Consider the following 72,089-nt stretch of genomic DNA (forward strand, 5'->3'; position numbering starts at 1 on the left):
AAATGAATAATATTCGTGAGGCTGAATGTGCATTGGAGGAGCGATATACATGTGTGTGTGCGCGCGCATGTAAAAACTCCTGAAAACATTGAACTCAGCAAATAAATAAAGGTGAATTATATCAAACATAATATCAAGGCCCAAGTGCTCAAGTGTATTGGGATATTTATTCTGGCGCTAGCTAATTAAATGAAGAGAATTACATTTATGTTTACTGTAATTCTTTCTAAAGATGTCCAGACTTTATTTGACTATTTCTAAAATTAACCAAAGTAGAATTCCCAGTTTACATTTGACATTGGTATTAGAGATGATATGCATTTGTATCAAGCTTATTCTCCCATTAATGTTTGGTGCCGAAAACTTATATAATGACTACGTGGGGGACCACCTTATTTTGGAGCAATGCTTCAATTTTCTAATGTCCAGCAAATACGAATGGTTAAAATATTCATATTACGGAAGGACTTTGGAAAAATCATATTCTTCGCAAACATCAGCAGGCCCATTGTCTACAACAAATATTTATAAAGATGTGCAACACGTTGATTGGAATTTCACCTGTGTAGCCATGTGTATCAATCCTCAACACCTTCATTTGTTGTGGAGAAAACCCTTTGCTTCAGTTGGGCACTTCTTTTGAAAGCCTCAAAAGTTTGGGAGTTTATTCCTCAGCAACAAGAGTTGCTGGAGTTGTTTTCTTCATTTCCTACCAAAGACTACTGGTGGTTGGTTTAATCTGTAATATATTAGGTTGAACATGGTGCAGTTTGGCACAGAGATGTCACAATGAAGGAATGATTATAACACTTTGGGGAAGTAAATGGCAGCAGAAACGTCATTACGAGCTGGCACAGAGACATCATTTCCAGCAGCTTTGAAAAATTGCTAACCTTTGGTATCTGAAGTCATTTGATATTCCTTTGAGCAATACTTGACAGTTATTTGTAGAATGATAGTTGAATGAATGCATACATTGAAATTGGAATTGGTTTGATGAACACTTACGATAATGCCTTGAGCAGCGACAGGAATCAAACAATCAGTCAAGCCATGAGAAATTAGGACAGAGCGATTAAAGTTAAGTGGCAGAGTTAACAGGAGAAACTCCTTTGATGCTTATAATTAAGCAACTAGGACTGTTATCTTCTACTGGCTATTAGAATGCAACAGGAGCCATATGGGATAAAATCTTAGCAGTAACAGCTAGCAGAAGATTAGTGGAGTGATAACGGAAGTAACGCATGGGTTAAATATGTATTAATGTTTTTTTCTGAGTTGTGCATGAGGGATGAACATTCATTGAGTTATAACAAAACGTTAGTAGACGGCTGGAGTAGAATCCAATACTCTGGTGGGTCAATTTTGTATTTAGCTAAGAACTTCGACTAGCAGACATAGTAAGTTGAAAATTGACAGGTTTCAAAATTGGGGACCTTGCTTACATTTTGAAGTAGTAATCTGCTTAATAACCGTATGAATGCCGTGAGAGTTGAAGAACTCTTAAAGAACTATTAGATTGGGAACTGTAATACAAGAAGCACTACCAGAAACAAGGCAAGAAACCATTATGTCAGCACAACGAGGCCTCGACATACAGGCATTGCAAAAGTGTGTGGCACGACAATGGCGGTATCTTTTTGTGAGCTAAGCAGGGGATAAGTGAATGAATTTCAGTGACTTTGTAATGAGTGAAGCAATTGTAATGGAGAGAGTGAAGCAATTATAAAGGAGAGACAATTCCAAAATTTCTTCAAGATTGTTAAAATATTCTTTGAAGAGTGGAATTGATGGAGAGAGTTGTGTTGAAGGTTTTGAAAATGTTCAAAAATATGGATAAGAAGAGGAGTTTGCAAACTTATTGGCAATTACAACCTCATAGGTAAGAGAACGGCTTTAGGACAACTTCGATACACCAGGAGCTTTGCAAGCTCTTTTGAATCTTTCAAGAGGTGTCCACTCATATGTAGATAAAAAGGCCACTGGAAACTTATTACCTATCCTGGTCAAAGAAGCAGCAGAATCTGTTACACAAATCCTGGTTATTTTTGGATTTTCGAGTGCTAATATGAGCAATGAAATTGGTTTCGGTTCAGAGTCAAAAAGTTGTTTGGGAAAGCATTGAATCATCAGTGACCCCTTACATTAATGTTGCATGTTCTCTAAGGAATGAAATCAAAGCGGCAACAAAATATGACATATTTAAGGCAGAATTAATTTCAATCACAGCTCAATTACCTGACTATAAAATGGTTGATTTAGGAATCAGGATAGAGCATACATTATCTGGTACAATTTGGGAATGACATGTGTGCAATGTTGTAGAACAGAATTGGATGAGCTGAATGAAGCTCTGGACAACAGAGGTTGTTAAACTACACCTATTGAACTGAAATAAGCAAATTTGGTAGCTTATTACAGCCTATTGGGCAATTCAAACAAAGATCTCTTAGTAAAATAACATCAAAGGACATATCAGAATTGACCAAAATGCTTTATGAGACAGGTAGCAAACTCGAGTTGAAATCACTGACAAGGGAAAATATCCTCCGCATTTTTATCTGTTTGGATTTGGAAGGATGTTTGTCGATTGGAGGACAATCACCCTCTGATTTGCTACAGACTGCTCTTGTTCCCACAGTGACTGAGTTAAAACAAGACAGGTGACTGAAGCATTCAGATAGCAAGATAAGATTGTTGGTTGCTTCTTGTTTAATGGAGATTACAAGAATCTTAACACCTCAAGAACCTTACAAAGATAACATAATGAAGAAGATACTTCAGCTAATCATTGATAGTTTTCAGAATCTTGGGGACATTGGAAGTCGTCATTTCTCAAGAAGGGTTGCCATACTAAGAAAATTTGCAGCAATTAATTGTATGATCTTATTCTTGACATGGGACTGAATGGCTTAATACATCCCATATTTCAATATTTTTTTGGTTACAGTCAAGGAAGAACATGATAAAGATGTTATTACAGCAATGAAGAGCATTATGGTAATGGCAGTTAATGAGTGATGTTCATTTTTAGCCTCTTGAGCATAAGCCATTAGCAATTTCAAGACAAGAACAAGATACAACTAAAGCTACTTATAAGCTGGTCACCAAAGTACTCAAACACTGTGAACGGAAAATTATGGACCTCAAGAAACAATGGGCTGAAAAATAAGTAAACTTATCAAAAATGTAGGTTAAAGATACAACTTTGAATATATCTCTTAGCGGTATAATGAAAGCACAAAGGTCAATAGTTCCCAATCGGCCAAGGGGGATAATGTGGAGGTAGAACCAATCAACAAAGGTTAGGAATATCCAAAAAAATTAAAAGTGATTTGCATATCCAAATTAGCAAGGAGAGAAACTCCTTTGAGGATACCATAGACAATCATAACCCTGTCCCATTTGTGTAACAAGGAGAGTGCAGGACACCAGCTATAGAAGAAATTAAGCATGATAATGATATTGCTTGAGCAATTGTAAACGAATCAGAAAATTTGATCCGTGATGGCCCTTACCCCTTAGATGAAGTTGAACTAAAGCTTTTAGCATTGCAAGATTTGAAGGGATGATGGTTGATTACAGAGGAGAGGGATGTACAAGTTTTAACAAGAGTGATGTACAAGTTTTAACAAGGGCAGATGAGTCTTGCAAATACATTGAATACCTTATGTGGCAAACTCAAAAGGACGAGAGGCAAAAGGGGAATCCGTGGGATCATTGGTACTCAATTGCACAAAATCAAAGAAGCTTTTGAAAGGTTGAAATCAGATTATTTACAGCTTTCTGGGATAAGGATCTCACTATCAATTTTACAGCAGATAAGGAAAAAGAGGTAGATGTGCTTTGCCTTTAGCTAAGTATGGCACATTACCCTTTATATCAGGCTGAAAATCGGTCTTAGTGGCAGCCACTCGCAAAGAAGATGATTTCAGTCCTAGGGCCAAGGAGATCATATCAGTGATAGAGGGGATCCACACCCTTGGTGAGAATGAAGGTAGACATGGTATTTTCACTTTCCCCTATCCAAGTGAGACGTTCTATGCTAAAGAAGACCTTAAGGGCCAACAAAATGTCAACCATATCAATTCTGATTTTTATATCACCAGTTGCACATCGTCACCACATCATGCGCGCAATGCTGATTCAAGTGATATTATTTTTTTAGTTTCCAATGATGGTGATCATTTCATTAATGAAGATGTTGATTTGAGCAATAATACTTATGGTGGTGCTGGAAATTCAGAATTGTCCTTGATGTATAATGATAGTTTCTACCGATTATCTAGAGATATATCAACAAGTCTTCATGAGATGGCAGCTATTTTTGTTTGCTAGCAGGTGATTTTATCTGTATGCGCTCTTCAGTTATCAGTGGTTACCCTGTTCAGTCTTATCATTATATTTTCAGAATTAGCAGGGTCTGCTAGGGGTATTGAGTTGTATACAGATCTGTGACATCATTTATACTTGAGGGATATTCCGTATGAGAGGTTTTCCTTTCCAGTTCAGTGGCACGATGATGACATTATGGATATTCTTGATGCAGATCCAAGTTATGGCAACAATATTTTGTGACACAATGAGTTAGTTTTCATGCATATTGGAGATATTGTTGGCATGGCAAATTGCTAAACTTGTGCAGTTGGACAACACAGCGGGATCATGGATGGATGGACCACCATTTCTACTCCCACGATTGGATGGATAGACTTGTTTGGGATCCAGGTGCTGACAAGATAGGAGCTCTTCTTTTCAAGGATCGAGATAAGCAGGTCCACATCTTGAGGGAGGTAACAGATGGGATTAGAGTAGTGCATCAAGTAGAAGCAGCAGTATCTCTCAGGATGACATGGGATCCAGGGATCACATTGATAGATGAGTTGCATTCTAATTTTTGGTACTACAGCATGGCATGTCCTGACTACAGAGTTACCAACATGGGCCATAGAGATGCTACCAGATGGATATGGGATCGGTATTGATGTATAGACTCATGATTGCTTGAGATAAAGCAATGTCAAGGAGGGAGGGCTGTAATGTCCTTTTTTCCAAGACATTAGAGAATTAATATGCCAACCCATGTTTATATTAAAACTGACTTAAGGGAGACTTAATGCAGAATTATTAAAGTCGATTTAATATTATAAAAGAGGTTAATAGGAGATGAATTGGCAAAAGAACAAGGACGGGAAATGGAAGTTGAGAGTCACATGTTGGGTACTTAAAAGAAGAAGAGTTCAGTTTACACATGCTCGATTATTGGATTTCAAATCAATTTTCTCTTGGAGAAACTTGAAAGCAAGTTGCTTTCATTTTTGGAACCAGCTTTGAGGACGCACACCCTCTAGTCAGACAACAATGGACGAGAACCCATTGTTCATAGGAGATGTCATTTCAAGTGTCTCATGTGTGCTTACACTTATCTTTATTGTCCAATCCTACTGTCTTTATTGTATTTAAGACAGGAAAAATTTGTGTTATTGTATTATTGGTTTTTATAATACAATAGCAAATATTAAGTTGTTGGAACCAACTATTTTAATGAGCATCTATTGGTTCACTTGCTGGTTTATGTTGCTGGTTTTATTTGCATGAGCTATTTGTTGTATTCTTAAGTTTGTTTGTGAGTAAATTTGGAAAACTATCCATTCAGGATATTACACCATCCTCAATGATGAAAGTGACTCATAGCTCGAACACTATTTTTGTAATATCCAGCCAAAAAAATGTAAACATGTTGGCTAGAGAAATATAAGCTAAAAAAATAGTGTAAAACAATTCAATGTATACTCTCTTTATTATGTTGTGGAGAATACAGTTGTTTTTTTTTAAATCTAAAAAGATACCCTTAATTACTTTTAGGAGAACATATTTTGAGAATGGACAACTCAAGAAATGACCATGGGGAATCTCGAAATGCGAACAACCCCAAGGCCAAATTGGACCAAAGCCTATCCATAAAGAACAAAACCCAAGCTAGGCTCATGAATGTTGAGGGAAGGGTTGAGGCCCAGTGAAAACTAGAGAGGAAAAACACAAATTCCAATCTAGGGGAAATTGTCACAAGCAAGATCATACCTCAAAAGAACAAGGAGAATTCTCCAACACCCAAAACCTAAACATTAAGGGCCCGTTTGTTTTGCGGAACTGGACTAGAATTGGGTTTGGCAAAATCTGGTTTTGTCAAAATGGGCATTTGGGTTGAAATTGTTAAAACAGAATTAGAATACCAGTCTTCTAATTTTGCTCAAAACAAGGATACCAGTCTTTCATAGAAATGCCACGAATTGGGAATTGAATCTGAGGTTTGCTATTTTGGGGATTGCGATAGAATTGAAACAAATGATTTTTGGTGTCCGTTCATTTTGTAACCTAAACACAATCTCATTTTACCATTGTGCGGCCGCAATTTTCACCATTTGTATGAAGATGACTGAAGAGACTGTTCACGGCGACTGAAGGCGACCAAGGCATTTTGAAGATGCAGGTGTGTACTCATATCCATGTTTGCTTCCTAGAACCCTGCTTTTTGTCGCTCTTTTTCTCTTGGTTGTGGTCGTTATGTTGAACCCACAAGTGAGCTTTTTCTCCCCCACTGATCACTGCATATTCAACGTCTCTCACCACACACCACTTTATGTCATTAGACGGCTACAGGTTCTCAACCCAGTCTACAAGGAGTATATCCACATCCTGGCCTTGAGAGGAAGGCGGTCACAAAAGGCATTCATTATCCAACAAAAGCTGATATTCACTTTTGTATGCATCCACACCCTCAATGGTGTGCTAAACTCCAACACTGTTGATGTGAAGGTCAACAATGTTGGAATGAGCCAACACACTTCGTTCTTTGCTTGCAAGAATAACCCCACCAAATTGAGAACTTTCAATAGCTTTTCTTCTGAGATTGATAAATTTATGGGGAGAACGAGTGAAACCCCACCATCTATTAATGACTTGATAATCTCATTTCTAAGAATTAAACCATCCAGTACTTCAGATAATTCTATCACACCGCCTATAATCAGACCTGTAAACAATACTTAGTGAGCTTTCAGAAACACAGTTTGAGTTTCCACTGTTTCCAAGCTGAGGAGAGAATGCCAGATTGGATCTGTAATATAGTATACCATATTTCTATCAACCAATATTTTTTCTTCTTTTCACTCCAAATAAAACTCCCTACCTAAATAAGTTTTTCTAATTTTTGTTTTAGGAGATACCTGATTTGCAACAGTAGCTTGATCTCCTTCCTTAGTCACAAGGCACTTTCCATAGTTGCCAAAGTACGGGCCAATTTTAACAGAAATCATCCCAACAGTGAAAAGCAGCATTGTGATCCAATCTAGATGGGCATTAGAGTATAAAATAAAACACTTGATGCCCTTTGCTAGATGAAAAATGCTGCTGATCAATTTCTGAATAATTATGATCAGGAATATACAGTTTCAATATTCTCCTCTCTTGACATCAAATATTTTTGCAGATCTTGTTTTTTATTTTGGTATTTATGCTTATATCTCAATTCCAATTCCAATTTTACGAACCAAACATGGAAGATGTATCTTCCTACCCATCTTCCAGGTTAACCAAACAGGACAAATTATTTTCTCAAAATCAGATTTCGAAATTCAAAACCTGATTTTGACAAAACCAGGTTTTGACTCAAAACCCAGTTTTGTTAATTCTGCAAAACAAACGGGCCCTAAGAAAAAACAGTTGGCCATTGAACTCTCCAACAATAGAGGAAGATCAATCTGCCTAAATGTGGAGGATTTGTATCAGAAGATACCGTTGAATGGTTGATGATAGTGGTGAAGCATTTCAAGATCTCTAATATCCCCGATGGGATATTATACCCCAAATTCTCTCAAATAAATTTCAGAAATATAAATAGATAAATTCATGCAATAGGCTTCAGATTATCCAGCATAAATACCAAAATACAATTTAATTTCAGAAATGTTATTACATTTCAACCTTTAGTAGTACAATATCCAAATCCAATCGCAAACACAAAAAACTACACTCTGATAATTTAAAATGAAGCTTCTAAGCACAGGTGAGGTGGTTGTGTGATATCTCCAACAGATAATGCATTTTTGTCCACTAACTCCAAACTCAAGGGTTTTTGTCCTCAAACTGGCTGAAAGCTGAGCTTCTGAATTCTCAAAACATAAACCAAGCATGCTTCAAATGAGCTCTCTTCCTCTTTTAAGCACAACCTAGTGACTTCAATTTTCCATTTCTATCTTTTCATCTTCTTCCCTTTTTGTCACTTTATATAACCTCCCTTTTATTATTTAAATGACCCTTTTTATCAATTAGCATTAAATTCCAATAAAGTCGCTTATAATGTTTTATGAAGTTGGCTTGTAATTTTCCAATGTCCCAAAAAGTACAGTCCTCCCTGCTTGAGATTGCTTGTCCTCGAGCAATCATGGATCTGAAACCCAATACCAAGACCCCATATTAATCTACAAGATTCTCTATAGCTCATTCTGGAATATTTAAAATCAGGACATGCCACACTATGAAGCTAAAGGTTAGAAAGCAACTCATCCATCAATAAGGTCCCTGAATCCCAAGTCAATCTGTAAAACATTACTCCACCTATCTGTTGCATCACTCTGAAGATAACAACATTGCACCTCAAATTGTGAATCCATTCATTATGATTCATAAGAAACAAAGAGCTTATATGCTAATCTCAAAGCATGATTATACCATGCTTAACAATGTGCCCCCAAAGGATAGGATAACAATGTTACATAGTATGGAGCAACATAAGAGGAACTTAAATGTTATTCAAAGCAATCAAGACTGAAAAATAACTCATTACGAAATTATATATGAATAACATCATTATCGATGAGTTGTTGAATTTTGAAATGTAAGGTTTGACACAAGGTAAGTTTTAGTGGTTAATATTTGCTGATTGGCTAATTTTAGAAGAAGAAAAAATTAGAAATTTTTGGCTAATAATTTAAGATTTATTGCTGGATCCCAAACAAATATAGCAATCTGAATTTAAGAGAATAAATAGACGTCCATCATTTTATCACTATCCTGTATCAGTCAACTGAATGAGTAGTACACCCAAAAGATGCCAGAAACATCTTGAATATGCACAAAGATCAACTCATTAGACCCCCAAGTGTCACTGCTATGAGATACGCTAGCATCAAGAATGATGTTGAAAGTGTCACTGTTCCCATGTATAGGGAAGATATCCAACTCAAATGCAATACTTAACACATGGTCATGTCTCCACATATGCCCACGCAACTCAATAACTCCTAGAGGCCAAGCCGAATTTGAAAAAGCAATGAAAGACCAAGAAGGACAGCCACTAATAACTGAAGTACAGATGAAGACAAAATCACCAACCAATAAGTTAACAACTGACATATCATGACAACTCAATGGAAAATCTATAGATGAGTTCTAGGAGCCTTCATTACTCCTCAAAGACAGTTCTAAAAAGTTTGATTCACTGCTAGCGACACCAATTAAACCAGCATCTCCACTAATGAAAACATCACCATCAAGTGGAATTTCTGAACTAGTTTCATTTGGTTCATCTTTATCCTCAAGACATTGTGAAGGTATATGATTGCTGATATAAAAATCAGAACTCTGGTGGTTCCCTTGTTTCATATCTTTACTTATCTCAAATAACTTCTCACTGAAAATATTATGGCCACGACTTGCACTAAAGATTACCGACACTTGCATCCCCCTGATCGTATTTGTTTCCATGTGTTAAAGTTACAATTTCAAGTAAGTGTGAAGATAGACCTTTTTTATTCCGAATCAGAAGTTTAGTTTCCTCTTGTAAACTTTCTTTGGACTTGTCATAATTTACCATACCTTGGCTTGCCATATCTCTTTCCCAAGTGATCATAGATGGTGATGCATCACTTAAATCTCCTCCATAAGATATCACAAGGTTGTAAAGTGTTTCTTTGTAGAAACTTTTAGTCCATTTAGCAACACTTTGGATGTCTCTAGTACGTAGTTTGCTGATAACATTTTGTCTCATTTCTTCCCTCAAGAGTTCATTGAAACCCTCTACTATTTGTTTGATCTCCATCTCCCTTGTGCCCACTTCTAGACCTTTTGTTTGTAGATGAAACAAACTGATTTTCCAATTGGTATAGAGAGAAATGCACCATGCTAAGTTGGCAACAAAGATCATCTACCTCATTTTCCTTGTCTTAACCAAATTTGATGGCAAGATCCCTATCCATTAACAGTTGCAAGTAGTCTGATTTCATTCTTTTGAATGCTTCTTTAATGGTGTGCAATTGAGAACTAGTAACACCACATTTAATTCCTTTTTGCATCTCATCCATTTTGGTCTTCCACAAAAGATCTTCAATATACTTGTAAGAATCATATGCCCTTGTTAACACTTGTACAAGCTTCTTTTCGATAACCAATGACATGTATATCAAATCATGCAGTGATAATAGTTTTTGTCCAAATTCATCTTAGGAATATGGGTTGTCACTTGTCAAATTTTCTGAGTTGTCTTCAACTAAGGGAGCAACATTACCATCACCCTTACTTGCTCTTCTATAGCTGGGGATCTGCAATCTTCATGTGTGGATTTCTCAATGGATTTTTTCTCTTCATATGTTCTATCAATACAGATCTGCAAGTCACCAACAAATAGTTTTGAATACTCATCTGTGATGATTGATTCTTCCTCTACAATAACCACCTCGGCTGATTGGAAACTATTTTCCTTTGTGCCTTCATCATGCCTTTAAGAGATGAATTCAAGACTGCATCTGCATCAACACTTGGCTGCAATATATCTTTTCCCTAAATAATACTGCAAACATGTTCAAGCGACAAGGCCTCTAATACTGTAAACACATTCAAGCGACAAGGCCTCTTGGCAGGGAAAACAAATCTGCTCTCATCTAATTTGGTTCTCGCTAATTTTTGGGAATGCTGCAACCTACATGCCTCCTCATATTAGCTCATTTCAATCATAAACTCCTTGATCTTTCGACCTTGTGCTCAATCAATTCACTTGAGAGATCATATACCGAGGGTGAGATTTTATGTTCTCCTCTCCAAATTGCCAATGAATCTGATAGTAACTGCTTACATATATTATCTTATCATCTAAGATTAGGGATATGATAGTTTTTTCACAAGCATTCACATTGTCTGGATGATCCTTCCTAAATTCCCTTAATAAACACTGAAACAATTGTAGAATCATTCTTTCAACCCTTAATAAACACTGAAACAATTGTAGTATCATTCTTTCACAATTGAGATCCAACATGATGATAAAAAATCTGACTTCTACCATAAGTTCCAAGGTCTTAGCCCTCTTAGCAAAGGTAGGGTTTTGACATCATGAAATCCACATAAACTGTCCATAATTAGTTGTAGAACCTTCTTAAATATGTCATCATTATAAGGTGCAAAAGGAACTATTATTCTGATAATTTCACTGAGACAAGAAGCAACCATTAGTCTCACATCTTCACACAGATGCTATACTAACCTATGCTGGACTAAGACAACCACTGAAGGCTGTAAAGCCCAACTCAAAAGCCTCCAATTGGACTGGTCCATCTTTAATAAACATGAATCGAGTCCTTCCAACTTGGAAAGAAGACCATTCAAAGATTCCAGAAGTCTCTTGGTTGGTCACCATTGAAGGTGTCACTAAATTCTTTTAAGAACAACTTTCTTTTCATATTCTCCATTATCTGTATTTTGTTTTGTTCTCACCAAATCTGAGGCACTGAAAGACTATCTAGCCCCTATTTCTATATTAATTCCTCCACTACAACTCTGTGGACATTTTGTCAAACAGTTGTCATGTATGATGACTATATGTTTCCTCAAACCTTAACTAGGTGTTACTTTAACTGCAGATTGATGTTGAAACAACTGATAGCTGATGTCAACATGATTACAGAGATTTAATCTGACATGTTCTGATTAGGAGCAGTGTTTAGTACAGATTTCAACCAAGGATTTACGACCAGCAGAATATTGTTTTACAGTTGGTGATATACTTCAAATGGGGACAATAGTAACATATAACGAAATTATGGGACGTATAAATAGCTTTAAGGAGATCATATAATGTCTTGCGCTGCCACAATCACATACTTCCTCTCTTTGAGATAACAGTGGATGCACAATGAACAGATTTTTGTAAATTCAAAACTAAACAAGTACTTCCCAGACTTCAAAAAGCATCAAAGCTTTTAAAATAGAAATAATTTGCACTACAATAGACATAACTTTGACTGGAAACAAGGAACTTCTCTATTGCGTGTCCTACTTAAAGAAACTCCCAGCAAATCTTCGAAATATTTTGCTTCTTTCAAGTTCCGTACCATATTCCCGCAACTCACGACTCACAAGTCATGATCGTAGTCGCATCTCAAGTAACTCACGACTCACTAAATATCTCTCCCTATGTTATTTGGCAACTTCTTCCCACAATTGACTACTATCATTGGCACGTGATTGTGTTCTACGACTTGGGCGGAAGACTATCAGATCCCACTGAAATATGGTACATCCTTTCCTACATGCTTTGTTGGTACTAGAGTAGCTGCCTATAGTTATTTTGGCATCAATGTGGTCTCCAAACTCCCCTTGCTGGTTGTTGAAAAACTTCAACTCAACTGGTCGAATCTCTACACAATACTTAACGCGTAATGCCCAGGTCTACACTTCGTTAATATTTTATTGATTTTGACTAAGAGACCATCATCGTTGGTACTGGAAATAAATCTCGTGCAACATTACAATATATGAGTTGTGTCCTTGAACGCAAACCTCCCATGCACAATATCAACCCCTTCTAATAAATAACTCCAATTTCTTAAAATTTGTATCTTCTATCTAATTGCGGTATCTCTCAACACATTTATGAAACCTCCCAATGAATGCTCCCTACACACTCAACCTCTCTAATGAAGATCCGACCTTAGCCTAACTCCTAACCAGGCAGTCTCAATTATCACTCAAACACAAACACACACGCACACACACACACACAATAGTATCACCATGTTGAAAGCACCAGTGATGGAGGTTGCTATTGAAAATCAAATCACGTCTCCACAAGCTCCCGACAAGATAGTCTCAAACCAAGCACAATCTAGAAGAATTGGCTTTTAATGCAACCACTATTCTGGGAATTACATACACTTGCCAATTAAGAACCCAATGTTATTTAGGAAACTCTGCAATGTTTTCTACCCATAAACTTTGACAATGCCATACTTCTCAACCTTCCCCTGTCTTCCAGAAGTCGGTCCATATTCTTTGGTAACTCCTGCCAATCACTCAATTCTTTTAGCAACCATGAAGCACACCAACGATAATTCTTGGAAAGAAACACAACTGCATCTGAAACGTGATGCACAAAATGTATTCCATGGCAAAAGAATTTCCTTAACGACAAATAAACAAGCTTTGTTAACAAAATTTCCAATTTTATCTATTCAAAACTTTAGTCTTCCCTAATGTTTCCTTATTTTTCACACCTTGTTTTTAATAATCTAGGCTCATGACAATGTTTTCCGTTCGTGGCCAACAAAGTGCCAAACTCTTAAAGCTTTATCAGGCTTGTTAAATAAATATCTTTCCACTAACATCCCCCTCCATAAGAACTATGATAATAAGAAATGTTGTGTCCTAATAGACACCAATAAATTAAATATTTTCACCTTTCGTTAGTTCTTCCAAATATAATATAAACCATAGATTGACTTATCACAGACTTCTCGGCAAGAAGTTTACTTGTCGCAAGAAGTTGAGCTGGGCCAGATTCTGCATCAAGATGTCGTCTGCAACTTGATTAAATATTGCCTAGAGCTTGCAAACATATCGGCGATAACTTGGTAATTTATCGCAGAATCTGCCCAAAATATTGCTCGCACCGTTAAAAAGATTGACAGCCCAGCAGAGAAAGGCCATCATTTGCAGTCTTCTAGATTGATTTGTTGCAGATTTTGAGCACATTCGAAGAGATTTTCAGATTCAAATTCACAAGTTTCCAAACTTCTTTCTCTTTTGTTTAAAAATCATTTTGTCTTGCGTTAAATTCATCCAAGTTTATACAAACTCAATCATACCATTTCCAATCTACTCTTAACACCTTTTGGACAGTAATAAATAGGATCTAACACCATTTGTTTAGCATTTTTTTTCATTTTTCATAGTTTCTCCAAAAATTTCATATTTTTCTTTAAAAATTCATTACCTATCAATTTTTTGTTATTGTGATTCAAGTTTCAGCTATGTTTAAACTTATCTAAAGCATTTAACTAACTTAGTTTGTTTCTAAATTTCTTTATTAAAATTCTAAATTTGTGCCTCATTTTGTATATGACATGGGCATATTAGAAAGCCCTTTAAACTCATCAAAATAGCAAATATGGATGCCTCTACAACTAGATCAATTGTAAGGTCTATCAACGCCCCTATAGATGCATATCGATGAGTATATGTAGGAATATGCCCTAAAGGGACAAGAGATAGGGCATGGGCATATGCTTTTTAATAACTCAAATATGTGAAAAAGTAATAAGTGGAGGCATATCTTGTTTGAAATACCACCTTGGAGGGATAGTAAGGTGTGACAAGGTTTGTCAATTCACCACAAAAGAAATAAAAGGGAGATGAATGCCTTGCTCGCTGCCCAAGAAGAGAAAAAGTTGTGAAGGGAAAGGGTAAAATTGACCATGAAAACAGCCATTTCTGAATCCCAAGGTATTTCAAGACTCGGACTATCTCCTTTTTCAGATTCATTTATTATTTCACAATTACCATCATTAGTTTAGAATCTAAATTTTGCTGAAACAACGATCATTTCATAATGAAATAATGTTGGTTGTGACTAGGTATATGAGACAACGTTGGTGAATAGAAGAAGCACTTGAGGGCATAGTGGACTCTCACCGTGGCCCATAGATCCGCACTTGTGCTAGTTTTAGTAGACCACTACCACACCCATCTTCTATAGATAGCTTTTTTGTGCACAAAAACACTCTTGGAGCATAGCTATCATTGGAGGGTATTGGGTGGAACAACAATGTGCATCAACAAGTTGACATTCAATATGCCAATTTTTTGTTTTTTAACATCCCATTCAATGTTGCAACTAGTCCCTATTGGCTGAATTTTGAGACAGTGGCAGGAAAGAGCTACAAGGTGCCTATTCCTAAAGACTTGAGTGGTAGGTTAGTTCACCTATTTTAATTTTTAAATGTTTTACGGTTTTATAATTTACTTATTTTTGTTTAATGTAAGTTTTTTTTTAATCAAAATTGTGTACTTAATGTTACTTTTATTTTGTGCTTCTAGTTTGCCCAAAGATGTTGTCTCTAGCACCACTAGTATACACTATTGGCTTGGGAATTTTTGCCAGGGACCTCTATTATAGAGATGGAATGGAACCTAGAGGACAAAAGCTTCTACTTTGGAATAACATAAGGCCCTAAGAGAACAATGACTTGAACAAAAGCTTTTTTTTCATAAATTCAAAATGTTTATAAGGGTGATCATAATTTTCAATTGAGGTCCATATTTTGCAAGATACGATCATTAAAATGTAAGTCTAATTATGGAAAATGGCGTTAGATCTAAAGGAGCTCCCTTCAATTTTGAATTGATCATTACACCCATCTTTTGAGATATATTTGGCTCCCTCGTTAAAGCCTCCTATTAAAGCTCAAGGAAAATAAAGCATACATAAAATAGTTCCAGGACTCTCCAAGTCCTAGTGAGTCCCTAGCTGAGTACCAAAGGCACAGGACTCTTCAAGAACTTGTCTTAGAATAAACTCCCCAAAAATTGGTATTTTGCTCAATTTTTGCCAAGTCTTGCAAAGTCTTGACAATTTTTCGTCGAGTCCCAAGTCCGGTTAGCCTTCCAAGTCCGCGCTAAGTTCGATACTTGTTTCTAAGATATATAACAGGAAGTCTCATGATCGTGCTTGCAAGAGTTTAATCTTGCCGTATGAGTATAATATTTGTAAAAATAGCAAATTAATAAAAAAGTAGATAGAAAGGAAGAAAGAAAATGGAATAAAACAAATCTGGTATTATTTTCAAGCCAAATTCAGGATTGCATTATCAATAGTGCATTCACTCAGGTGTTGATTGAAAGAAAGTGCAATAATACGCTAAATGAATCAAATCTTAAGAAAAGAGGAATCTTATTGCAAACAAAAATCGGGAGTGAAGTGCTTAAAGGAAACAGTTTTAAAAAATAGCCCTCATCTAAAAAAATAAAAAACAAATTGTAAAATTAACTATCCCCCAAACAGTTGCAATTAAGCATAATGGGAGAGAATAGAGCAGAGATTTTCTGAAAAATTTTGAGCTCAAAATGATTTACTAGTAGACATCTCCTAACACAACTAATAGCAAAAATGACCAGCCAATGAATATTCTTGATCAAAAGTTACAGTTTTAAGCATAATGGGGGAAAATAGAGCAAAGAATCTCCGAAAAATTTGACCTCAAAATGATTTACTAATAGACATCTCCTAACATAACTAATTGCAAAAATAACCCACCAATGAATATACTTGATCAAGAAAAGTTACACTTCTAAGCTAGGCTGTATGCATACCCACACTCCTAGGCCGCATACCCAAGTACAGGTACACGTACCTCAAGTACTGGGTACTCAGTGGAGAGCATCATTGCTAAGGACCTTGATTAAGATTTTATATTTTTGTTTAGATTTTTTTTTTTTTTTTGCCTATCAAACTTGTTGTTTATCAAGCTTAATTCAATATGTAATCAGTTTGAAACTTTGATACAATACTCATTAACTATAAACTATATCACTGTTCAAGTCAGAAGTTTATCATTTGCAATATATCATTGTTATTACTGATATGATTTATGATCTTGTTCATGGTTAAAGTCTGCCCTCTATGATAAGCATCTAAACATTTATCATATATTATTACTACTGTTTGCAAACATATGGACGATCTGAAACTGAAAACAATACCATACATCTGCAAACTGTTGTTTTGAAAAAGCATTATCATGACCCACATTTTCAGATTTTCTATAAATATTAAGTTATATTTTTTAAAAAAATTGACATGCCCAAGTACCCCATCCCCTACTTTGAAAAATAGTCAAACCCATAATGGTGCGGGTACCCTAAGCACCCAAGTACCCCTGTCCAGTACCCCTGTACCCATGAAACCTTGGTTTTAAGTTTGCGTGCAGCATAGGCCCGAGTATGATGGATGCCATACGTAGTGTTGTTATTTGCTTTTTTCTTTCTTTTTTAAAATCTGATGTGTTATTTCAAAGGATGTGTTGCTGACACTGGGCAAATATTGAATGAGAAAGGTCATTTTAAAAACAACAGAATACAACATTCACCGCTCTGCTCCCAAATAGAGGATGCTGAACATTTTGATGCTTATTAGCCCATTGCTCATAGCATCACAACAAATAAACTTGTCACCACTATAAGGACCCGCCAAACTAAAGGGCTGCCCTCTAAAGCCCTTTGCAAAATGAACATTTTTTATTTGCAATGTAATCCTTATCACCCATAAAACTAGCCATTTTTTTCAATGCAATGGTGTACATTTTTTTGAGCAATGGTTTGCACTATTTGGATTCTTCAAAGATCAATCAGACAAAGTGTATGGAGCAGCAAATTTACCTAAACCTTTTTTGTGTCAGAAAATAGAGTTCCGCCAGGTTTCTTTCATTTCTTCAGAAGTGAGCAGGTAAAGATAATCCTTAAACATACTTGTTCATTGCCCAGGCTAAAACATTAGGGAGATTTGTTCAAAATTTGACCCCATCTATAAAATTCTCTGGTATTCAATTCACCTCCAGCTTCAAGACGATGTTCCCTTAGACTTTGTTGATGATAGCAGGAGATTAAAGTTTGGCAGAGGCTAGAAAACTACAAGTTTTGGTGAAATCTAAAATTGATAACAAGGCAAAAGTTTACTTTCTGCATGTTACATGACTAGCTGCCTCTCACTGATAACAGGATTACAAGGGAAGTTTGGTGCTCAATGATGGAGAAAATTCAAACATTACCTGTGTTAAAAGGTTGTCGGCTCACTCTAGTCAGGTCAGTAGTAACATCTCAATTGACAATAATGAATGGCTTCAGGTGTTGGGGGCAACTAAACCTAAGTTCAATATAGAAATGACTTAGAAATTTAAACAGAACTCGTGCTAGACTACGTATCCTTCAATTTTAGATTAGATAAGAACTCATCCTAGATCAAATCATCTGTCAAGAATTGCCTGCCCAAGTCACCACAAGCAGTTATCTATAGAATTGCTCTAAAAGCCTCCGTTCAGAGAATCGCCAAATTGCTTAATGGAAAACATTGATTAGACAGAGCTAGCATAAAGCTAGTATTTCATATGGATGGCAACTAAGGGGTGAACACTGTATTGTGACATCAGACAGGTTAATTTGCAGAGATTAACTCAGGCTTTCATGCAATCCCTCCAATGCTGAAATGAAGAATCCAGTGATCTTCCTTCTGTTTATTTGCATTAAAATTTATGAGAATTTACTAAGAGATATTTGGGACAAATTAGGTATTTAATTTTTTGTTATTAATAGTACTATGGATTAAAATTCAACCTTAAAGATATGGATAGGCTCTAGAGAATCATTACAGTGTTACAGATGTTTAGATATAAAGCTCAGTTTCAAATATCATTCTCAATAGAGAAATTTGTTTCCATCAAGTCACTCACATGGCCAGGAAGATTCGGTTGTTTCTTGCTTATCTCAAGCTATCCCATACTGCTGTAACTGGGCCTGTTAGTGACACCCTCATAGCCAGCTTTTCTACGGCAATCTCAAAGCACAAAGTAATTCATCATCACATGTAGTTAATTCCATTCCCCACATGAATTTTTGAACACTATAAATTGAGAAATAGCCATGTGCACAGTTTGTTCTTGTTCTGTCATATTTCACTGGTGCTACTTTGTTAGAATTTGACTTTATTGAGAAATAGGCATGTGCATAGTGTGTTCTTGTTCTGTCATATTTCACTGGTGCTAATTCGATTCCATTAATATTTTGAGGGACATTGCTATCGAGCACAACAATTTGATCTGTTCTGACAAAGCCAGGAAGATTCAATTACAACATGATTTGATCCTGCAATTACAACATGACAGATGCATGCATACATCCATATGGTTAATCATTAGGATTAGTCAAACTGAATTATATTCATAAACACATCGGCGGATGAGGTGTGATAGGTACACCCGAAGCCATTTCTACACCATGCCAAAAAGTGGATGTCTACCAGAGGAGATGAGACATGAAAGGTCTGCCTAAACCCATTTCCACCTCCTCTTGCTTGACAGCTTGTACCTGCTCCCCGAACCACATCACATCTCCCTATGGACAATTGTCGTCCTGCGGAGTTAGGTGGAGGTTATAAGGGGTTACTTGACTCTGTAAGTGCCCTCTTTGTCCTATGTCACAACAGTCCTACTACAACAGCCTTCCTATGAGCCCCTCGCTACCCTTCTCTTATCACCTTAAACCCTCTCTCTAGCAAGGTGGGTTTTAGACAATGTGTATAGTTGTGATCTTCTTAAGCCACATGGAGGTTGTAAGGGATTGAATCTGTAAGTTCCCTCTTTTCCTCTAAGTTGTCCATTTGAAGACAAGCACAAGTATGAGAACCAGCAAATCAGTACGTGCAAAATTATTTTGGGGGGTTTGGGTACATTTGTGTGTGTCCAAAAAACTTAAAGAAGTAAAACAATATCATTTGATAGTATGATACTTCATCATTGATCAATGCAAAATCCCAAAGATAAATATTAAAACATATTCATACATATAAATACATAATTCAAACATAGTCATAACAAATTGAGGAACTGACTTCCTTTTGAAATGAGGAAGTGACTCATTCAAAGTTGATCATTATTACCTTTTGAAAGAGGGTCACTTCCTCATTTCCTTATCATTTCTGTGTTCTTCCATTAATCTTTCCTTAATTATTCTGTTCCCTTCTCGCAGATGAGAACTATCCCACCTTCCAGATCAGACTATCAATGTCCTATTTCAATTGTTAATCACATCTGATTCCCTAGTTGTCAATCTCCACCCACTGGACTTGACTATTCAAATCTCTTTCTATGTTCCCTATTACTTTTCCTGTTTTCCCAATATATGTTCCTGTCTGTCCATCCTTCCATACCATTTCTTCATTTTTAATGGGGTAAAGTCACATAATATGATCATTTCACTAAAGTCATACCATTCTCAAGAAATACATCATAGATCCCCTCACAAATGGATCACTGCTGTTAGTGTTAAATATAATTTTAATCTTTTGTTGTTCACTTTACTCTTTTCTAGTTTATTATCCAAATCCCCTGACTTGCTCTTACCCTTAATAATTTGGCCTTCCCTCTTATATCTTTGCATTTGTGGGGGACACAACTCTTCCTTGAATATCTCTTGACCTTTCATTATACATAATTAACGTATAATTATATTATACTCTATTAGTATTTACTTTATTTTTATATTTTAATTTTATTATTATTTACTATTAAATCCCATGTCAGAAAGAAGAGATTACAAATAGCTTACATCAACGATCAGAAAATCCAAAAAGATAGATGAAACTTAGAAAACTATTAATGATTTTTAAATATAGAATTGGTCCTTTCCAAATCAATATGCATGATAGCTATTGATTTAAAATGTGAATGTTTAAGTTCTTGTCCAATCAACAGATGGAAAAATGAGCTTATCTGCATACAAAGGCATCACATACATTTCATCAACAATCATATAACCCACAAAATAGTTGGATGTATAAAATTGTAAATGATATTGTAATCCCATATAGAGTTGGTCCTTCAGACTCAACATGCATAATATGCAGAACAGCAAATGACTGTCCACAATAAGCTAAGAGTGTCTGCTAATTACCTGGTTCTAAAATTTGTCATTTAAAAATCCTCACAAACAGAAAAAGTAACTGACTATGCACAAAATATCACTTCTAGACATCAATTGTTTTAGATTAAGGTAAAAACAGATTTTGAGAGGACCCGAAACCCCTTTACATCATAGACACAAAAGATATTCAAAGAAAGCCCAAACATCCCAAAGGGATCCAAACAAAGGTTATACAGGGACTAGATACCCCAAGAAAGATCTAAAAACCAGAACCAAGCTGCAACAGAAAAACATTATCAATTGTTCTTGTCAATTCTATATGAAGTTTAAGCATTGAAAACACATAGAATGACATATATAATCCTGAAAGCTTCAAAAATAATATTCCAGAACGGTTTCTATAAGTAGAATACAATATATGAAAAGAAAGATTGAAAATATAAAAACAAAAATTGACTAGACACCTTTCACAGGCCCCCAAACAGATGTTTTTACCATAAACAAAAAACCTGTGGAGACTCATGGAATCACACAGACTCGTGATTAGCGAGAATCCTGCATGACTTGTCCATCAAGTATGAATGAGCTTTACAGGAGTTTCCCCACCAAAACTCCTGTAAGTCTCTGGCTCAGACACACACTATCATCAATGCGGACTTACCCAGAGTCATGAGTCAGTAAGGAGCCCCAGAACTTGCACAAGACTCATGAGTCACATCTGGACAAGTACATAATGGTTCTCTTTAAAAAAATCCCCAAACTAGTCTCGAAGTTGAACTTGTCAGTCCCAAGTGCAAAACTACATGCAGGAAAAATACATATTTTTGGGCTTTAAAACATGGAGTTTCCATTTTCTCTCTCTCATTGAGTCTTCCACAGGGTCAAATCAAGCATAGAGGAGTTATTGATGAGCAACTGAAGGTCCGATCTGAAGATCAACCAAATTGTTTCATTTGGTCAAGATATTAATTGTTGAAAGCATGAAATTTCCATGGTCCATGATAACAAATCTAGAAAGCTTCCCATTGTGCAAACCTACATGTGGCAAAAAGACATCTTTGGGCTTGAAAACATGTATGCTTCTCATTTTTCTCTTATTCAGTCTTCCACATGTTCAAATCGAGAAGATATAAGTTATTGATGAGCAATTGAAGTCGGCTTTAAAGAATGAATCAAATCGAAGCACAATTGTTTAAGGTATTTATTGCTTTTCTGTTTTTCGAAAAATCAAAGTTTAAGCATTGAATACCTTGCTGGCGTGCTACCCATTTTTCCTATTTTCTGAATTTCCAAAACATTGCTGCCCTGCAAGTGCTGCATTTTGTTTTATCTTTCTAGAGTTTTTCCTTTCATTCTTTTTGATATTTCTTTGTCGAAGTCTGAAAACCCTGCTTAAGTTCCCTTTTTCTTAGTCTACAGAATCAGTGGTGGCAATGAAAAACAGAGGCGGGAAAGAACTTGTATGGAAGGCTGAGATGCTGGGTGAGGACATGGTGACCTGCAAGTCCTGTGGGTTTAATATGAGAGGAGGTATCAATAGGTTCAAAATTCCACTAGCTCAGATTGCTGACTAGGATGTAAAGGTCAAAATTCTGTGGAAAGAACAGCAGAGGCCAGAAAGACCTTGCACAGAAGTATGAGATGCTAGGTGAAGACAAGGGCATGGTGACCTGTAAGTTTTGAGAATTTAATATGAGAGGATGTAAAGGTTTGCCATCAAGTGCTCAACAATGTCAGAAGAGCAATAAATTTGCCTGTTTCCGATTTTCCAATTTCAAGGGGAAAAACAAGAAGAAAGACAAGGGAAGCAAGGGGAATGATGATGAACTCCACAGCCAAACCTGAACCAATTTTACAGATTTTTTGTTGGCCTATGCATTCAGCATTCCTCTGCGAAGGAGAATTCTAGCCACTTACATTATTGACCAAATTGATTCATTCCTCGCTGCATCTCAAGAGCAGAACCTTGCTCAAAGATACTGTTTGGAACGGATTCAAACACCATGAGGATAGGACACTAGTGGCAAACATATTGTGCTACAATAATACAACCTTTAATTAAGTTAGCACACCATATTAAGATGGGTTTGTAAATGCATTAGAAGTTGCCACTGTGCGATTTATGACTCTAATTCATAAGGATTTTATTTTTAAAGGCACATTGATAACAGAAGCCATTAAAATTGCATATCACAAAATTTCAAGTGCAAAACTTGGTTGAGGATACTATGTGGAACTGAATAGAACACTGTGAGGCTAGGATGGTAGTGGCAAACCTTTTGTGCTAATATGATATAATCTTTAACATGATGAGCATCACAAATTGAGAAGGGTTGGAAAATACATTAAAAGTTGCCAATTTGGATTTATGCCTTTAATTCATAAGGATTTTAATGGCTTTTGCTAACTGAAGCAATTCGCCTATGAGCAATGCAATCATTGCAATAGCTAATAGGTACCTCATATTCTGCTTGAGGTGCTCTAGCCCACTCTTCCTAGAATTTTCCACCAATTCAGGGGCCTTTTGATTTATCCAACTATACATGGTGTCCTGCTGGGTTTCCAATGTGTGAGATGACCAATAATATTGTCTCGACGCTATATTGATATACTGAAAGCATGTTTTAACTGTAGTTTCCATGTACACTGTAATGGAGGTCATTGTTAAGAAAGTTTGAAATGGAATTGACAACAAGTAGTCCATTGCTTAGTACTTACTAAGGTATAAACTCAACATTTATGGATAATCAAGATTCCATGATTGGTGGAAGGGGATGGCATGCTGGCGGCTTTCCTGTATAAGGCCATGGATATGTAATGTCCCCCACTTAGCCAGTTTGGAAGTATGTTGTCTTTAGCCCATTCTTGTATGGTCCCGAGGGCTAACCAGGACTTCAAAAGGGATCCTGAGGTTATTTGGCCTAGTCAAATTTAATTACAGGCCAAACGGAGTTCGTTTGTTGGGTTGTCAGGAAGACTTACTATTTTTAGTAAGCCAATAGGGGGATGCAGTGCCTTCAATTTTCAGTGACAGGATGAGATGCGTTTTGTTGGGCTCTTTCTAATGAGCTATTATATGTGGGATTTCGAGTTTATTTGGTATATTATTTTAATGTTTGAAGTTACAACGGTAAAGTGACTATTTAAATTAAATATTATAATGTTTCATAAAGTCACTTTATAAAAATCAAGAGTCCCCCTTTTGAGTACATACATGGACTTTGTAAAAAGAAAAAAAGAAGTAATATTAAAAATCATGTATTATCCCACATTGGCAAGACGGAAGCGTGGAGCAAGTGAGGAAGGGATTAAAAGGAAGAGGATAGCTCTCATTTATTCAAGCTTGGAAATATCAAAGAAATTGGAGAATTTTCTGGAGATTATATCTCAATAGTTTGAAGGATGAAATCCCTTCAAGCTGGAAATCTTGACGCCATTGAAAGATATGGTCTTGAGATTCAACATGGTAGCAGTCTAAAAAAAGCAGATACGGAAAAGCAGCCCGAAAAAAGCGGAACCGAAAAAGCAAGCGGAAAAAACAATCCGTAAAAGCAGTTCAAAAAGTGGAACCGAAAAAGCAGGTTGAAAAAGCGGGTACGAAAAAGCAGGCCGAAAAAGCAATTTGAAAAAAGCAAAGCAGAAGGGGCAGCATAGAAGAAAATTATTTCAGCCATCTACAACCAAGTTCTTTTGTTAGTATTGTTTTTAGGGTGTTATAAGCTTTCAGCTGTAAGTGTGCATTATATCAGCATTATCATTTTGTAATCCATGTAAATGCCAAAGTCTTGGCCATATTTCATGAGCATTGTAATTTTCATTGCAATTAAGAAGATAATAGTTGCTGGTGTCATTTAAGCAATTTAATATCATTATTTATCAGCTAGTTAGTTTGCATACCAACTGTTTGTAAAAATGTCAGTTGGCTGTAGGTGTTCATTTCTCATGGTTAGATCATATATATGCACTGAATATTGTCAAATTTAGTAGCACACTCATGTTAGGTCATTTGTGTAGTCCATTGTAGTCTTCTAGCACAAGATTTTCATTGATGCAAATTGTAAAAAGGTCATTTGAAGCTAACTGAAATACTATATCAGTCATACATCCCTTGCATGTGAATTGTTTGATGAAATTCCTTGAGCTTTCATCAGCATTTTTGAGGACAGATTTGAGGAGGGTTATTACAGGATAGGGCCAAAGTAGCCATATTGAATTATTAAGGTGTCAACCAAAAAAAGATAAAATCGTTTTGCATGATCAGCAATCACAGATGAGCAAACCAACTCCATCAACCAACACATGCCTCAGTATACTACAAACCCAACATTCTATTTCTCTAATACGTATAAGGTTCATGAAATTGTGTCAAGCCTTACAACATGCAGAAAGAGGATGACAGCAAATAAAGGCCTTGCCAACCAAAAAAACATAAAATCATTTTGCATGATCAGCGATCACAGATGAGCAAACCAACACATGCCTTAGCATACTACAAACCCAAAATTTTACTTCTCTAATACGCATAAGGTTCATGAAATTGTGGCAAGCCTTACAACATGCATAAAGAGGATGACAGCAAATAAAGGCCTTCCCAACCAAAAAAACATAAAATCATTTTGCATGATCAGCAATCACAGATGAGCAAACCAACTCCATCAACCAACACATGCCCTACCATACTACAAACCGAAAACTTTACTTCTCTAATACGTATAAGGTTCATGAAATCATGGCAAGCCTTACAACATGCATAAAGAGGATGACAGCCAATAAAGGCCTTGGAGATCTGAAAGGGTGAGGCCTTGGAGATCTGAAAGGGTGAGGAGGGGAGTCTCTCTTCACTTCATAGATAAGTTCAGAGCTCACTAATCAGCAGTCTAGGTCTCAAAAATAACTAAAAGATCAAATTAGAATCACTAAACAAATCAGCATTTAAAAACAAATCCCAGATGGGTGCCCACAGGAGATTTGTTTCAGAATCAGCCTCTGATATGTTTCATACCCAGAAACGCCCAGAAAAATCTCACGATTCAGCAACTTAGCCTGCATGCATTCACTTATTCTGTCTTTCAGCCATTTGTACTCATATTATGTCTGTGGGTGTGGGCTCCTATAGAACCCCACAACTTAATTATCAAATAAAAATGAGTATGAAAACAATGCCTCTATCACTTGACTAAAGACTCCCAAGAAAAATATTTACCAACAATTGAAATTCCATATCAATGCAAAATTGCTCACTAATATTTGTGAGTGTGCTTCATGAGAACTGTCACCACTGAACTTCTTGAACATACGCAAGACCTACAAGCAATCAAGACTCCATATCCATAGAAAATTGCTCACTATGGAAGCTTCAAATACTTAGATTAAATGCACTGAAGGTTAAGTACTCCAAGTAATTATTAAATATAATAGATTCAACTGATCGTTGTCAACCACCTGTAAACATTACTAGATTAAATGCACTTGTAGATATTAAATTATGATAAATATTTATCCATTATGTCTGAAAGCGACAAAATGATGTCGATCCACATAATATAATCTTATGTGGATATCCAAAAAAATACCACAACAAAAAATTGCATGGTGCAAATTCCTGAAATTATGGAAATGAAACAATTTCCATTACAAGAATCTGAATTTAGTATTATATGTCCTACACAATTATTGCAGAACCATAATAACACAAACTTCACATAAATGCATCAACACAAAATTTCATGTTATAAAGGCCTAAAAAGTGCACAAAAGTATATCAGCACAAAATTGCGTGCAGCAAAGATTGAAACAGTTAGATAGGAAAAATGAAGCCAGAAATCAGAAATCCATGTTCAAAACCCTACACAATTATTTACCATAGAATTCCATCATTTGAAAGCCTAAAGTGCTTAAATTAAATAGTCCGAAATTCATATTCAGTATCCTACATGTTTATTTAACAAAAACGCATGGACGCATGTAAAGACAAAATTTCGGATCATGGAAGCCTAAAACACATTAACACCACCGAATTATACAGAAGAGCATCAACAAAAAACAATAGAGAAGAGTGTCAAAACAAAAGAAATTGCACAGAAACGTATCGATATAGAATTGGACAGTGAAGAAGTTTTAAATAGTTAAACTGAAGCAATGCATGCTGTAAATGACTGAGAAGTGAAATATTTATTTAATATACAGCAAAGTGATTTTACGCAAAATTGCAGTTTAAGTATTTCCACAAAGGTTGCATAAAACAAAAAGCTTAAAACGATCAATATAAATAGCAATGCACAAAATCATGAGAACCAACATAACACAAAATCCACAACTAGTTAAATGGAACAATGTTCTCGTGAAAGCCTGAAACACTTATTTACTATTCTACACAAAGACTAGGAACGAAATTACAGCTGACAAAACCCAAACCAAAGACGAAATCGTGCAAACCAAAAAGAAAACTACACGACGCAAGCAACCCTAAACCAAACAAATTAATCGAAAACCTATGTCAGGTTCACGGAGTACGAGATTAAGACAGATGCAAAAGCCTAAAACAAAATGATGCGTAGTGAAACCCTAAAGCAAGATCGCAGATGGTGAAATTCTAACACAAATTTGCACCGCATCAATATCTGAAATACTTATATATTGTCAGACACGGATGAACAATAAAAATTGCACCTCGTAAAAGCCTAATAGACTGAAATTATATTGCAGAAAACAAATCGACTCAAAATTTATTGTCGTTAAAGCTTAAAATATTTATTATAGGTTGCATAAGCATATAAGGGCTCAAAATTGCAAAGAATAGTACAGACACAAAATATTTGTAAAGTTAAGAATATAGACACAACTGCACTGTCATCCTAAATGGATAGAAATCTTATATAATCAAAAAGAGTCATCCATTATGAATAGCAGCCAACAGTTAGGTTGAAACATCTGAGAAAACATACGAACTGAAAGAGAAATACAAAACTAGTAACGATATTTGGTGGAATAGTCCTTGGGGGCGATAACCAGACCGCGTCCCTTACGGGCGCCGCGATAGACGGTTTCGATAATGTCGATGAACTCCTGCTTGTCCTTGAGAGCCCAGTTGATCTTGTTGTTGTTGCCGGTACCCAAATCAATCATTATGTGCTTGTTGCGGAAGAAGAACATGACAGTGGAAGGATCGTAGAGCTCATACATGGTGTTGAAATCCGGCACCTCCGTGATGTCCACCAGGTATATCACCGCAAAATTCTTGATGGACTCTGCCACGCTAGAAAGCACCTCGTCCATCTGCATACAGGTATCATCCCAGTCGTGGCCGAACCTGATTACCACAAGCCGCTCCTCCTCCGCCAGAATCGCCTGGTCCACAGCCCATCCCGAGTGCAGGTGTGGAAGCAAGTAAGACATTCCTGAACTTCCCTCTTTCTCTCAAAACCCCTTTTCGCGAATTGCTCTGCTCTGCCCTGCCCTGCCCGTTCTCTAAACGCCCCCCTTGACCCCTGTTATTGGTAAGAACCGTATTTATGATTCTATATGTTTCCACCTCGCAATTGCCAATGATCTTCCTCTCTTTTCTCGTCGGGTATCTCTCTCTCCTTTTTATAGCGGGTAATTTCATCCCTAAGGTCTTCGTAGACAAGGGTGAGTACCCTAATATTCCCAATAGTAAATTTGATCATCATTAGTTCTGCCTACGGCACTATGCTATAGCATCCACTAGATTATTTTTGTCTTTTTTACTAACCAATGATTTTTTTTATAACAGTTCTGCATTATAATGTTTTTATATTGTTCTTTCATTTTTTTAAATTTTTTTAAATTTGGAAAGAATTATTGACATATGATTGTACATTGAAGTGAGTGTTGTGGAGTTTTATTTCAATTTTTTAAAATTTAGTGAGTGTTGTGGACTTTTATTTCAATTTTTTAAAAATTTTAAAGTAATATTGTGCCTAGGAAAAGACAAGTGCTTTCTTACTTTTTGGAGCATGAAGAAGAGGTCCATACATTAAAAGTGCACTTATTTGTGAAGTGACTAATTTGTCAGAAAAGCATTTACTGAAAGTCCATTTAAAATGTTTGTGTTACGTTTCCTCTTAATTCTTTTGGATTTTTGTAGTCTTTGGAATTTACATCTTCTTCAAAGAGTAGGTAAGTGGTTGTGCGAATTGCTTTCAATTTAATAGAGTTGTCAGAAGAATAGTTGTGTGAGTCTAATTTTCCACATAAAGTTGTTATTACAACGTACGTCTTGCTTCATTCGTATGAGTAAACAATGAAATAAGTAAATTTGTGAATCTGCAAGATCCCTTAATATATGGTTGAATTGCCTATATCGAGACAATCTTTGTGGATGTCGGTCTTCAGGAGTTACAAATACAAAGATGAGCAGAGTTCTACGGTTATGAAAATTAGAGAGGAAAAGTTACAAAGTACTTCATCCTTCTTAGGTAAGCATGTTTTGATTTTCCCATTTGGTTCTTTGTTTTCATCGAAAATGTCTTGTTTAGTCGTTGATGTGCTTTCTTATTTTTGAATAGATGGTATATTTATCATTGTGTCCATTTACTTGTGTTAGTAGTGAGACCAAAATATCACTGGCCATCTATGCTGACATTTCGTTTATTTGGTTCTCTTTTCTTCAGTAATTTAGACTATGGAATCTGTAATCACCCAAAAATGGTCATCTGGAATATGAGCTCCCTTTTTAGCATTTTTTCATAATTTATCTAATCGTTATTTTTTATCAAATCCTTAAAAATCTATTTGTTCGATTATAACCTATGGTATGACCACTTTATCCCAAGTTAATATTTAATTAAAAGAACATGTCCCCCTTTTAATTAAATAAAATTCTCCACTTCTCTCTTATCCTAAGCGTGCACACATAAAGCATTATTCCTATTTTAGAAATAAAAGAAAAGGCACGTTTGTCTACACATGAATGCACAATTTCCTATGTGAGAGCAATCTTCTATTTTTAAAATAACTTTAATTCTCCTCCACAAATTTCAAACCCTCTCAAAAGCCAACCATTAATTGTGATTTGTTAAGATGCTTGTGCACACGGATCACTCCCACTCTCAATCTCCACCCTTGATTACATTCATCTTGCCTCTTAATTTCTACCATCTATTTTTCTTTAAAATGGAGGGTTCTCTCCTCATTCAAAAAATCTTAATCTCTCATGCTATTGTTATGTTGCAAGTTTTCTTGGTGATTTTGGAGACTTGGAGTATTCTTGCATTATTGCATTTTAGCTTAGCTCTCATTCTACTTACATTATGGCATACTTTTTAGCTTAGTTTCATTTATGCTCTAGTTTAGTTCTCTTTGTTAGCTTGCATTTCATTTAGAATAGTTTGCATTTGCATTGCATTTTATTCTAGATTCTTGGATATTGGCACTCTTGCCTCTACTCTTTGAATTTCTCGTTCTATGGTGCACCTTACAAGGGTTGCATAGTTTGGTTCATTTGAGAGCCACCATCTCATAGCCTTTGCACATCATAGATAGAGAGTTATAAGCTAGCTCTTGAGACTCCCTCTTCTATGGGTTTTCTCGAGAATAATGGTTTATAGAAGTGTGATACTTTTATCCACACATTTTTGGTGCTCACCGTGGGGCTTTAATCAAGTTTCTAGCTCCATATGCTTTCATTTCTCATTTCTATTTTTTTATAGCAGCATATTGGATCTAATCAAGTGGTTGTGTAGAGTTCTCACTTTGGTTTTAAGGCTAACCCATATGCAGATTGGTTTGAAGGCCAAAACCTTAGGTTTTTGAAGATTTGATCATATCTCCTAAACCACTTGGAGTTTGGTTTTGAAAGTATTTTTGCACATTGATTATGTGTCTGAGATGTCGTAGTCTAATTTTTAGATCATTTTGACTTGATTTGCGTTAGTTATTAATTTTTCTTTATTTTTCAGAAAAAGTCATTTCTAGTCACAAATCAGTGACTTTTTTAAGAAAAAATTTACATTTTCATAAAGGTTTTTGAATTCTACAGGGGATACTTTCTTTGTGTTTTGAATTTTGAGGTTATATTAAGGATCAAAAACTCAATTTGATAAATCTAGTCTGTTTTGACAAAATGGGTCCCTAGGGCACAAATGAAGAGTTTTTTTAAATTTCTTGCATTTTCGGAAAGCTCTTTGGTTTTTAGCTAGGGTCTCTTCTTTTAATTTTTATTTTTGGATTATAAATCATAGCAAAAAAGTTCAATCTTGTTGACTAGGTCAAAAACAAAGAGTAAAAATAAGAGCATTTGTGCTTAGCTTGCACTTTCTTTGCATACACTTGGTTGGAAGATAACTTGGATCTTTGAGGCAACTAACCACTTTTTGTTATAGGTCTTACTTGGTTGTTATGCCCTAACCTTGGTTGCTTTGTAGGAAATTTCTCATTTCATTGCTAAAAAAAATGCATCTCAATGCTTCAAATGTGCAAGGGCTACTAATGATTGTTTGCATGGCTACCCAAAGCATAAAAACCAAACTTTCTTGTATTTATTTTATTCCATGTGTGGCACTCTACTAACTTCTTCCATTTCATAGGCACATTAAACTTATGATTGAGGTTCTTTGGTGATAGGAGAGTATGCTCTTCACCTTTGCGGTGAATTAGAAATCTTGACCCATCTTTGGTTTCAAAAGCAAGTAGATAATTGAATCTTCTTGGTGTGTTTGGGGGAAGCAATTGAGGTAGGAGAGTATGCTCTTCACCCTTGAGCTAAATCAAAAATCTTGACTCTTGAGAGTGGATCCATTTTTTGGTAGTTAGAATCCTTTAGAGGGCCTGCTCTTGGACAAACTAAGAGGAATGACCCAAGTGGGGATAATCAAATTACCTGACTCTTCCAACCCACTATAAACTCAAGGCTATCAAGGACACAAAACCTTGGTAGATGTAGTGTTTGTCTTTTTTTAGTGTGATTGCTTATGGGATTTCGACCATAAGGAGATCACTAGGCAAGAACGCTTAAGGTGCTCTTGTGACCGCAAGGTCTATTACCCACCATAAGGTGGGGTGTCCCTTAATTGGGTGCAAGAGGAATATTATGAACGGAAGCCCTTTCTAAACACCCTAGGTTAGTAGCTACCCTATTTTGCTGATCAACTTCTTGGTGCAAGGATTTATCCTAATGGAAGACCTGATCACCCCAAGATTTTGCATTCACCATATGTGTTCCCTTGGTTGTACTTATGGAACTTTCATGACAAAGCCAATATCTCTTGTGAGCAACCACTTGGTGTGAGGCAAAGGAGCATTGCGTGGATCAAGTTGTTGAGTAATGAACTGTGACTTTTAGGTAGATATTGCTTGATGTGTTCTTGAATGTGCTAGACCTATGGAAATCTTTTGAACATACACATGATGATAGTTCTAGGGGTTTCTTTTAAGACCTCACATATGATTGTATCACGCAAGGTTGCTTTGTCCCTTGCTTGATTGTTTGAAGACTACTCCATATATCACTATCTTGCTTGGAAAGAAATTGCTTTTGAAAATCAAACTTGCTATGCTATCAACTATTGTCAAACTTTGTCAACCAAATCAAAACATCAAGTGCAAACATTTGCTTGTGTTGCTTACTAAGGGGAGTTTCATCATTTGACTTTGATTTGCTACATCTCTAGTTTTTTAACATGCTTAAAGTGGATCTTTGGTCTTAATGTTCTTGGTCTTTCTATCTTCATGGTCCATGTTCGCTTGATAGTTATCTTTTTGCTGAAACGGTTACCTTGATTTCTTGACTACACTCTTGGGTTGGGAAGTTTGTTCACTTGTTCTTGCTTGCTCTATATACTTGGCTATTTGGGCTTCTTGCCTAGCTATTGAATTGAGTCATTCATGTCATAAGTTTCTTGGACACATTGTTTAACAAGTCATTTTCTCATCGCTACCCTTTATTTGACAAGTGGACACTCTGTCTCCTATAGTTTGAACATCAAGTTATCTTCTAGTCTCTTTTATGCTTGGCTTTTCATCTAGAACTATGGCATTCAAACCTTGTGCTACCAAACCTCAAACAAAGCTAGATGATCATGATATCCTCCATGCCACTAAAGAGTTTCAAGATCTATACGCTCAATACAAAGAACTAGAAGAGACAAATGATCTTTCTTACCTTCATTTCTCTAAGCATATGATAGAAATGAAGTCTAAACTTGAGAAAAGATTAGAGGAGAAGATTTCATTCTTAAATGAATCTCCCTTAATACCTTTACATACACATGGTTCATCTTCTTCAAGGTCTACATATTCTACTCCAAGACATCAAATGTCTTCATCATCTAGATCTAAAGACCTCCTTAGAGAGAAAGGAAGTGGTACCTTTTTTGAGCCTATTCCAAGCTATCATGATGGACCTATCTTTGACCAAGACAATGATGAAGACATGGATGCATACCATTCACTTGAGAAAACAAAAGGACTCTAGGCATACTTTTGATAGAACTTTTTCTCCCTTGGAAGATTCTTACGATGACACTTTGCAAACACTTCTTGACACCAAGCTCATCACGTTACCTAAGTCTAGCTCATATGGAAACCCATTCTTGAATATCTATTGTGCTTATCATCAACATAATGAGCATAGTACTTCAGATTACATTGAGCTGAAACATAAAATCCAATATCTTATTGATAATGGGATTATTGATACCTCTAATGTCTCATGTGATGAGGGTGCTTTTCTTGAGAAAGATCATATTAATGAACCTATGTCTAGTGATGGTTTCCTTGATACCTCCACTTCTACCAACACTCATGCACCTCCCAACACTTCAAATCTTTCCAACATGTCTCTATCAAATAAAGAACCTAATGTTTTTCGTGTACACTATGCCTATCCTCAAGGGCTACCTCTAAAAGAAACTCAAGCTAACCTTCACTTGGCTGCAAACCTTTTCCATGCTACTAAGCCTAAAGATCCAAGCACTACTCCATTCACTCTTCATTCTCCCTTGTCCCTAGAAGTGGCTCCATGTCAAGAGGACTCTCAAAAAGAAAAAGCTATAAATGTCAAGAAAGATCAAGATCAAGCACCCTTTCATCTCCTTCAAAATTTCACCCCTCTATATCCTATGTCTTTTCCATCCCCCAATTATGATGAAGATACCACTTCCATTATCTCCCTTGAGCTTATTGAAAATTATGAGAAAAGTTCTCTTCCAATGCTATCTAAAGCTACTTGTCAAGATCAAAGTGTCCCCTCATGTTCTACTTCTCCATATCCACTTCAAAATTATGCTCAAGCTTCAAGTGCTCCTATTAAAAATGTTGTTATTATTAAAGCTACTCGTGAGTCTATTAATGGCTTTGACTATGTTGCTCACTCTAAAGATGTTGATATCCCTTTTCACTATCCATTTGCATATCCAAAGTCTATCCTTGGTCCTTATCCATCAAAGCTAAAGCCTTCAAACCTTCCATCTATATTGGGACCTTATGTTCCTTCATCTCCTACATTTTCAACTCCTAGCTCTCCCATCATACCTCAAGATCAACAAAGATACTCATCCTTGATGACTTTTCACCCATCTATCCATATAAACTAGTCATATCAGCCTTATTCATCCACAAATCTCAAGTCCTTTGGAAGTGAGAATAAACATAAGAATCGATTGAAAAATGAAGATAACTATGTCTCATCTAAATGACATGTGAATGCTAAGAAGGAAAATGCACAAAAAGAGACCACAAAGATCCACTATTAAGAGAGCTAAATCAAAGAAAATATGGGTTCCTAAACCCATTATTGAAGAAATGCATTCTAAAGTATCCAAAGGAAAATCTAAAGCAATATGGATTCCCAAGTCTCTCTTGAAAGACTTGAATGTTGAAAATACTTCAAAGTTGACATTCAAGCTTCCAAAGGCTTCCATTCCATCTTCTTCCAAAAATCTTCCTAAAAATATTCCAAAGCCTTCCACTCCACTTTTTTCCAAATCTCTTCTACCACCTCATACATCTAAACCTCAAGCTATTTCATCCATGATTCCTCCATCATTCTAATACCCTTCAAGGTGTGTGTCAATGTTGATCTTGTCCAATATTTTAGCTACCCTCATGAAATCCTCTAAAGATTACACTTACTTTCTATACATGAACTCTTATCCCCCATATACTCTTCCTACTACCATATCTCTTCCATCACCCTATCAGCTTCTTTGGGCATACCTTTCTATGGTCTTGGCTTATCATGACTTATCTTTCCTATAGGAGCACTATCTACATTCAAACAACTTGAGCTCTTTCTAATAATTCAAAAATTAAAAAGATAAATTTTTTTTTTTAAAAGTGCCTTGGTGAAAACCACTTCTTGTGGCACCGTAGTAGCAAAAGTAAAGAGAAATAAATTCGTCCTATGGTGAAAACCACTTCTTGTGGCACCTTGGATAAGCACCATGATGAAAACTTAGTAAACAGGTATCATGCGTAATTCTTCCATCATCCATCTATCCCCTTTTCCCTCTTCCTCTTTGATCTTGACATTATTGAGCTATCCTTGCATATTGGTTGTCTTATCCATAAGATTCTCTATTGCGCTTGCTCATTCGTTCATATCCTTCATATCCAACTTCATTCTTATTTCTCTATCCCATTACTATCCTATCTAGTTGATCCCTTGGTCTTGATCACACAAAGAAAACATGGTTCTCATAGGCCTCTTGATATGGCTACTCTTTTAGACTACATGCTTCATGTTATCTCACTTATTGGCTTCCATTACTTATCCCATATGCTATCTCAATTAGTGGCTTCCATTGCTTATCCTATATTTTATCTTGCTCATTGCTTCCATTACTATCCAAAACCTTATTCATTTGGCTATCTTTCCCTAGCCTAGGTACTCTTGAGGAATCAATCCTTGAGGATCACTTTCACTTGCTTCATATTCCTTGCCCATCCATCTTTGTCTATCCACCAGCTTCCTACTCCATATTACACCTTGCTAGACATTGGGAGAAAATGATGTGATCTTGCTTGAGAACTAGTAATCTCTAAATCATTCTAAAAAATCCAAAAAAAAATCATATATGATGCTGAAAAAAATTCTAAAAATAAAAAAATGTCTTGAAAAAATGATCATCTTAGTGAAAACCTAGCAAAAGGTGCTTTGATGTATCACAAAAAAAATCAAAAAATTAAAAAATACAAAAAAAGAAAAGAAAAAAGTCCTAAAAAAATCTACCAAGTGGTGAAAACCTAAAAATAGGCATTGCTTGAGACCCTTGCACCTATGTCTATTAGTCTCAATCACCCACTTCACAACACATTTCCTAGTTTGGGATTGTTTCTTGTCCTTGTCTCAAGGGCATAGTTGCTTAGCCTATTTGAGGTCTCCTTGTACATTAGGGTTTCTTTGGCAACTCACAAAACATTGTTTCTCAACACTACTCCCCCAACTCGACATCAAGTGTTTCTCAACACTTTTCAGATAGTTTACCTACAATCTCTGATGTTGTGATATTTCTCACTTTCAGATTCAAGTCTTGAAGAAATAGCCAAGTGACTCGCACACACACTTAAACACTTAAATGACTAAACTATGTTGATCTTTATTTTCTTTGTGTGATGTCTATGTTGATTTCTTTGCTATATGTTCCCTCCCTAATAGTCTTTCGAGGATGTTATTGACTAGAAGACTGGGGGCATGGGGCATGTTTTCTTGATTTCTGCTTGTGGGTATACTTTGTTAGTCTATAGTATTTTGAGCAGTCATGCTTGTCCTACTTAACACTTTGGCTTACAAACGTATCATCCTTGACTATTTTTTCACAAGAACACACTCAAGGGTTATCTTGGCGCTTATGCCTTGATACAAGTGTCACCTTTCTATACTAAACTTAGGGAATCTAACTGTATAGTCACCTTAACCTATATGTCTTTGATGCATAGGTTGGATTCCCACGTACCTATCTAATATAGATCATATTCATATCCTCATAGTTTATGCTAGTGATGATTGTATGATCTTCGGATGTCCCTAATAAGGCTCGATGATAAAAACTAGAACCTACATATATAACCCTTGCAATTGCACCTTTTCATACTAACTTGCATTCTAGGGTTCATTCTAGCTTAGCTTTTCATTTTGCATGTTGAGAGAGCTCTCTTCTTTATCTTTCATGGACGTGTTAGCTAACTATGTTCATCCTTTTCTTACCTCTTCTCGATCTTATCTTATCTCTTCTTTTCTATCTTACCATCTCATCTATGCTTTTGACCTATCTTTTCTAATCTCAACATCCTGGATCCATTTTTGGGATCGAAATCCAAATTCAGCTTCATCTTGCTAGTCAAAAATTTCTTCTTTCTTCTATGTAGTTGGCTGACCTATTGAGGCTTAATCATTGAATCTTGTTGGGGAAATCATCATTTCTTCATCATTTCTACTCTCTTCCACTCTTCGTTTTCATTTCTATTTCATCTCATTTCATCTTTCTTCTTTATTTGACCTAATTCTTACGCTTTATCTGTCTTGGTCAAAGTTAGTCAAACTGGGGCATATCTTCATTGCTTGGTGGTCACTCTTTGGTCTTAATCTCTTATCTATCATCACAAACTTTTCTTTGATTTGATTTGATCAAATCTAGCTTATTTTTGCATCTCCTCTATCTCATTTTGAATTTGATCCTGAGGGGGCATGCATATTCTATCATTGTTACAAATTGCTTTCTACTAAAACCATCTATTTTCTCTTGATCTATCTACTTTTCTTGGTATTAGTACTCTTCTTGAGTTCTAATATCTACTCTATCCTAATGTTCAATACTACCACTATCAAACTGTGCATTCAAGATTTGTTATCTCTAATCAAATCTCTCTATCATCTTGGCTTCTTCATTCTTTGACGTCATGTGTTCCCAGATCAATCACACATTAGTCAAAGAGGGGCAAATGTAATCACCCAAAAATGGTCATCTAGACTATGAGCTCCCTTTCTAGCATTTTTCCATAATTTATCTAATGGTTTTTTTTGATCAAATCCTCAAAAATCTATTTATTCGATTATAACCTATGGTATGACCAATTTATGACAAGTTCATATTTAATTAAAAGAACATGTCCCCCTTTTAATTAAATAAAATTCCCCACTCATCTCTTATCCTAAGCATGCACACATAAAGCATTATTCCTATTTTAGAAATAAAAGAAAAGACATTTTTGTCTACACTTGAATGCACAATTTCCTATGTGAGAGTAATCTTCTATTTTTAAAATAATTTTAATTCTCCTCCACACATTTCAAACCCTCTCAAAAGTCAACCATTAATTGTGACTGGTTAAGATGATTGTGCACATGGATCACTCTCACTTTCAAACTCCACCCTTGATTACATTCATCTTGCCTCTTAATCTCTACCATCTATTTTTCTTTAAAAGGGAGGGCTCTCTCCTCATTGAAAAAATCTTAGTCTCTCATGCTATTGTTATGCTGCAGGTTTTCTTGGTGATTTTGGAGACTTGGAGCATTCTTGCATTTTAGCTTAGCTCTCATTCTACTTACACTATGGCATACTTTTTAGCTTAGTTTCATTTATGATCTAGCTTAGTTCTCTTTGTTAACTTGCATTTCATTAGAATAGCTTGCATTTGCATTGCATTGCATTTTATTCTATATTCTTGGATATTGGCACTCTTGCCTCTACTCTTTGAATCTCTTGTTCTATGGTGCACCTTGCAAGGGTTGCATAGTTCGGTTCATCTAAGAGCCACCATCTTATAGCTTTTGCACATCATAGATAGAGAGTTATAAGTCGGCTCTTGAGACTCCCTCTTCCATGGGTTCTCTCAAGAATAATGGTTTTTAAAAGTGTGATACTTTTATGTACACAAAATCGTGGATGAAACCATATCGTTCTTTTGCAGATTTGTCTCACATTTATCTTAACTTTGTTCTTTGAAACTTTTTTCTAGGCGGGTTGAAACACACAAATTTATTCTTTGATGTACTAAGAAATGTATAAATAAAAAGCATAGTGGAAAGAAAAGTAGCTAGGGAAATAACTCTGGCAAGTTTCTGTTGTCACTTAGGTTTGCACCCTTGTCCAAAGCCTATGCATGAGGATAACCTAGTGAAACATGGAAACAACCTTCAAGTTGTAGGACTTGAACTATGAGGTTGAGTCTCTGGAGAAGGCCGGCTTCCTCTTACTATCAAGATGCACCTAACTACTCTTGGAGAGGAAAAGGGAGAAGAAGAGCATGAAAGAAAATTCACCTAATCTAATCTAAAGAGGTGATGCACCAAAATAGAGTGTTCAGACCAATCTTTGCCCATATATGCACTATTGAACCAAAATGAAACTAAGGATATACACATTCAGACTTGCTTTAATCAAATAATCACATGCAAATCAGAAGACCAAGATGAATGACATAAGGAAGAGAGACTCACTTATATTATCATTCATAGGCCAAGGAGATACAGTCATGCAGATTATAGATTTGTAGTGCCTGCCCCTAGTTTGCATTTTGTTATTGTTGCTAAACTCTTTTAGAGCTAGTTTAATGTTGTTGGTTAGCAACATTCTTTTGAGATTATCAGATATTGTGCTATGGATTCAGTTTATTATGTGATGAGATTACTTAGATTTTGCATTTCATGTATGCATGATGATTATTTTCAGCGTTTGCAGTTATTAATGATGATTAGTAAAATGATTTATTATCATATGTGTTTTCTTATGGATACTTACCCCATACTTGCATGTGTATGGTGTGCATGTTTGCTTTGCATGTTTGCTTTTGTATGGCGTGTCTGATGTGGTGAAGGAAGGGAGTTGTAGTCACCTGCTAGTCGGGATCTACACGATGCATCACTTCCTGCCATTGTCTATTTAGTTTAGTATATATTGTGTTTGTACATGCATGGTTTTTATGCAGGTTGCAGGTACCGAGTATCGACTTCCCTGAATTGCCAGGATGAGCGTACCCTATTACATTATCTCAATGATAAGAGAGGGGAGATAAATTCTCAAGTCCAAATTCCAACCCTTTAAGCCATTTGTCCTAATTGAAAAATTAGGACAAGTATCTAAGTTGAGTACCCTCTGAATGCGTCAAATGACGTAATTTGTGATTTAAACCCTTGGTTTGATTTTGTATGTATTTTGGCTATGATGGGTTTTTATATTTTTACCTTATGAATCTTTGGTGTATTTTCTATTAATTAAGCCTAATTAAAAGATTTAATTAATGGTTTAATTAAATGGAAAATTAATATGGTATTTTGATATTTATTTTATTTAATTAATTGAAATATTAATTAAATAAAATAATTAAATTGGAAGACAAAAGTTATAATATTAAATTTGGAATGCGACAATATTTATTTTAATAATAATATATTTGGTGTTCATTTTTAAATAAATAACTAAATAATAATATTATTAAAGCTAACAAATATTTTAGCAATTAAGTTTTGGAAAATGAAATTTAAAAGTGGAAAATATATTAAAATTATTAAAAGATTTTAAATCTCATGTGATTAAAATATAAATATATTAAGATTGAAAAGTGGAATTATTAAAGTTTGTGCATGAGATTTAATAAATAAATAAATTAAATTGGAAAGAGTAAAGTAAATATTATATTAATTATTGTGCATTATTTTAATATTTGCTCACATAGGAGTTGGCAAATTCTCGGGAGTTGTCATGTAGGCAACACAGGGGTTTGTACTCTAAGAACACACAAGTTGTCTACACTTAGAAGTTAGCATTTTATTTGAGCACATGGTGTCTACAACCTTATGACTTATCTAGAAGGTTGGAAGAGACTCATACTTGGTTGTCATGCTTATCTTCTAGTTGTTTCTAGAGACACTCTAGATGCATCTTAGAGACCTTTAAATAGAGGCTCACCTAGTGTGTTTTGACAAGCTTAATGGAAGCTACAAGCTACAAGCTAAAACGGAAGCTTCAAGCTTCAAGTTTACATGAATTTGAGAAGCTCATATGCTTCTACATGCTCATTGGTTTTCTACTTGTTTCTATGCTCCTTCTAGCACTTCTAGTCACTTGGAGGTTTTCGGTGGGCTTGGATCTTGGAGGAATTGCAAATGATGATGAAGGAAGGGATTTTCTATGGACTTCTGAGGCATAGCAAATTTAGCATCAGTGTCCAGGTGCACTCGTGATATTCGCATACTCTCTTTGCACTATTTCTCTTCCTATCTTCATCGTGTTTGTTATATGTGTCTGAATACTCTCTATGATTGAATCTACAATTTGAAATTGGAATCTAGATATTTTATTTGGTTGAGAAGAAAATAATAGAAAACCCTAGTTCTAAATGAGAAAGAAATTAGATCTAAAATGGGTTTGGGTTCGATTTGGAATCAAATTGATTAATGGACTTAAGAAAATGGTTTCTTAAACTATAGCCAGACCTATTAGAAGAATTGGATAAATTTAGAGAACAATTACCTTTTAGGAGAAATTCTTAATTCATCACAAACTGCCCTGTTGCTGCCCCTTGGATAGACTCGAACTCAGTCATTCATAACTTTTTATTGTGATCGAAGTTATTCGATCGCTCCAGTCAGAATTGGCGCAACTTGGCTCTCTCCAACATATTTCAATTTCAGCCCGATCCAACGGTTCATTAGGGAGATATGGCCATCGTACTGAGACTATTTTAGTCAAGGACAAATATTTCTCCATTTCCCATAACCAAGAGTTCTTTATGCTTAAACTTCACAAAAATAATATATATCAAAGCATGGAATGAATTAAAGATATTATTGCAATCTTCCCTTAGTAGAATCTTATTTTTATGCATTAGTTTTATATGATTTATTAACTAATCTAATTTAATTAAGATTAGTTAATAGTAGAAGAAGTATAATTAATTTATTTATCAACCAACATCGGAGGTATTTAGTTGAGATATTAATATTGGAGATTTATTATAATTTTTATTAGTAAAGTAATAATTTGAACATTGATGGAATGATACATAGTTGACTCTTAATGAATGAAACTATTATCAACTGATAATCATGTAGTTATTGACATAGCTACTAGTTAATTTAATCGTAAAATTAATTAGATTTAATTGATAATAGAGTTTTAATTGTTTTATCAAGGGAATATTAGTATTCATTGAAAGTATGACGAATGTGGTCATTATAGATCTATTAATAAGATTCTCAATATAGCTTGTTATTAGATATTAACAAATTATTATTATTGAATTATTAATATGATCATTTGAGTATTGAATTATAGTTGACTTTTATCTTACAGAATTCTAGAAGTTATTAGTCAACTGATATTAATTGGAACGTTGCTATGGTTATGCAATTATTAATTAAATCAATTAATGAGAGTTAATTAGATTTAATTAATAATTAAGTTATGTAATAGAGATTTAATTGGTATAACTTTTTTAATGAGATTGTAGAAATATTGATATCAAAGTTGATAGGTCTTATTCTTATGACTTGAATAACGACTTTAGATATTTTAATGGTGAAGACTTAGTAATATATAATTGAGAATTATTAGAATGATAAAAGGTCAAGGATTGTGAACCAATGTTAATTGATCATTTTAATAAAGTTATGATCTCTTATTTGAAGATTGATAATTGGCTCTCTTATAATATAACAAATAATGATCCTAGAAAAGTTGAAAGGTTAATCAATAAGAATATGGATCATGGTTAGATATAGAGAACAATTTAATTAAGGTCAATGATGATCAGTTTAGTGAATATTTACCCTTAAGTTATCCTTAGAATATTATTTTTAATTAATAGAAGGATAATGCTATCGGGGAATCAAATGGGTTGACTAGTAGGTCAAATGGTAAATCCTATACACTTGAAGTATACTTGCAAACAAGAAACATGAAACTTCTACACTTAATTCAACTATGTAATATAGAAAAACCAAAACATGTGTTTGCATCGTGTATTCTATATGCTTCTTGTTTTGGGTTTTGGGTTGACTAGTGTTTACCAGTCCTAGGTTGTTACCAGAGGCTTGGGGGTTATGAGATGTGATAGCATGTTGATTTTATTTGGTCTCGATCTTTATAAGCCCAACCATGGTTATGTGATCGTATGCTCTATGAAATGTTTGCATTTACTGATTGTTATTGTTCATCAGTCTTCATGTGTGAAGCTGAGATGTATGTGTATGAGACACTTGAGCTAATCATTTTTGAGTCATCGATCAGTTATCCTTGGATTACTTTCTAGTCACCATGATGGGACTGAAATGTGGATTTATTTCTTGATGATGTCATGTTGTGACATGTTTTGAGTTAACCATTTTGGAGTCTTCCATCAGTATGATTTTGAGATATTTTTTGTTATTGAGAACCAATGGATACTTATGATTATCAGTGATACCTTCAGTTGCCAATAGAGAACTATTGTGGTCATGATTTTCTATGGATGCTTTTCAGATGCTCATGGAGATTTGATGATTCTTATCTTTGAGATTTGATGTTTCTTATGAATATTTGATGCTTTTATCATGGATATTTGATGATTCTTTTTATGGATTATCTTTTGGATTTTCTTTACAGTCGCTTGTACAGGACTGTGGTGATTTATGATTCCACGAGCTTAGGGTAGGTTATCTACTTGTAGTGTCGGGAAGTGGCTTGCAATGGGGGTCGGGGCCCTAAGTGGCTGCCAGGGTAACTCATTGTAAGTTTGGTTAATAAGTGATAACATTTACACACTAAATGAGGATTAAATGAACCTAAAAAGATAATTGTTTTAATGTTCTTGCCCATGCCTTGAGTGCTTGTACAGGCTAGGATGGGAGTAGTGAGAATGCATGGTTGCGACCTTGCATTCCGTAGTATGCCTCATCAGTATGAGAGGATATTAGTGGCCGCATGAGATCAATATGGACCCGTGGAGTTTAGCTAACTGCCAGGGTAACTTGTACGTGATAAATGCGATGACACTTTCCCGCTTGCATAGTAGGTTTCCTACATGTCATTGTGTGCCTCTGGGAATTAGATGTCGATTTTGTGTGATGGAACCTTTGAGTTAGTATGCTTTTAGGATTCCTGGACTTATGGAGATTTATGCTATGTGTTTTGGATAGCCTGTTTGGGACTTGAGATTATCTCCTCAGCACGGTGGAAGTGGACCACTTAGGTTCCACGCGGTCAGGTGGTAGTGTATTTTTCACTCTTATCATTTGAGATCCATCCGAGACATCGTGGCTGGAGTATTCTTGGTTGGTATTTATCTTTATTATGTTCTTGGAAGCATTATGATTGATGATATACCTTATGATGGATGTATTTACTGGTATGTTTCTTATATTGGTATTTTGCATATGTTAGATGATGTTATCTTATGCTTTACTTTGCATGTTGGTAGGATGTTTTTAGGAGTGACATTCCTACTATATTAATAGCCAATGATCTCTTCGATGCTTTGGAATGTTATGCACGGAGGGATGGCTAAGATCCACGATGATCTAATGATGCTATTTACAGTTGGGAGGAACCGTGCACTTAGTTGTTTATGTTTGTGATATATAGTTATCTTTTATGATGGATGTTTATATCTTTATGATGATGATGTGTCATGTATGACATGTGGTTTCATTTATGTTATTGCATCATGGATTAGTGTTAGTATGATGATGTACTGTATTTACATGAATGTTTATTCTTTTAAGCTTTTCATACCTTGTAACATGTACAGTGGATGATTGAGCAATCTAAAATGTAATTACAAAAAGGAACTCGTATATTGTTTAAGAACATCGGATGTATCCTTGTTATTTCATAAGGATGTGATGTTAGATGAATGGTTAAGATTAGATGTGATTCAACGTTAAGGGATCCTTAAAGAAAGTGATATGTTATGTTAAGTTATGTTTACTTTCAGTTGGATGTTACTATTGCTTCCGTGAATGTTATGAATGGTTTTACTTTCATGTTTTAAAAAAAAAATTGTTTGGTAAACTTAGTGAAATTCTTTGGATCCCTTGGCGGGGCATTACAAGATTTCCACAAAACACTAATGGAGGCAAAGAGTTCTTGCACTTCACACCAATGGGTGAAGGAGATAAGGCAAAAATCATACAGTTTAGAGGCAAAGGGAATTTTACACTGGAATTGCAAAGCAACAATAGAGAACAACAGAGAATGATCGACCTGTACAAAATTTACAAAAATTGCCTTTATAGTTTAGGCATAACTGAGATGTCCTCTAACTGTAATTTATTCTACAACCACTGCATTGAAGTCCTGTAGAGAACAATCATGGGGATCTAAAGAAAATTTGATGTTTTGGCGGATCCAGACGCAATGATTCAAAACAAGGCCTTGAGAAGACAAAAACGGCGCCATTAAATCACTCTAACCAAGTAGATAGATTGGATTGGAGGTGGAGTTTTCTTCCTTGTCTCGCATTCATTCTGGGTTGGTCAGGATTGATTACAAAGATCAAATCGCGGGGCAAAACCCTTGATTTCTTATCATTTTGGTGCATGAATTAGCAGAGTCAACGAGTCAACTAAACTCTGCAAGTAGGATGAGCCATGTGGACCAACGAGCTTATTTCTTTATGCCACCTTGCGGGTCTTCACGAGTTTGACCACGTCCTTTGTTACTAACCGCGCCATCTCTTTAAAACCCTGACTGTGACGACTACAACATAACTGCCAGCCCTTAACTGTCAATCTTGGCCAGGCCTATGAAGACATGTGTCATCTAGGCACTATGCTGCTATGGTTAAAATTCTCACAGCTTTCCATAGCGAGATAGTGCCCACTGTTGATCTCCATGAGATCAACGATGGGGAAGATCTGCGCTTGCCTCCATAAGGTTTTTGATCCATGAATCCACTTGGCAACCACCTGGCACATCCTGGCATATCCATCTTGGCGAGACCTGTCCCCATTGATCCACGTGGCAAAAGGGCACTATGTCACTATGCATAACCTCCGTGCAACTTCCCATAGTGAGATAGCGCCTACCATCGATTTCCTTAGATCTATGATCGCGAGCAGAATTGTACAATCACACACTGAGTTGGCTGAATGGACCAATAAAAAATTGCCATTGTATTGTGACCCACCTGACAACTGCCACTGAGGACAAGTCGTAATATTGCTTTGGAGAAGGGTGGGCCCATTACATCATCCATGCCATGTGTCGCCTAGGTGCTATGTCGCTATGGTTAAAATTCTCACAGCTTTCCATAGCAAGATAGTGCCCACCGTTGATCCTCTGAGATTTGATGGCGGGCAAGATGGGTTCGATCTACTAGCGTACCAACCAATAAGAATCGGCCATGTGTCAAACTGTCTAACAAGTCCATCATGATCTCTGATGGGGCATACTTGGGACCCACCGTGTTTCTGAACTTCGTCATAGTAACACTTTTCGTCTGGGCGCTATGTCGCTAACGGTGAGAAGAACAAATTTCTCGATAGCGCCATAGCGCCCACTGTACTTAGCAAAACTCAGCGCTAGAGAAACAATTAAGGAAAGGGAGGACCCACCTGACACGCGAAAAAAGGGCGTTATGTCACTAACGCAAAATGACGTGCAACTTTCAATAGCGACATAGCGCCATCCATCAATCTGGATTGATCCAACGATGAGGAACTCGCGGGCCTGCAAAAATAAATCATAAGGTCTGATCATTTAACAATTTTTTGATATTTTTGGGATGTTTAAAATATTATTAAACTGGAGAGTGACCGTTGGGCGGGGTTTGTATTTGAATTCAAATTTTGGCGGGGCGCAAAAATAAGCAACATTTCTGGCGACTCACAGGGGATGCAAGCTTGCTACGCATATGACCAGTGGCTTGAAGCATCCATTGGGCTACAGAATCATAAAAAAAAATGTAGATTTTGAGCACTGTGAAACCCTAACCCTACCTTTGAGAGGAAAACCCTAAAACCCCTGTCTCTGCAACTAGACCTAGAGACGAAGCTCCTCGATCTGCAACCTTCAAAACTTTGAAACTTGCTGTCTCATAGAGACAATCCTGTGCTCGTTCACTTCTTGGAAAAGCAGGAAACAAACTAGAAATGAAACTATGCTAACTATGTACAAGTATTTACAAGGAGAGGGGTCAAACAAGCCCATTAACTGGTTTTCTGAATAGTTGCCTTTTCTTACCAATTGATTTCTTGTTCCATGCAAAAGGGCAGCCAAATGGATCAGCAGGTATGACAAGCACATGGCTACATGAAACACCTCCTTCCTAATGCTGAAAATAGTGAAGCTTTCTAGCACTGGGGTGTTACCTTGTGGAGCAAGACATACCTGCTCCTCTCTGTAATAATCTTCCTCATGCTCTGGAGTGAGCATGACTGGGGGCAACTTGCTGATTTTTTGCAAAGCTAGATACCTTATGGGGCACCCTCTTGATGGTGTAGGGCCAGAGGAATCATCCTTGACCACTTGATTGTGCTCTACAATGGTAGTCTTCAACTGGTTTGGAAGTGGCTCCTCCTCTTGATTTTTTTCCACATCTTGTTCATGCTGCCCATAAACCACTTCCTTTGGATCTACTAGTATGGTGTGATCTCCCACATCATAGAGGGTTGTATACTGCAACAAAAGATCCTCTTCCTTCTCAACTTGCAACAGATCCTCATTCACTGGCAAGGGCTCAAAAGCCATGACTTGTCCCTGAAAGGAAGGAACAACCGTATAATCTCCTTCTTCTTCTTCAGCAAAAGAGGGAATCTCTTCAAATAAGAGGATTGGGTCCTCTTCCTTTGGCTCATCAACCTCCTCTTTGTTCTCCTTAGTGGAATGCAACTCCTCACATGGAATCTCTGTGGATTTGGATTCACTCTCCCAAAAATCTGTATTTGAACCATCATAAGTCCATACAATCGGCCCACCTGGAAATAACTGAATAGTGATAGGCTTAGGAGGTTCATGACTAGTCCAACTCTCTCTTATAGGGGATGGATGGGCTACAATAGTAGGCTCTTGTAAGGGAGGGGGCCTCCTAAAGCTTGGGATGACATATTTGGGAGAAGGGGGGTTATCTACCTCTTTGGTTTGAAAATGAGCTGATTGGAGCCTCATTTCCTCCTCTCTTGCTGCAACAATTTGCCTTGCAAGGTTCTCCTCAAAATGTCTTTGTTTCTCCCTCTCTTCTTCCTCATGTTGGAGGTAGGCCTGGTAGGCCATCTCCTCATGTTGTCTCTCAAGTTCTTGTGGCCTTGCAACCTCATCAAGCTGCCCATCAATCTCCTCAAGTTGTCTATCCCAGGGCAATAACTGCTCATCTTGTTCATCTATCTTCCTATCCCATGAATCCATCTTTCTTTGGAATCCTAACAACATATCTTTAAGTTCTTTAATTAAGGATGTTGGGACTAATGGAGTAGAAGCAGGTGGAGGGTCAAAATTTTGAGTAGCTTGGCTATAAACAGCGTGGGGTGGAGATTGAAATTGGCAATATGAGGGCAGGGGAATAAATTTTCATGATATGGGTGGGAATAATGACTATTTCTATGAAATGAATCCATAACAAAGTTTTCATAAAAGCTGCAATTTCATAGAAAACTTGAAAATCACAAAAGATCAAAGATGATCTTTACATACCAGCATCGTTTCTGCTTGAAACCAGTAGATTTGCACTAGAGTCACCATGGTGTTTGATTGAATGCCTCCAAAGGCTGGTAGCACTAAGAATAAAACCCAAATCCTTAGTGTATCAGGATCAACTGGCTAACCAGTGGACTTCAAATTTTCTAACTAAACGTCCCACCAGGCGTGCCAAAAACTGTTGTCACTTAGGTTTGCACCCTTTTCCAAAGCCTATGCATGAGGACAACCTAGTGAAACATGGAAACAACCTCCAAGCTGTGGGACCTGAACTATGAGGTTGAGTCTCCAGAGAAGGTCGGCTTCCTCTTACTATCAGGATGCACCTAACTACTCTTGAAGAGGAAAAGGGAGAAGGAGAGCATGAAAGCAAATCTACCTAATCTAATCTAAAGAGGTGATGCACCAAAATAGAGTGTTCAGACCAATCTATGCCCATATATGCACTATTGAACCAGAATGAAACTAAGGATATACACATTCATACTTGCTTTAATCAAATAATCACATGCAGATCAGAAGACCAAGATGAATGACACAAGGAAGAGAGACTCACTTATATTATCATTCATAGGCCAAGGAGATACAATCATGCAGATTATAGATTTTCACAAAACACTAATGGAGGCAAAGAGTTCTTACCCTTCACACAAATGGCTGAAGGAGATAAGGCAGAAATCATACAGTTCAGAGGCAAAGGGAATTTTACACTGGAATTGCAGAGCAACAGCAAAGAACAACAGAGAATGATCGACCTTTACAAAATTTACAAAAATTGCTTTTATAGTTCACGCATAACTGAGATGTCCTCTAACTATAATTTATTCTACAACCACTACATTGAAGTCCTGTAGAGAACAATCATGGGGATCTGGAGAAAATTTGATCTTTTGGCAGATCCAGACATAATGATTTGGAATAGGGCCTTGAGAAGACAGAAACGACACCATTAAATCACTTTGACCAGGTAGATAGATTGGATTGGAGGTGGAGTGTTCTTCCTTGTCTCGCATTCATTCTGGGTTGGTCAGGATTGATTACAGAGATCAAATCGCACGGCAAAACCCTTGATTTCTTATCATTTTGGTGCATGAATCAGTAGAGTCAACGAGTTAACTAAACTTTGCAAGCAGGACGAGCCACGTGGACCAACAAGCTTATTTCTTTATGCCACCTTGCGACTCTTCATGAGTTTGACCACATCCTTTGTTAGTAACCACACCATCTCTTTAAAACCCTAACCGCGACGGCTACAACATAACTGCCAGCCCTTAACTATCAATCTTGACTGGGCTCGTGAAGACACGTGTCATCTAGGCGCTATGTCACTATGGTTAAAATTCTCGTAGCTTTCCATAGTGAGATAGCGCCCACCATTGATCTCCACGAGATCAACGATGGGGAAGATTTGCGCTTGCCTCCATAAGGTTTTCGATCCATGAATCCACTTGGCAACCACCTGGCACATCCTGGCATATCCATCTTGGCGAGACCTGGCCCCACTGATCTACATGGAGAAAGGGCGCTATGTTGCTATGTGTAACCTCCGTGCAACTTCCCATAGTGAGATAACGCCTACCATCAATTTCCTTAGATCTACGATCGTGAGCAGAATTGTACAACCGCACACTGAGCTGGCTGAATGGACCAATAAAAAATTGCCATTGTACTGTGACCCACCTGACAACTACCACTGAGATGAGCCATAATATTGGTTTGGAGTAGGGTGGGCCCATTACATCATCTGTGCCACGTGTCGCCTAGGCGCTATGTTGCTATGGTTAAAATTCTCGCAACTTTCCATAGCGAGATAGCGCCCACCGTTGATCCTCTAAGATCTGATGGCGGGCAAGATGGGTCCAATCTACTAGCATACTAACCAATGAGAACCGACCATGTACCAAACTGTCTAACAAGTCCATCATGATCTTTGACGGGGCATACTTTGGACCCACCGTGTTTCTAAACTTCGTCACAGTAACACTTTCTGTCTGGGCACTATGTTGCTTAAGGTGAGAAGAAAAAATTTCTTGATAGCACCATAGCACCCACCGTACTTAGCAAAACCCGATGCCGGAGAAACAATCAGGGAAAGGGAGGACCCACTTGACACGCAGCAAAAGGGCACTATGTCACTAATGCAAAATGACTTGCAACTTTCAATAGCGACATAGCGCCATCTGTCGATCTGGATTGATCCAACGATGAGGAACTCGCAGGCCCGCAAAAATAAATCATAAGGTCTGATCATTTAACAATTTTTTGATATTTCTGGGACATTTAAAATAATATTAAATTGGAGAGTGACCGTTGGGCAGGGTTTGTATTTGAATTCAAATTTTGGCAGGGCACAAAAATAAGCAACAGTTTCCTAGTGAGGTGATGGTGGATCTGCCCATCAAAGATTATAATGTTGTTGTTTTTTCAGACGATTTATTTCAAGCTTTATTACCATTAGTTTAGGGTTTGGAGAGTTTTTTGTAAAGATTGGCGATTTGAGGGGGTGGGAAGCATGTTGAAAGTGCTTCGAGTGTAACTTTCGTAGGAGATTCTGATTGTGGACTATGAGCTATTACCCTACATTCTCCCTTGTCATCCTTAAAGGTTTGTGATGACCAATGTTTTACTAAATCTAGTCCCATTGATGGTTATTACTTGAGATTTAGATTCCTTCATCTACATAAGCAATTTTCCTATTCAATGAGCCAATCTTCGCAGAATCATTTATTATAGAGTTGATTCTAGTTTCTTCTTTGGGGTTTGAATTTTAATTTTTTAATTTTTGGTAGACTGTAATCCTACTAGAGGTCCATTGTATTGGTTCTAGAATTTTCATCAAGTTGTTTTTAGTATATTGATACATAGAGTTATCTCTAGTTCTTCATACTATACTTTCAGAATTATCAATTAGATGATTGTCTAGTATGTATATTTTTTTTTTATTATTATTAATATAATATTTGACATCGATCTTTTATCAATTAAAAAAATTTGATAAATACAATATAAAATATGTACATGTACATATATCCATATTGTATTTTGGAAGCTCATTTACTTTGTTTTGGAAGCATTGAATCATTCATGCCCATGCATTTTGAATCTGTTGTTTCCATAGATTTATTAATTAATCTTTGAAAAGTCATGTAATTTGTTTTTGCTGTTTGAAATAGGTCATTAGAATGCGCTTTTTTTAGGAAACCCTTTTTCAAAATTTATGAGGGACCTCGTAATTGTTTTCTTTGAAAATTTAGACGGGCAAGAAGTCTACTCTTTTTTGAAATTATGTGTGTCCATGAAGCTTTTCTTCTAAAACTTAATGCACAAATGTATCTCGGACTTGTTTTAGTCCAATATAGGATACATATACGGTTTTTAATTTCTTTTTGGACTTCATCATTTCCTTATTGTTTGAGTTAGGGTGAATATGTTATAAATTTTTTATTTTTGGTTTTCTGTTTATCATGTGTTCATAGTTTTTTTTCCATCTTCCTTTAGTTTTATATATCCTCAAAAGACATCTTCAACAAGAAAAGCACCACTGACCTTCAAGAAAACCACATTTTCCCACATCACAATCAAAACTTCTCCAAAATACTAGGCTTATTTCCCAAGTTGTAAAAAGCACAAGTGTAGATAATGTTCATTCCAAAATAGCTAGATATTATTTTTAATTTCTCCATGTGTTGTCAGAGCATAGCACAAGCATTCATGACCATTAGAAGTTGTCATTATCTTTATTTTATTTATGTTTCTCTAAGCTTAGAAACCCCTTTTGCACCTATTCAAATTAACAATTGAAATACTTGAAGACCAGAAAGTTATAACAACCAAATGAAAGAAGCACACAACCAACACTAACAACAATGTGTAATTTGGAGGAATCTTGGTAAAATGCTTACAAGATGCCATGATTTGTCATTTTCAATATGACAATGATTCTGATGATGAGTCTTATGACTAATTCTCTTGCATACCCCACTCATTATAGTTATTTTCAAACCAATTTCATTATGTTGTCAAGCATGGACAAGACATATAAAACACCCAAAAATAAACAAAAGTTAAAAAACAAATTGCAATGGTGGAAATTTTGTAGAAAACACTGAGATATAACCAACAAATTTATATAAAAACTTTAGAAAAAAATATCTACCAAAACAATATTAGTGTTCTCACTTCACAATGGTAAAAGAGACTCACTAGAAGAACCAAGTGAACTCTACCAACAAATTAAAATAGATTAGGATTAGAAGTCCAAAATTATTGTCAATGGTTAGAATCATTTCTTGCCATTTTTTAATCGAACACAACTTTCAAAAAATAATTAATTTCATGCATCCCAAAAAACTTCAACCTCAAACCATGTAAAATATCTACAATTATTATTTTTGAATATACAGCAATAGAAATTTCTAGTTGAACTTATTGTGTAGAAAAAAAACATGTTTTTTTTACTCATTTTGTCATAGAAAAGATTCATATTTTTTGGTGGAACATGTTAAAGTTTTAAAATAGAAATATCTTACATAAACTTAAAGGTTTTAGTTGTTTACCAGCCATGATAAGGTACCAGAATAGAAGAATGAGTGAAGTGCCCGATAAGACTATTGAGTTTATGATTGCTAGAAAAACTTCCATGGTCACTCTAGACAAATATTGAAAAATTGTGTCATCTTTTTTTATCAAATGGCAATTCAAAAGAATCTATTCAAAGAAGACTACAAAATTGCATCAGTAGGAATTAGAATTGGAACCTTCAAAAACCATATTTAATCCTTCAACATCCTAGATTGAAGATGAATGTGTTTTATTGCTAAAAAATAGTGGGACATACAATAGAGCTACTTTCATGATCTCAACTAAAAATGAACATAAATTAGCCAAAACAGCCTATAGTTGCTTCCATGTGACAAAACTACCAAATGATTTTAGTAATTTGAGGAATAATGGGTCAGACTATTGGATACCACACACAGCTTTCCCAACTTCAAGTTCATGAAAGTGAAGAGCTAATTTAGCAGTCCCAAAAGACATAATCAACATTTTTCAAAGATGAGTAGCGGAGTCCAATGTAACAAGGCCAACAGACTAGTGAAGCGAAATTAAACTATGGTTGGGATTGGGATTAGGTCAAATAAGAATACATTATTCCATGTCTGAAAATATATTAATTATTATCTATAACTATTTTCTTATCTAATTTTGTAGTCATTTTTGGCAGATTTGGACTTTCAGAATGTTTGATCGAATTTTATTCCATGCCCAAGTCCTAAGTGGATTCTCCAATTACTGGTGCAATTGACTCAACACATTTGGAGAATGTGTTTGTTATTGAATGCCCAAATGTTGAGAAATCTTTGTGCATAGTTTGCAGTGAAGAATTCTTGTAGAATAAATCTGGTTCAACATATTATGCAAAAATTGTTTCTAAAAACTTGACCAATTGCATGGACCTTTTAGAAGATATACAAATCGTGAAGCAACTAGCAAATGCAAATGTGAAGCATTACTTCAAGCCTCAAGAAGAATATGATCCATACATTGATGCATATGTTATAGAGATGAGTAATGACCTTATAGGTGGATTGTTCTCCCTATAATCTTTAAGTTCATGTGTTGTGACAACTTGTGTATATAATTCCTTAAAAATTGCGATCAATAGTAAATATAAAACAATTGTAGATCATGCCTTGCATGCTCACTGTTCCTAGTTTTCACAGCAAAGTCCTTTGAGAATCTTAGCTGTGTGCAATGCAATCATATTCCTCCAAATGCATATGTCTTCTCCTCTAATTACAACTTATGTATGAAACAATTGCTCCTTGGCATGAATGAGTAGTTCTTAGTTTACCAAAATTTGAATAAATTTGACATCGCTGGTTATCATGGATGACCTTGTCATGATTCTATGTACATAATTTATAGCATATGGGATTTGTATACAATAATTTGTATACACCTCTAACCTTGTTAGAAGAATGAATTCTACCAATTTTGTAATGTAGTATATCCTTGAATAAGATGGTGTTTCTAAATAATGCAATGGCGGAAAAATTATTGGCTAATGATGCTGCATTGTTCTTACCTTTGTTGTTCTTTGTCATGTATGAATGTTTGCTCTTAGTGGATCTGTTAGAAGTTGTAATCTTTCCTTGGTGTGTTTATAAACCAAGGTTAGACCTCCTTTATTCATTATTATAATATATTAGGATATAAGCCAAGGTATCCTAATATATTTCTTTTTTGTCTTTTTTCCACTACATCTTATTTTGTCATCTAGTGGAATATGTGAGGATAAATATGTATTGTAATTTCTAATTTTAGATTATTCCTCCTTAAGAGGAATCTCACACTTGGCCTCACACACATATGAATGGTGGCATTCATAGACATGGGAGTTACATTCTAACTCCTCTCTCTCATCTCTATTTAAGAGATGACCCTCTTCTCTCATTCAACAATGAGGTTTCTTCCTCTTCTCAAATATTGTATGAGCCATTGCTCTCTCGCTCTCTCTCTCTTTCTTCTTAGGCTTTTCATGCCTCGTTCATAATGTCACAAGGGGTTTTCTTTGCTTTCCCCTTTCCAAATATCTTGTCTCATGGTGTTGGAGCTCAAAGCTTTCTCTCCTATTTTATGGTGATATCTTTTCATGCATTTACTCACTTAGATTCTTTCCTGGTATTGTTTATTTACAGATTTCTTTTTCTATTTCTAACATGGTATCAGAGCAGTTTAATCTTTGTTTTGAGTGTTTGCATTAAGGTACGATTCGAAGGAGACTCTTGAGAGAGATTTCACTAATTTCTTCTTTAATCTTCTTAAGTTGGAAGAAATTATTATTATTATTATTTTTTTTTTTGGATTTGACTGGTTTACCGCCAAACCCGATTAACTTTTGTTTGCTCTAATTTGTGCAAGTTACTTCTTATTTTCTATTAGTTTTCATCTAACCCCCCTTTGGAAGGCTTGCCGCCAAAGGGTTTTCCTTATAAGCCACTCTGAAAGAGATAATGTGGAGCCAAAAGGCTCATTACATGAACTTTGAACTGTTATAGAGGCTGTATTATGCTTGGTTGTGCTCTTCACTAGTAATACTTTACCCTTGGGAAACAATAAACTGTTTATTGAAATTTCTATACGCCGATTAGGAGGCAAGGTTTTATTTTTACATGGTTCTCCTAAACCGCCCTTCCCTTTGCTTTCAAAATCCACATTGTGCTTCTCTGGACTTTGAATCAAAAGTGATCTCTGCTGATTAGCCGAATGGCCAGGATTTGGAAGGTTTTACCGATCTATGGAAGCTCATGTTCAATTTTATGTACTCTCTAGGGCTTCGATGGGCTGTGGAATTGGAAATTCCAGACATTATTGCCAGGGGCCGACCTGAATCGATGCTTTCCGCTGAGGAAATTGCCAAATTTCTGCCTTCCCCTTCACCTAACATAGATTTCCTGTCCCGCACACTCTCATTTCTGGCCACCAGAGGCATTTTTTCCCAAACCTTATTCCCGGATTGTGCCATTAAATATGGCCTTACGCCTATTTCAAAGTGGCTTGTCAAAGACAGTGACAATGAAGGAGCAAAGGAAGGGACTTTTGCTCCCTGGCTTTTACTGCACACTCACAAAACCCTAATTTCACCGTGGTATCGTTTGGGCAAGAGCATTTTATCCGGGAGCAATTTTTCATTTGAGCTGGCTCATGGAAAAGTCGCCTTCTCCCTCGCCGAGAGTAAGCCTGAGGTTGGCAGGCTGTTTAATGAGGCCATTGGAACATATTCGAAGATCCTGGTGAAAGACATTTTAGCGGCTTATGGCGATGGATTCAGCAAGATGGAGTTCAGGACTCTGGTAGACGTTGCTGGTGAAAACGGTTCCACAATTTCTGCCATTTCTCGCTCTTTCCCCAATATCAAGTGCTTTAACTTTGATCTCCCCGAAGTAATCTCAGAGGCTCCTACTTATGCTGGTGTGCAACACGTTGTAGGCGACATGTTTGTCAGCGTTCCAAATGGAGATGTTATATTTATGAAGATAATTTTGCATGACTGGGAAGATGAGGAGTGTGAGAAAATTTTGAAAAACTGTCATAAAGCTCTGCCAAAGGAAGGGAAATTGATATTGGTAGAAATGGTGTTGCCAGAGCCACGGCAGAGCAAGTACAGCTAGTCAGAAGAAATAGGAGGAATCAGGGATATGATAATGCTGTCAGAGTTGATGCCGTGCTTGAGTTATATCATGACAAATGATACAACACCTCCTTCAAAGGATTGTTGCAGTGGGCTTAAGAAGGTTGTTAATTCGAATATAGTTTGTCTTTGTACTTTGCTGGCAAGCAGCAGTTCATATGGCATTACTGTTAACCAGACTCGTGTTGCTGCCATGCCTGTTGCTTGCAAGGTCCAAACCCCTCCGCTCAGTGCTTGCGCTGCTCTTGCACCAACTCCCACAACCACCTCTCCAGATTCCCCTGGTGTGGGATCTCCAATTGCTGGTTCGAATGTTGCAACCCCTGTTTTGAGTCCCTTTGCAACTACCGTAGCAGAGGACGGTTTTACACCATCCCCTATTAGCATCTTTACGGGTCTACTTTTAGCTGGAGTTGCACATCTGCTTATTTGAGTTCTTACTACTAGTTATTTCGTCTCTTTTAGACTGTTCGTTTCACTGTAATTCCAACATGTTTTGATTCGACTATTATAGGCTAACATGTTTATTTAGGGATTTTTTTGTCAGTTTTCATTTAGCTGAAAATGCTTCAGATTATAAAAAGGGATTATTCCTGAATATTTGTGGATCCATTTTGAAATATTTTGATAATCTAAAGGTTGAGACTCAAGGCCTAAAATTAAAATTTGACCTCATACTCCATGGCCTGAAGCTTTCACCGACTCTTTAGCTCTGCGGGATTTCATAAAAGGGGAAATCCACTGCACACAATCTATTATGAGCCCTTGCAGCTGCAGCAATCACACATTTCCATAATGATTCCTGACTGAACTTTTTTTTCCTAATTATGAATCCATGCACCTCCATGCCCATTCGCATGAAAGGTCTTGGAAGTAGGCTTCCAAGACCAGGCCCACCTAAATTCCTTGCGTTTTCTTCTTAATTTGGCTTTATTCTTATCTTCTCCTAGTTCAGTCATTTTTTTTAGAAGCATCTTCAGCCCGAAGATGTTTTCCAGCCATAGTTGGATTGGCACCAGGCGTTTTTTTTTTCTAATGCTATCGCATCAACTCTTGATAGACCTGGCAGGGGTGGTAGTTATTTTTCATAGACCTTTGCTTTAACAGGATCTGTATGAGCTGTAGTAGATACTAGCCCAGTCAAAGCTTCTGCGCGAACAACAGGTGAAGAGCTTCTGACAAGCTGTTCAAACAAATCACCTACTGCTTTCACCTTCTTCTGTTTTAATTTGAACGAAGCTGCTTCATGCATTATTTAATCCAAAGTTCTTTCATCCTCCCCCGTGTTGTTGTTCCACCAATCTATAGCTCTGTCAAGAGCAAACCCAAGGCTATAGAGCCTTCATATTTTGAATATTTTTTTTCATTTCTTCCACTTCTTTTGAGTAGGTGCCGATAGGGAAATTAAGGATAGTTTCAAGCCGTCGAGCTTGAGTGCGAAGCTGTTCAACAGCTCCTGATCGAAATGTATCACCGTAACACTGAGGTCATGACGCTGGCCTTCGACCAGTCTCGGGACACGCAAGCCCTCACTAACGCCTGCCTTTCCTAATGGTTTAGAAGCTGCGATCTCAGGCACTGGACTTCAAAAACTAAGCTTTCATAGACATTAAAACAATTTCCCTGGTATAAACCCTGCTCAAATATAGAAAAAGATGATGAGAGAAGGATGAAACTGTAAATACAAGGCAGAAAATGTAGATAGAACTGCATGTTTAAAGAGAAGAAAATCAAATGGAGAAACGGAATTAGATTTTTACAATTGAGAAAAGCTCAGCAAATGCCATCCAATTCGCCGGCGGTAGAATGGGGGAGTATTTACAATGTTTGACCAGTGCCGATGCCGACGCTCATGGTTATCCATGTACAACTGTTCAAGCCGGAGATTTTGGTATGCGATAACTTCTATTGCCCTTGGAAGTACGCATAATGGCACCTACCCAATTCTGCTAATTTTCTATTTGGGTATTTATGGATTGCTTTCGTCGCCACTTCTCATTTAGGTAGCGCAGAGGATTTGAGCCCATTGTTTATGCCAGATTTGGGACTCATTTCCCCCTCTGCCCTCTGAAATCATTCAGAGATTCTCTTGATCGGAGATGTCAATTGCGTATTGATGCCACCAGTGCCATGCCATCGTTCACCTGGATGGCAGGCAGGACATGGTTTGCCCCAATTGCAATGGGGGATTCAGATTAATCTCTCTATATTTAGATTCAGAGGTAACTTTTCTGGTCTTTTCATGCAAGATTCTTTTTCTTTTTTTAGCTCTTGATAGAGGCATCATTTGTTTTTTTATCATTGCCTCTTGTCAACCTATTTTTGGCAGGTAATCATTCATTTTCAGATAAGTGTAATATTCTATCTCTCAAGCTTTTTTTAGAAAAGATTTTAAACTCTTTTTAGTATATTCTTATCTGCCAGATCTGAACTCTATCATTATTTACTAACCTTTTTGCAGGGTTAGTTGTAACAAATTTTACATAAAAAAAAGAAGGGGAAATCATTTTTTTTTAGCATCAAGCTATCATTTAATAATTGTAATTGTATGATTTCATACTATGATATTTTAAGTATACTTATTCAAGTATATATGGGTGCACACATATATACCAAGATAAATATACAAGCTATTACAATTTTCATATCCATGTTTACCCTTAATGGAGTTTTATACCTGATATCTATATTTAGTTGATCTTCCTTAAATCATTTTACTTAATTGGATTATGAGTAATCTTACCCGTTTGCCTTCATTTTGATATTTTGATGTGCCCATAATTGCACTATTATGCATTTATTGCATCATTCTATGCCCATATTGGCACTTTATGGTTTTATACCATTGATATACATGATTTATATGATTTTTTTTTGAGTTGCATAGGGAGCTTAATATTTTTTCAAGGTTAACTATGTAGGTCCCCTTAGTATAACTGATACATAGTTTCCTTATCTGGCCCATGGAGTATCCCTCCATCCTATATTGGTGTGCACTCATTTTATATGGAGTGTCCCTCCATTTGATCCTATCTATTTTGATAGGATAATATTTTTATGAAGTTTCCCTCCATGTTGTTCCATTTTGTTCCTCAATGAAGAGGATACTATTATTGGAGTTTTCTCTCCAAATTCAGATGATTTGATCCAATTTGAAGGCAATATGTTGTTATATCCTCATAATCCATTCTTTTGATTATCTTAACAAATCATGATAATTCTACTTTGATCAGCATGTCTCTCCTTTATGTTATTTTCATATATTAATGTGATAATGATCTGCATACATTATTGCTTAGATCATGAGTCATGCATGTTATGGAGGGACGCCCCCATTAGCTTGCAGTGGGATGATTCATTAAGTGGACTATCTATATCCACGTGATTGATGCAAGGTTGATGCACGTATCATTAGTTGGCCTTGTCTGTGGTCATTTGTGCATTAGTATAATATTCTTTTCATGAGAGATTTGATCAAGCTTTTTACTAAATTTGTCCTTGTTGACAATTTTTTGAGCATATAATTTATCTTGATATCAGGTTATCTCCATTATTTTGTGGTAACATGTTTTACTCATTGTTTCTCTATGAGAGTTTTATTATCCTTATTCAAAAGGATTTCGAATTTTCATATATGATGGCATTCTACTTGTGGATATTTTTCTTGTTGTTTTTGTTTTTAGGTTATCCATCAAGGAACCTTCTTCAAGATGTGTCTATGCTTCCACATTCAAAGGACTCATGTACTTCTCTTGGATATGCAAATGTACCATATGGCTTGAAGACAATCAAATTACTTCATATTGAAGATTCAGTTGCAGTTTTTTGTAAAAATTATGGGTTTAATACCCTTTGATGTAATTACCCCAAGTAAAGATTAAAGGGGGGTGTTAGAAGTTGTAATCTTTCCTTGGTGTGTTTATAAACCAAGGTTAGACCTCCTTTATTCATTATTATAATATATTAGGATATAAGCCAAGGTATCCTAATATATTTCTTTTTTGTCCTTTTTCCACTACATCTTATTTTGTCATCTAGTGGAATATGTGAGGATAAATATGTATTGTAATTTCTAATTTTAGATTATTCCTCCTTAAGAGGAATCTCACACTTGGCCTCACACACATATGAATGGTGGCATTCATAGACATGGGAGTTACATTCTAACTCCTCTCTCTCATCTCTATTTAAGAGATGACCCTCTTCTCTCATTCAACAATGAGGTTTCTTCCTCTTCTCAAATATTGTATGAGCCATTGCTCTCTCGCTCTCTCTCTCTTTCTTCTTAGGCTTTTCATGCCTCATTCATAATGTCACAAGGGGTTTTCTTTGCTTTCCCCTTTCCAAATATCTTGTCTCATGGTGTTGGAGCTCAAAGCTTTCTCTCCTATTTTATGGTAATATCTTTTCATGCATTTACTCACTTAGATTCTTTCCTGGTATTGTTTATTTATAGATTTCTTTTTCTATTTCTAACAGGATCTTTTTTTGTAATTTTCTCTTTTGTGGATGTTTTGGAATGATACGATTTTTTCTTGGAGATTTGATTTCCATAGCTGTGAATAGTTTCTGATTTCAGAGCTGTAAGTGTAGTTTTTCTAAATCTTTAGTGAGAAATAGGAGTAAAAGAAAGTTTTTATTTTTTTTCTTGCACACTTATTTTTATTTCTAATGGTAAATTATGGAGTTTGCATGTTCATTTTTAATGTTAATGAACATGTTTGATCTCAAATGTCTGATAAAATAAATTCAGTTGAAATCATTAGAGATGCAATTTGTAGAGTTAAGAACAAGATTTCAGTTGCAAAAGTTTATTTTTATTTAATGTTTCAATCAATCTCTATAATCTACCATGAGAAATAAGAGAGAAAGATGACAGTTTTTGTTTCTTTTTGTCCGACTTCGCTCTTATATTTTTAATCATGGATTATGATAACTTTCCCTCTTGATCTGTGATGATTAAGAAAGTTTTCCATGGGTCTTTTGTTTCTAATTATTATGAATTAGTATGAATTAGAATTTGATCCAAACCAAGACGAGAAAATAATCTTAGATGAATTTTATGCAGTGAACATCTATTGAGCCCATTTTTTGTTTGTTACATAATGAAATGTATTATAGACTATCATTTTAGCTTTTTTGGTTGTTGATTGGTCCATTTGTGCAAAAAGTTTTACTTTTTTCCAATGAGCAGCTATTGGGGGTGAACATAACGCTGACCACTTTGCACTGTAAGAGTTCTATAGAGAGTTCCCTAAATGTGGAAACACCTAAACCTTAGCTTTAAGCTCTTCATTTACATATGTAGAAATTTTGATGTATGCATTAAGATTTATAGATAACTAAAGTTATTCTAGACAGTTACTAAATTTCTTCCCTATACAAATCAAGTAAACTACAATGAATTATCCTTGGTATCGACTGGAGTCTCATCCATTATGTCATTTATAAGCTTTCATAACAAAATCTACAAAATACTTCAACCTTCAAAAAGAAATAACACATGTACTAATAGTCCATAACACATGCATTAATAGAAGATCCGTGAGTTGAACATAATATATCCTTTTGTTTTCCAGACTGCAATATATTATTCAAGATTTTCTAAATGAAAAAAGACCTTTCAATGAAACATATATGTAAAGTACATAAATCCTGTATGATTAATAATTTTATTGTAAACCAAATTTCTTTGATTCGTGAACATTGGCTAGAGAACTTGAAGTCCACAAAAATACTTTGATATAAACCAAAAGAATTTGTAATGTTTCCATGTCAACTCTTTAAAACAAAAATCTCATTTATGTATTAGTTGTGCCCTTCAAATAGTGTTATGATAACATGTCTAATGACAAGTGTAATTTTTACGAGCACTTGTACTACTGAAGTAGTTTGTACATTAAATGTTAGATGTATTAATAGAAATGCAGAAATTTGCACATAGATTGAAGATGGTTTGAAAAATGTTTGGTTTTGGAGAATATGTTTTCAATCCAATAAACATGACAACGAAATATTGTAGAATGGTGATGTTTAAGTTCTTGTTTTCTTCTATGTCGAGTGTTACATTATTAATTTAAACATGTCAAAGGGAAATATTAAACAATGGGTATTTAGCTTCATAAATGATCTATAATTACCTAGTAATTTACATTTCCTTGCATATTGTCATTCTTAATTCAAAAAGATGTATTCTGATAAAGTGAAAAAAAAATTATTTACGAATTGTATGTTCTGTCTTGCTGATCCTTTTATAAAAAAAAATCATAGATACTTGAACCGTGTTAGGAGTTTTCCAATTTGTGGATACAATTGACATTGCCAATTGCAAGGAACATGTATGTTTCCATCCAAACTTTTCAAAGTGAAAGTCCAAATTTTATTTGTAATTGTAATCCTTTTTTTTTTTTTTTAATATGCACCGGGTAAACTTTTTAACATGACCGGTAGCGCTGGCGCGACATGCCCACCGGTACCATGGGGGCGGGGGAGACTAGAACCCGTGACCAACCCCCTGCAACAGGGAAGATTTAGCCAACCGAGCTAGGGCCCCTGCCCTATTTGTAATTGTAATCCTCAAGTAGTACTAAGTAGGATAATAATTTGTAAAGCAATAAAATTTCAGTAATATTCATATTTCTGCAAATTTATGTGTTTGGTTTTCCCTATTTTGTTGTAAATTATTGTTCAAGGGATGTTTATATCAACTGTCACATAAAGAAAAAAAATCTCATTTCAAATTCACATTGCTTAGATACCATCAAACATAGTTTGAAAATATTTTCTATCACATGTGTCTGTATAAAATTATATATATAAATCATATCCATATCCATATCCATAAATCATATCCATAAAACAATGTCTATTTACTTAAATATGATATATATTTAATATATTAAATAGTTTGTAATAATTAATAAATCAAAAGAAAACTAACTTAAAATTAAAAAATTCATAAATTATAAATTACTTAGAGGTATTGATATTTTACATAAAGAAATATAAAATTATTTCAAAAATTAAATTAATTATAGTTTTTTAGTATATTTATATTAGTTTTTATAATAATCATTGTTATTTGTAATTATATTTTAATATCAATTATGTCAATATATGTTATATTATATTTGTTGATATAGTACTACATTAAATTATATATCATTAGTAAATTGTAATATGTAAATAATTAATGAAATTGTCAAAACGGTTTGACAACATATATTATGTGCTTTATCATGATAGGGAAAAACAAATGTTCAAGTTGAATATTGATTGCGACTCAAAAACCTCAAACATGTGTTGAAAGATATAAAGTTGAAATATTGATGTGGAAGGATTGACACTTTTGGCACAAAGAAATTTGGAATTGAAATTTTAATTTTACATTTACATATAATTGTCATCAACGCATATCACTGTGCTCAATTCTCAAAGCACCATGGCTTTGATTGAATTAGTACTAATAATTTTCTATGTAATTCTACACATAATTGATAAATACATGTAGTGTCTAGAGCCTTGAACAAACTAACCTACAATGAAGTATACATCTAAACAAAAAACTTGTCTTTATTGTACATTTGTTAAATATTTGTGCCATGAAGTTAAGCTATATCTTAGAATTCATTGATGCTTAGCAAAATCTAAGAATTGTTGCTCATTGTCGACAAGTTTTCTCTACTTCCATTGCATGAGTATGAATACTCTGAATGCATTCATTAGAATAAACTGCCCAACAGATTGTAAAAATCCACAATCTAGAGTCCTTGAAAAAATCTAACAACTTCTAAGTGAATGTCAAAGGAAAATATTGAAAAAATATTTTCATGAGAACCATGTTGCAATATTTCAATACAATGGATGGGGAAACATCTAGCTAATACCAGAGACCAATCAAATTCGTGTTCTATCTCCATTCATGACAAATGGAGAATTGATTTATCTAAAATATCTTGTGCGAGTATATAGGGAAGCTCATATCATATTTTATTGTCAAGATATTATAATTCATTTTCCTCACAGAAATCATATCACATAAGAACTGACAATCATTTTTAATCCAACATGAAAAACATTAGTTTGTCAACTATCACCATTTAAAGTCACCATTGAAAGTGACACACTTGTATGCCTAATAAACCTTCTCATATCATATCCAACTCTTTCACTTGAATGGATTATAAGACATAACAATATAGAGCTTCTAGGAGAATGGTATGATGATGATACAGGTGCCCTCACAACTAAAACCATAAAGCACCATTACTCACACCATTATTTGTTTGTATTTGTGAATAGTGACATGCCACCTAACATTCATCTTATAGCAGATATTGGAAGATGGCGCATCCTTTATGGATGAATTAGTTGTTACAACATGATAGTCACCAAAAGTAAATACTTATAATGTATAAGAGTATGCTCCATTTTTTGTATGTTGAAAAAGTCTAGCACAATATATATCTGCTTGTTTGCATCTCAATAATGTGTGCATATCTAAGTTTAGCTAACTTTTTCTTTTGCTACTAAGAACTAGTAACAATTTTATCAATTACATTTCATATGTATATAGTTAATTATGCTATAGAAATAGATTGTTCTATAATTTCTACAATGAGAACTAGTGATCAAAGAATCAATTTCATGCAATGTTTTCATTCCATGACAACAATTTTCTATTCATGTTTGTTTCTCCTTGAGATTTCTATTTCCATTCCATAAAATCTCCATACCCATAAGTTTATGTTACCATTTGCTAAATAAATTTGTGCACAATGTGTTGCACAAATGTTTTTTGTAAAATACTTAGAAAATCCATGAACCTTTCACAAAATAGTGTAGCTACAATGCAACATGCATAGAGAAATAGAAAATGTCATTTAGAAGAGTCAAAACTCTATGTAAGACATATTAATGAGTACACAATAGACTAGGTCAACCAGCTTCCAAAACAAGTAATATAAATGTGTACAATGTTCTTGTAAAACATAATTTTTTCCCAACTTTGGGAAGCACATCTAAGTTGCGTATGATTTATAATGGTTGCTTTGAAGCATCAAGAAGTAATGCATATGTGTACAATGCTTTCATTCAACATATTTGATGTAGCATTGCTCCTATATTTTAGACGCGCATTAGCATATGTAAGGTAAATATGTTTTGCAATTCTAAAGCTTGCAAAAGTAATGCATATGCCTCCAATGTTAATGTATACCATATTTGCTATAACATTGCTTGAAGAAAAAAAGCTTTTGATGTGGACAAAGTTCAATTTCATTCGCTATCTACAAATGTAACAATTGCTACTTCAATCTCAATTGGTAGGCCTTTGAATTGATTAATTATCATACTATTTGAAGATAATGTTAAATTATTTATAATTATATGGTCTACTAGATAGATAGCAATAGGCATGTTGTAACATAAGGTTTAAATATTCATATGGTAGGGTGGACATGCTTTGAAGACATAACAGTGGTATATAAAGTTTAGGGTTGCATATACAAACAATTTCCCCAAAGGAATTTTTTGTGATAATTTTTTAGAGCACCATGCCTTTACCTGAATTTCTCATGCTACTTAACATATGCATTCTTCTAATGTTCTTTTTAACCATCAAGGAAACACCTTTGTTCATATTCCTATTGGCATCTAATGTAATAATTTTTTATGTGACTTTGTACATAATTGATAAATATGTGTAGTCCATAGAAGCTCCAAGGAGATAAGATAGAAAGAGGTATACATTCTGAGACTCAATTTTTGGCCACTGCATCTGTGTCTAAGCTATGGGTAGCTAAAAATAAAGATAAAGAGCAAAGTAATCTCACAATACTTGTAAATTTTAAATTTTAAACATAGACATTATTTAAATTATTTGCACTATCATGTAATCCCCTTAAAATGAGATATTTGACGTGACCAATCAAGGAAATACTGTAATACAACTAGTTTTGCATCTATCAATCTTTATCTTTGCTTGATTCAAATGTGATTTCTTCTACTAATTGGACTATTGGGAAATGATAATCCACACTTTACAATTTTTTTTTTCATTTGCAAAACACTATTTCTATTGCTTTAATTTGTTATCCAATGTAGTTACTTGGACATTGTTAGTGGAATTTACAAATTTCATTACTTGTAATAAAATATACATTACTATATTCAAAATAACTAAATCATGCTAAACATTTTGCATTCTTCTACATAGCATTCTAGTAGAAAGTTTTTACTCTAATATCTTTGTTTCTTTCATCTACTTGATCGGTCTACTTTGTCTAAATTGTTCATTGTCTTTACAAAACCAAGAATACACATGACTCATTTCAAAGCAAAAATAATTATAGATTTGGAGAATGAAGACACACCCATTTTTAAGGAAAGCAAAATCTTGTCTACCAGATGTAGAAAATGTCCAAAGCAGAGGAAATACAAGGGTTTTAGGAAATGTCCTTGGGGTTGGTATGTTGTAGAGATAAGGGATCTACAAATTAAGCGTTTCCAATGGCTTGGAACATTTGAAATGCTAGAGGAAGCTGCAAATGCATACAATAAAGCAACACTTTATGAGAGGAGTAATAGAATACATGGACTATTATAGAAAATGTGTCAGAGAACCCAATGATGCATTAGTGAATATCAAGCCATTGGTCACGGAAAATCTGCTCTACTAGACCCCAATGCATGAAGAGAAAAACATAAAGCCTCATTATGCGACATTGTCTCATATACATGATGACATACTATCACAAATGCCATCCCTAGACGATATCCCATTTGATAGCAGAGTAGCACTTGATGTGCACTGTGTAATGACATCTACAAATTATAATTACTATGTAGCCCAATAGAGTAAAGATTGTCAAACATCAACAATTTTCCCTAACCAATATGGAACTAGTTATGTCCCACCATATACACTTACATCATCAGGATTACTACCAAACATAGTTACCCATAACTCAGGTGGAAATGACAGGATTGACGATGTATACAAATTAGAAAATACTTCCAATGTGCATTCAAGCATTCAAATTTGTTGTAAATTGCTGTGAGAATTTAAAAATTTGAAGACTTTCAATATAAAGGACTACAAGAAGAGAATGGTATTTCCTTTTACCATTTTTTATGCATTTTCTAATCATAGTCAATGGAGAACTTAAGATAGTCTAGTCAAGTAATTAGAATAATTTGCATGAATAAATTTTGGTAAAATACTTTTGAATATGAAGGATATCTAATTGTATTTTTTCAGATATTGTAGGGTATGACAACATGAGCAAATGTAACATAAAACCAATCCTCCCATGGAACCCAAAAAGTGTACCCAAAGAATTAGATTCGAGCACTTATGATGTAAGTTTGTGCAATATGAATGAAACAATGGACTATAAAATCAATTTTGTCAATGCAACATAATGAAATATAGGGTGCACAACATATGTAACTCTTCTCTTGACAAATAATGTTGATAAGAAACATTTGTCAATTAATGACAAGATAATTTTGGAATTTGGTATTCTAAAGTGCAAGTTATTTGAAATTGAGGATGTGATAAATAATATAGAAAGCACACTCCTCAAAGATATACTTGGACATGTGCATCCACTATGAAATGTTTGTAAACATACAAAGGTTTTTACACATTGACAACAATGTTGAAGATGGTTGCACACATAAGCATAAATCTTGAAGCATTGTATTGAACTCTCTATATTGAGTTTCTATACCTGTATTAAAATGTTTGCACACATATATTTATATGTTAGTCATTACAAAAACTGTAGTATGTATGATGCGTTGTAAAACAATTTTCCTTTTCTCAACTATGTAGAACGTTGGTTTCAAAATCTAGAATTTTAATTATACTATGATAGATTATGAGTAATACATATTGAAATGTGGCAAACATAAATTATTAAGTTTTCTAAATTAGTAAGAAATATTTTCTTCCTCATTTTTCCAATGTTTCTTAAAATATGAACATCTACATAGTCTTCTTTATCTGTTAGAAGAATATGAACATAATTATTGGTCACAAAGTTGGAAAGTGTAATTAAAGAAAACTAACAAAGTATGTGTGTTTGATACATAGGGTAAGACATGACAACTAAAAATTAACCAAGGTGTCAAAAATTCATAGAGAAGCTGACTACTTTCATAGAATGCATTTATTCCACTTACTATGAAGATCATTATCATATGTTAGAAGTTACTATGTGTCAAATTCATTAAGTACAAGTGCACATTACCAACAAATATTCGTCAATTGCAACTTCTCATGATCAAATGTTCACATTGTGAAGATGACTAGTAGAAATCAACCATGCAACATTGATATAGAGTTGGCAAAGCAAGGACTTTGTAGATTGCAAGAATTCAAATACAATGTTGGTGACTACTTGTTTGACTCTATTGAATACTTACTTGACTTTACAAAAACTTCCAAAGACCTACGAAATGGTACAATAGATTACTTTTCAATGTGCCTTGAAAAAGTAGATCCAGAAGCAATACATGCATACAATCACGAGTTGCACCCTATTTTCATCAAAGACCTCCACAATGTAAATGAAAAGAACACTTGTGAAGAATGAGTCTATTTGCAAAAGAAGTAAACAATAGTAAGGAAATTGGTTTATGGAGAGACATATTTTGCATTCACTAGCTTTCCAAGTGGTTAAATATTCATATCTACATCTTTTCACTAAAAATAGGAAAGCAATACATAGACTTCAATAAAACATTGAACACAAAACCATATTTTATACTATTTCATGATACAAATCCTCAAAATGCCCATTTTGAACCTCCAGTACAATTGGAAGGGGTCCAATGCATAAACCATACAATTAATTTTCATAACTTTAGAGAAATGCCTACTAAAAATATGGACACCTTGAAAAATCATAATATTAGGGAACAAGAAATGCAAAGAGGTCATCAAAACACTAAAGAGTGAGAGAATATACATACTGCTAAGGAAATCATTCCACAATCTCTCAGAAACACAAAAAAAATCATTCGATCTAAAATGATAAGCAATAAAAGTAGTCTATCATGCAATAAAGCTAGCTTGAATAGTCATGAACAACAATCCAATATTAATGTTGTATCTTTATCACCTACAACTAACATTTTAAAAAGAAAGCAAAGAAGATCAAAGAAGACAATAGTAGAAAGATATGAACTCGAAATAGAAGACACTCCGAAATATACCCATCCAATTGATCACACTTTGCATTTCAAAAGAGATATCAAACATGTGAGAGCAAAGGAAAAAGATATATACAAAATGCTGACCCAACGTAATTACCCAAATGACGATGCAAACATATGCAAAACATGTGATAAATCTCTCAAGCAATCAACGCTTTTGAAATTTGCAACATTGGAACAAATAATCCTTTACAAAATGTAAAATGTCTAAGTCCATTTGAGGAAAGGCTTCTGTCCTTGAGAATTTCTTTTGTTCAAATATGGGAGCTAGGACACAGAAAATCACAAATGGGTCTAACTGGATCTATCATAAATGTGCTTGTCAATTTGAACATTGTGCAGAAGGTTTTGCCGCTATCATTGAATAACACATCAACTGTTGCAATCTCTCTTAATTGACAATTCGAATATAAAAGTGCCTTTCAAAAAGGAATGACAAGACCTAATATTATTATGCAAGCTCTTCATGAATTAGTAGACACAATATTATATAGATCAAAAAATGTTCAAATCAATGATGCATGGTTGCAATTACTGGAGGAAGAGCAACAAGATGAAACATTAGGTGAATCTATGTCATTTGATTCTAATTTAGAAAGTGATAGCGATAATGTCAACCCATCAGAGACACTGATACATGGATTTACAGATTCAAGAAGCATACGAAACATGGATGACAAAATTATTGAAATAGCACCTGCTCAAGAATCTTATCCAATAGGAATATTCAAAGATAAACATGCAAAGGAATATAATTTTTCTACATTATTTTTTGGAGAACCACATAGTAGTCATATCTTAGAAAAATGAAGTTATCAAAAAGTGGCACAATGGGAACTCCTAAACTGTCATTGTAATTTTGCACTCCATACAAAAAATCTTTTCTTCAAAGCAATCAAGATACTAATACATCAAGTGTTGTCAATGATGTGGGTCAGAATCATAAAAGGTCAACTTAAAGGTAGGAAACTCATTGCAAGAGACATTAAAGACAAGCCAAATTTGGAAAAGCTATTGAAATCAGACATTCGATATGTTGATTTCAAAAGGATACGAATATCTCTAGACTATTGCCAACAATTGAAAAAATGCCTTTGCTATGATATGTCAATTGGGACCACCAACTCTTTTCCTTACTTTTACAAGTGCATAACAAAATTGGGAACCATTAACAAAAACTTTACACACTTTGCACAAAATAGATGAATTAGAAAGAGAAAACAATGAAACAACTTGCGAAAGTAATACCCACATAAACATCCTTATTCACAAAGACTCAGTTACATGTGCACGTTATTATCGACATCGAATAAAAGCTGTTCGAAAATTAATAATGAGTGATGTCTCCTTCTGTGGTAGAGTTTCTGATTGCTTCTCTGTAACACAATTTTAGAACAGAGGTAATGAACATGACCATCTTTTAATTTGGGTAGATAATGCACCAATCTATGGGAGAGAAAGAAATATGGACCTAGTTAATTTTGTTGATAAGTATTTAAGTTGTAGTACAAAGTAGTTAGAACAATCTCTAGCAAAATCGCAGATACATCATCATACAAAACAATGCAAAAGGTCATCGAGAAGAACATGTTGATACACCTTCCCTGTCCCTCCCTTTCCACAAAAAATGATACTTGAACCTCTAGTAGAAAGATCTGATACAATATCAACAAATGCAACAAATATATTCTCAAGACTACAGAAAGCAAACTACGATAGTTCATGCATATATGATATGTTTCTCAATGACCTGCAGTTAACAAAGTATAACTATGTCAACTCAATCAAGTCAACATTATATAGGCCTACTCTATTTCTCAAAAGTAAACCTTGTCAAATATGGAATAATAGTTTCTCGAAGAAGATGCTATCATTGTTGAGAGCAAATACAGATGCACAATTTGTATTGAATGCATATGTTGTGGCTATGTATTGCAGCTCATATATGGCAAAAGTAGACAAATCAATGACAAATGCATTCAAATGAATTTGAAATGACCACCAAAGAAATAATATAGATGCACTTTACATGATAAGAAAACTAAGAAATACTTAACTTGCAACAAATGTCAACACAACAAGTTGCACATTTAGTCCTCTCAATGCCACTCAATCAAAGTTCTCGAAGGTGTATATTCATT

The 72,089-nt window shown here is 35.3% G+C and overlaps 1 protein-coding gene and 1 pseudogene across 1 annotated transcript; one reads left to right on the forward strand and one right to left on the reverse strand.

The window, feature by feature from the left end:
* Positions 1-27,805: 27,805 nt before the first annotated feature.
* On the reverse strand, positions 27,806-28,530 carry LOC149530310 (thioredoxin-like protein YLS8). The gene has a single exon (XM_089810114.1). The coding sequence runs from the start codon at positions 28,351-28,353 to the stop codon at positions 27,925-27,927; it is 429 nt and encodes a 142-aa protein (XP_089666240.1). The 5' UTR covers positions 28,354-28,530; the 3' UTR covers positions 27,806-27,924.
* Positions 28,531-54,575: 26,045 nt separating this feature from the next.
* On the forward strand, positions 54,576-57,332 carry LOC149530311 (caffeic acid 3-O-methyltransferase-like; annotated as a pseudogene).
* Positions 57,333-72,089: the final 14,757 nt, after the last annotated feature.

Source organism: Cupressus sempervirens, chromosome 11, assembly GCF_028749045.1.
Source record: "Cupressus sempervirens isolate cs-2001-9-10 chromosome 11, ASM2874904v1, whole genome shotgun sequence".
Classification (NCBI taxonomy): Eukaryota; Viridiplantae; Streptophyta; class Pinopsida; order Cupressales; family Cupressaceae; genus Cupressus; species Cupressus sempervirens.

Excerpts from the sequence above, each read along its gene's own strand:
- LOC149530310 (XM_089810114.1), bottom strand. The coding sequence starts at position 28,353 with ATGTCTTACTTGCTTCCACACCTGCACTCGGGATGGGCTGTGGACCAG.